The 71,086-nt window shown below is 46.4% G+C and overlaps 8 protein-coding genes across 8 annotated transcripts; 5 read left to right on the top strand and 3 right to left on the bottom strand.

Annotated features, from left to right (window-relative positions):
* Positions 1–3,454: 3,454 nt before the first annotated feature.
* PtA15_10A735 (uncharacterized protein) lies at positions 3,455–4,243 on the bottom strand (the record flags this gene model as incomplete). Its single annotated transcript, XM_053160942.1, has 2 exons — positions 3,455–4,057; positions 4,160–4,243. 2 exons carry the CDS (start codon positions 4,241–4,243, stop codon positions 3,455–3,457), a joined length of 687 nt encoding a protein of 228 aa, XP_053024866.1.
* A 4,171-nt stretch (positions 4,244–8,414) lies between these two features.
* PtA15_10A734 (uncharacterized protein) lies at positions 8,415–11,640 on the bottom strand (the record flags this gene model as incomplete). The annotated part of the gene is made up of 3 exons (XM_053160941.1): positions 8,415–8,459; positions 10,515–10,906; positions 11,547–11,640. 3 exons carry the CDS (start codon positions 11,638–11,640, stop codon positions 8,415–8,417), a joined length of 531 nt encoding a protein of 176 aa, XP_053024865.1.
* A 17,401-nt stretch (positions 11,641–29,041) lies between these two features.
* On the top strand, positions 29,042–31,524 carry PtA15_10A733 (uncharacterized protein; the record flags this gene model as incomplete). The annotated part of the gene is made up of 4 exons (XM_053160940.1): positions 29,042–29,415; positions 29,500–30,698; positions 30,792–30,931; positions 31,060–31,524. 4 exons carry the CDS (start codon positions 29,042–29,044, stop codon positions 31,522–31,524), a joined length of 2,178 nt encoding a protein of 725 aa, XP_053024864.1.
* A 1,137-nt stretch (positions 31,525–32,661) lies between these two features.
* On the bottom strand, positions 32,662–34,404 carry PtA15_10A732 (uncharacterized protein; the record flags this gene model as incomplete). The annotated part of the gene is made up of 6 exons (XM_053160939.1): positions 32,662–32,926; positions 33,040–33,548; positions 33,628–33,763; positions 33,846–34,030; positions 34,103–34,201; positions 34,381–34,404. The coding sequence occupies 6 exons, from the start codon at positions 34,402–34,404 to the stop codon at positions 32,662–32,664; spliced, it is 1,218 nt and encodes a 405-aa protein (XP_053024863.1).
* Positions 34,405–34,487: 83 nt separating this feature from the next.
* Positions 34,488–36,786, top strand: PtA15_10A731 (uncharacterized protein; the record flags this gene model as incomplete). Its single annotated transcript, XM_053160938.1, has 2 exons — positions 34,488–34,878; positions 34,994–36,786. 2 exons carry the CDS (start codon positions 34,488–34,490, stop codon positions 36,784–36,786), a joined length of 2,184 nt encoding a protein of 727 aa, XP_053024862.1.
* A 9,442-nt stretch (positions 36,787–46,228) lies between these two features.
* On the top strand, positions 46,229–49,960 carry PtA15_10A730 (uncharacterized protein; the record flags this gene model as incomplete). Its single annotated transcript, XM_053160937.1, has 1 exon — positions 46,229–49,960. One exon carries the CDS (start codon positions 46,229–46,231, stop codon positions 49,958–49,960), a length of 3,732 nt encoding a protein of 1,243 aa, XP_053024861.1.
* A 1,354-nt stretch (positions 49,961–51,314) lies between these two features.
* On the top strand, positions 51,315–53,553 carry PtA15_10A729 (uncharacterized protein; the record flags this gene model as incomplete). Its single annotated transcript, XM_053160935.1, has 2 exons — positions 51,315–51,672; positions 51,764–53,553. The coding sequence occupies 2 exons, from the start codon at positions 51,315–51,317 to the stop codon at positions 53,551–53,553; spliced, it is 2,148 nt and encodes a 715-aa protein (XP_053024860.1).
* A 13,053-nt stretch (positions 53,554–66,606) lies between these two features.
* On the top strand, positions 66,607–70,838 carry PtA15_10A728 (uncharacterized protein; the record flags this gene model as incomplete). The annotated part of the gene is made up of 11 exons (XM_053160934.1): positions 66,607–66,863; positions 66,934–67,046; positions 67,178–68,455; positions 68,526–68,799; positions 68,891–69,026; positions 69,099–69,548; positions 69,638–69,790; positions 69,892–70,075; positions 70,179–70,430; positions 70,506–70,659; positions 70,784–70,838. The coding sequence occupies 11 exons, from the start codon at positions 66,607–66,609 to the stop codon at positions 70,836–70,838; spliced, it is 3,306 nt and encodes a 1,101-aa protein (XP_053024859.1).
* Positions 70,839–71,086: the final 248 nt, after the last annotated feature.

Raw genomic sequence — 71,086 nt, 5'->3', positions numbered from 1 at the left:
ATCATTCAAATATGTTTAATTCATCTTGAAGTAAAGTTCATGTCGATCACAACTTAAGTTCTACATTTGAAAATCAGGTAGCTCTTGCATCTGAAATTTTTTACATTGGGACAAACTGCCTTCATCAAATATATATCATGCCTGAAACACAATTCATTGCACCACGGATGTTTGCTCAGCACTTGCGTGCAAGTGCCTTCACCCCTCTCTTTAGGAACCCTTTAAGAATCCTTTAAGGACTTGGCTCCAAGTTATGGGTAATTTTGTATTGAATTTATGCTCAAGTGTGGCTGAATTGATGCTGAATCTTTCTGAATTCATGTTGGACATGGTTTCATATCAACCTGATATCCACCCCAACTGGCATATTTGAGTTATTGTATCTTTTCCAGAACCTGTGTTCAACTGCATTGGAAAGCAATGGCAACTCTTTGTCAAAAACCAGGGCTGTTTTCAATATAATTATGCATTTCATTTAATGATGTTTTTCTCATTGTTTCCACACTGCTCAATTTGTGCTGCAATCCATTCAAACCAGAATCTATTTAGAAATAAATTATTGGTGTTATGAAAGTGCCTAAACTCAACCATATTCTTGCTGGTTTTTCCCCTTTAAATACAAGGAGTTCTTGACTTAAGAATAATGAACCATGCATGTGGCAAACCACCTAATCATCATCACTGAGGCTCTGGTGCAACACTACAGAATATAAATCAATCAAAAAACATGTGATTTTCTTGTGAAAAGTTCTGGTAGTACATCACAAATTGTACTTGCCAGATTTTCACTTGTATTATGTCAAGAACTGATACCGCTTTTTCAATGGCTAGGATACAGAAATAACATAGTCTTGTAATCTGCACTGCAACCCCAAATTAAATTCCCCAATCACCAATCAGAAATTAGACAAAGTAGGTTACCATATACAGGCAGCATCAATGCGTGTTCTGGTACTGAGTATCTTGAGGTCCCTCCAAATGATTCACATCATTCACTAACAGATGGACACATATGCTGAAGCAAAACTGATCAGCAGTAACATGAGCAACTTCACTGATCAAACAGTCACAATAGTTGGAGCTTAATCTTTCATAGCATGCTATGATGGATATTTGGATTATTTCTCAAGTGTGTCTTCATCGTAAGCAAGAACACATCAGAACACACCCATTTGGCTATTTCCTAATTAAGATGAACAATCAACATTCTGATGATAAATGTTTTGAGTGTATAATTACATTTCACTTTGCAGGATGGTTCAGGATAAGACATAATGTGCATTCAGAAACCACATGTTGGGTATCATAAAAAATTTAAAGCATATTGCTGATGGGAGCATCACATAATAAATTCAGAATTAGTCCAGTGAACAGCCTCTCCATGGGCAGTGCTCTTTGATCCACTAAATTAATAAGAATATAATTATAGCTGCCCAGTATGTGTATTGAGCTAAGGATGAGGATTTATTTAGTGATATGGAACTCCAGATTTTTTTCAAAGGAAAAATAGCCTCATAGAATATTTTATCAGATATTAAACACAAAATAACGCAAAACAGGCTGAGAAAAAAAAACCACAGCACAGAAGGAGTTGAGCAAGAGAAGCATATGGAAAAAAGGAGATAAAAACAACAATAAGTAGTTTATTTTCGAGATTTCTTTGAATTCTGTTTGGCAATGTGATTTTGAGCATCTTCTACCTGTTGCTTCTGCCCAGCTACCTTTGTTTGGCCTTCAATGTAAGCCACCACTGCATTTGACATCTTTTCAGACATCTGGCAGGAGAAACCAATCCTGGTATACTTCTCAGAAGGAGAGCAACCATCCAAAGTCTGGTGTGTATCAGTGCCTGACCTGAAGACACACATAGTGACACCAACCACCTTATTCAGGTCAATGTAAACCTGAAAGTCACGGAAAGTGAACTGTCCACCAATCATGTCGAAACTGTCGTCAGCCAAAATTGGATCATCCGGATTTGAATTTTCGGGGTTGAAGATTGGAATCCAGCAAACTAGAGTCCAGGTGTTGGCGTCGGTGTCTTGGTGTGGACCATTGAAGAAATTATGCATCGTGAAAGTGAAGAACGAGGTGAAGTCAAACATGTTGTAAGGGGTGGGGTACTCCATATGAGCCATGGAAGGCAGGTTGCCCTTGATGAGTGTTTCACGATACTCCTTGAATGCACGCGGAGCAAGTTCTTGAAGATGTGTAGCAATCCACTCGTTTGCCTCCCGATACGCAGCGGCCTCGTCTTGATCATTGTATAAACATTTCTTGATCATCGCCGCAAGTCGACCAACCGAACAATATCGTCCAAATCCTTCCTTTTTTGAGCTCTTCCGCCATCCACATGCCCACATCCAACCACCCATAAGAGGCCCGTTATTTTTCACCGGAGCAACGTAGTTGGTTTGATCCAGGAAAAAGCATACTAGCTTTTCCCAGCCTTGAAGCTGGTCAGGCAACATCTCGGAGAAGGGAATCGTTTGGAACTTGCAGAAACCAGGGCCGCCGCGTGGAGCAATGACACAGGTACCAAACAAGAGGCCGCGGTATGATGCTTTCAACGTAGCCTGGGAGGTGAGAAGTTTGCTTGGGTTTGGATCGTGTTGACGGGTTGGTGGCACAAAGTAGTAGAAAGTTGCTTTTGAGCCCGAGGCGGCTGCGATTGCTTGCTTGGCGTTTTCGGGGTCTTGGGGATTTTTATCGTCCTCAGTCGGCAGGACAAACAAGAGCTCTGCTTTGGCTCGGTATCTGGCCCATCGGGCGGACGCTTGATTTGGACAAACACGCTTCCTAATTCTAATCAAAAGATACGGGCTGGTCTCAGGTGTTGTTTGCCAAGGGGGAAGGATGAGATGAGATGATGTGTGGAGTGTTGTGGAGTTGTAGACGAGTGCGGGTGCAAATTATGCTTGCCCCCAGCACCGCTACAACTAAAAGAAAGGGGAATGGATGATAGAGTCAAAGAGGGGAGGGATGGCCGGGTGCAAAGTATGCTTGCCCCCTGGACCAATGGAATCCAATGACGAGAGAAGGGGGTGGACAATAGGATTGGAAAAATACAAAAGACTGAAGCAGAAGGAGTGTACTTGCGACCAGTATCGGCAAACACATTGTCGCTTGCTGTGTCAGCTGATCGTTTGGCAATTCGATCTCGTGGGTGATGTATACTGCATCCGGATGGAATGGTACCGGGAAGCAAGAGGTCTAAAGAATGATTGTTTAGACGCAGCGGTGTCCGGTTGGTGTTGATTTGCTTGGGTAGGATGATTGCCAATGGTGGAGCTTGACGCCTAGAGGAGCAGTTTGGAAAAGAAACGAGGTAGGTAGAAGCGGGTTATGAGTACATAGCATGACTTTTAGAAAGTGTGTGAAAGGCTTACCGGGGTGGCAGTTGCATTTGTAATGGCGGGATTGATTGATCAGTGGCTTGTGGCAAGGGATGTGCTCAACCATTTTGAATGGGGTAGGAGAGAGAAGCCGACCCGGAATCAGCAGGAAGGTTTGTGCCGAGAGAGGCTTGCGCAGCAGTGAAGTGGGGTGGAGCAACCACACCCACCAAGGGAATCGGCAATCGCCAGCTGGAGTGATCGGGAGGAGAGAGAGATGAGTTCCTGATCACTCCAGCTGGAGCGGAGTAAATGGGCAGGTGATTGATCGTCTGGGTGTTGGACGGTGGGATTGGTGAGAAGCCGGTGGGTCGGAGAGGAAGGGGGTGAACAGTGCGATGCCCTACCAAGCTTTGATGAGAGAGAGACGGTTGAGGAGCGGGTACACGAGCAAGACCCTCTCGAAAGGCAGGAAGGAGTGTGCTGGCACCGGGGAGAGGAGGTCCAGGCTGATTGCCAGAGTGAAGCCGATGATTGAAGGGCGCAATTGAACTGCTTAGTGAGCGATCGATCGGGCGCTGGTGATGGTGATGCTCAACTGGAAATCGATCTCGATTGCGGTCCGGATCAAAACCCATCTGGGGGGGCAAGGGAGACGAAAGGCTATTGTGCTGCCAGTCGAATCGCTCCGGCACTTGTGGACTGAATGAGCTGATTCCCTGCTGGAGAGATGAAAGAGATAAGGAAAAAAAGATCAGTTTGTTGTTGACTGAGGTGGTGAGCAATGACAAGCAACTTAGCAAAGAGAACGAAAATATACTCACATTCGCTTGAGGACTTGTGTGGTTCAAGTTCCCGAGTTGAGGGCCGATCGATCCAGACGAGAAACGATCAACTTGCGGGCTCATTGTACGTTGAGGTAACGGACCAGCGAATTGGTTTGGGTTGAATCGATCGGCAAGGATGATTGCTTCATCAGGGCAGATTTGGGAGCAACAGAGCAGATAGAAAAAATAGAAATGTCAGTTTTTCAAGTTTAGATCTCAAATTTGTTTGGAAGCTGGAGGGAAGGGATTGATAGGAGCTGAAACAGTACAAACACGGTGATTGAGACTGAACGTTCACCAATGAGCGAATGAAACGACCAGTAGTATGCGATCGCTGCTGGTCCATACAATCGCTGATGCTGCCTGGGGATGGAGGAGGCAAGTGGGCTTAGTGATAGATTGATAGGACAAAAAATAACAAAAGCAGGATGAGGAGAGAGCCTATCGTCGATCGAGCTAGTATGTACTAACCTCCATTGATCGAGCTGCCTCTGATATGGTTGGCCATGGCAGGGCCACCTAAGACTTGCAGTTGGATCAATGTGTCTGAATGGCGGATCGGGTTGTTGGGGGGGTGAACGGCTGCCCCGCATTTGTTTGGACTGCGGCAAAAACCTGACCGGTTGGGTTTGCAAGGATGGGGTTCATGACATCTTTGGACACCCCGAAACATGCCACAAACCCCGGGTGCCTGTAGAAGCACCAGAGGAGGCTCTTCCCGGCTTGAAGACCACAAAATTTTGATGCAGCTTCAGAAGGCCTGCGGTGCGAGTGGAGTATGGAAGAGCAAGGGGACAATGTGTGAAAAATTGCCCGCTGCATTTTGCCCCTGCTGATGAAGGCCTGATAGAAATTGATCTCACATCATGCTGCACATCTCTGACTGGAAGGGTGTGTTCCTTGCCATTTCATTCTTTGGGCGCAGGTTGCAGGTTGCGCCAGTGTTCTAATGGTGTGGAATTGGTGGCCACTGCATTCTGTTTCTGATCAAGCAGCGCCAAACCATTGCTTTCACTCCCAATCTCTGGTGAAATGGTCATCATGAAAAGTTGGACCCTCCATGTTGGTTCTCCTCAATATCCTGAATTGGATTACAGCTGATTCCTGAAGAAGGGACATCTAAGCTGCAAGCTGACCCAACCAGATTGACTTCTACAGACGAATGGGAACTTCTATCTGTCTTGACAGTTGGATTTTCCTCCTCTTCCAGCTCACAACTGCCTGTCAAGTCTTGATTTACAAAGAGTATAAGAAGAGAGCTGAACATAGGAGTATTGCCTCAGGGTTTGCACAAATTATCCTCAGACCATCAATTGGAAATTCATTCCAACTTGGATTTGGATAAAATGAGAGAAATTGGGTACTGTTTATCCAGTACGAAAGGTTACATTGTACATAAACCCCATAGAAAATGATAGTTGAATCTTTGTGTTGTTCCCCCATTATCCTGTGAATAAGATTCAACGGTCCGCATTGAGCTAAATTATATTCTGCTTGATGGATCATGTCTTGATGAATTGTAGATGAATTATAAATGATTGATTTAGTTTAGTAACCAGACAAAATTCAATCCAGAATAATTACAAGGAGAAAGTCCTCTGGAGCCAAAAAATAGAGAGTTGTTATATTTGAAAAGCTTCAATTTCACTGTCTGAATGTGTGGCAATCATGGTCACAACATACATTGAGTTCAAGGGAGTCAGTCTGAAGTAAGCATTGCTATGTCCCAAATCTGAAAGAACTACAAAGTCACACAAGCCTTCAAGATTTTGCTAATTGAGTTGTGTCTGGTAAGAGGAGTGGAGAGTAAGGGTTGCCAGGGCCCGATGTCAAATATGGGGAGTTTGTGTAAGTAAATTTGATAATATGAAAGAAAGTTTACCGTGTAGTGTTTCAGCTCATAAACATTTGTGGGTAAAAAATGATTACACTAGGAAAGGTCTCATACATTTTATTAAGGCAGAAGGCAGAGGGTGAAAAGAAGTGGACATGATCAAAATAATGTGTGTATGCTCTTGATAGACTCAAGAGGTGAGCAGTAAATACTCCCAGGTTTTGTGGCAAGGAATAAAATAGCATGCTGCCGATTAGATTCTGGAGACGGGTCTCCTCTGCACCAGTGGAAGTTATTGTGTCACACAAACGTACGGCCGTACGTTTGTGTGACAAAATGGGTGCACCACTCCGCTTGCAGGGAAGATATTTTCTTCTTCTACAGCCAAATACATGCATGAACCAAAGAGATCATCCTGGTGGTAGATCCGACAAAGGCCATAGTTGGCCAAGTTTGGTCAATTACCCTCTTGTCCTGCAAACTACAAAATCAACACTCATCCCCGCATCATACAAATGCATGTGGCGTGTGATGGGACAAGTAACTTTATTGGTGTTTGGTTCATGTTTGTGCCCAAGCTGCTACGTAGGTAGCTGAAAGGGATGATGCAGAACTCAATTGTGATAATTTACATAATAGAATTCCTTTGTTCTTGCCTGGGTGTGGGGGTGGATAGCCTTTCATAAGATAATGATGAAGGGGATTGGTGGTGAAATAGCTTCTTGACAGAATTCTGTGCACGAAGAGAGTGGTTCAGAAAAATTATAAGAGATGGGAGCTTTGCCCACAAATCATTCCCCTCATGCCATCATCCTTCAACTCGCAAATCCACCAATCCACAATCAAAAGTAGTATTCGGATATCCACTCACAATGCTTGATTTTGTTGGTAATATCCACATGTCTTTGACCCAACTCTGCTCAATCACCATTGTTGATAAGGAGATACACATGGTCAACTGTGTTGCCAGTCCCAACGTAGTTAAATATATATCAGATTCTGAGACAGCTCAATTCCATATAGTACTCAAGACATACAGCTCCATATTCCCACCTCTCCTGCTTGATAGAGATACCCAAGTTTTCATCTCCGGACACGTTGCAGCCTCATCTGCAAATTCTCATCCAAGAATTGATGTGCCACTTGGTTCCTGGATTGCACATAAGGGGGATCTTGAGGTGTCGGTTGGAAGCCAAGTCCAGAAAGCCCTTGTTTTCGGAAGCGTTTATGTATCGAAGGTCTTTTGGAACCGCGGGAACCAGTGGAACAGCTATGTCAGAGTTTTGGACTCCTCCCTTGGAAAGGTGTGTCCTGTATCACAACTTATTCTGCTTATTGTGATTATTGACTGAGGATTGTTGTTTGTTTTGGGGAATACCTATTCCTTTCCTTGAATTTTATTAGAAGCTGAATGTTCAACTATCCGCCCGGAATGGGACCACATTGCAAGGAATTCAGAAGCTGGAGCGTGGTGACTGGATACAGGTTCAGGGGTGCAGTGCACAAGGGATTGCCCAAGAAAATGGGGTGTTCAAGGTGAAGGTCAGTTTGTTATACACAAAAAATCATCCTTTCATACCCGAAAAAGCACAAGCTAACTAAGTGATAAATGGTTTCGGGGAAAGATTGATGTCTTTGTAGTTTTGGGGCGCTCCGAATCAACTCTCTATGCTCTCAGGAAGGATCCGAGGAAGAGGTTTGACTTGAAGGTGGACGATTGGAAGCCAGAGAAGAAGGGAAAGAAAAGAGGAGGAAAGAAGCTACCACCCAGGCGTTTTTTCAGATATTCAAGATTTTCAACAAAAAATGATATCTGATCCGGTGCAAAGTCCACTTTGACCAGACACATTGGGTTTGAAGTAGCCAATAGGAAATTCACTTAAATTTGTTACTTGTCATTGTAACCTCTTGCTAGAAGTTTTCTCACCTTCCCAAAAAACCCCAGTCCAGTGCAGGTCAAATTCATAAGATAGTCTTAGATTCTTTTTTAATTATGATATGCTTTGTTGATGTCTACTTGTGTTAATATTGGTTGACTAACTCTCTACAAGAGGACCCCTTTCAAGACAGAAATTTTTTTCTTGTGACAAAAACCTTTCTCAACAGGTAGGTCCAAGGGAATCAAAAGCTTTACTGATGTAATCCTCCTGCCGCATCAAAAATACACAATGTACATAAATAAATTGTATGGTTTGAGGTGGAACAAGTGATTGAGGTAATGGTAACGATTCAGTTCTTTGAATGTGTAACAATTGCAATCTAGCAAGAAATTTTGATGCGCTGTGACTACCTTTTTTGGCTGGTTGAATCAAGGGTCTGGTGAGAAGCATTCAACATTGGTTTTTTCTGCAATTTTTCCATCTCTAAGAAATTTTAGTCTCAGCTTTGTGGAGGCTTGTGGCTCCTTTGCCCGGGTAGCTAGGTGTTGGCAAAAACTACAAGTAGTCCAGCAACATACTCTGTCTATACCTCTAGTTGTATCCGACATCAGCTTGGAGTTTTTTTAGCCTTGCTGAGGACTTGGGTGCTGACAGGTGTTTTCTTCAGCTCCCCCAGTTGAACCTTTAGTCTTGGTTGGTTTTATTCAGCATATGTATGGATGACTGGCGGAAATGCAGCAAGGTGGGTGATTGTCACGCCAACAGATCTTTGCTTGAATTGGCTCTTACCTTTGGTTTCAAGTGATAGCTTCTTTTTTCAGTGACCTTGCAATGAGCTGATTGTCTTGTGTCGTTATGCTACCAAGTCTCTATCTGCATTCACTTAGGTGTTATAAGTCTCTTCAGATTTTGTGCGGGGCTGCCCAGGAGTTTGCTAGGCTTACCACTTGCCGCAGATGGCTTACATAGATTGCAGCAAATGACTCACAACGTCAGGCCAGTTCTGGTCACCTCATCTCACCCAAATCAGGTTGTAATCTTTGCTCCAAGAATTCCAACTTCGAGAAATCTATCATCAAAATAGCATTTCAACATGTGGTAGGTAGGAGAAGAATCAATTCATGAGGCGGAGTGTGTTACTCATGGGATTGAAAAACCAAACAAGCCAACAAGAAACATGTGATAAATAGGAAAACAAGCAGGTATATATATCAGAGATTATTTTTCAGTAATCTGAGAGGAGGAGTGGGGGATGAGGAATGGGCTGGTGGGTTGCTTATGTTGCCAGTGTTTGAGGAAATTGGTGGTAATGGCTTTGGCAAGTTCAGTCCAAGTGGGTGGTTTGTGGAGTGTTGAGATCTTGTTTGGTGACTGAAAAGCTGGTTGGAACAGCTGGACAATATAAGCAGAGAGATTCTTCCATATTGGTTCTTCAGGGGTGTGTTGGGCCACCGAGTTGTCCATGATGATTGACATTGCCTGAACAAAAGACATACATTCCGAGACAGGAGCAGTGCGGTGGTCCCGGGAGGAAATGAAGAGTCCCCAAACACCAGCTAGTAAGAAATATATCAGAGGTTGAAAGTTTTGCCTCGACTGATGGGCTCGGAGTCGCTTAGCCAATTCATCCTTCTGGTCGGTCAAGGATGAATCCCCCTGGGTTCTTGTGGTGAGTGCAGCAGAGTCGCCAAGTTTCTTGGTGGAGCTTCGAGTTGCACGTGAAACTTTCTTCCTCTGGGTACCTGTGAGAGGTTGTTGGCTGAGACCGTGTGTTTGGAAGATGACATACCCCATGAAAACATCAATAATCATGTTACAAAAGGTGTGGAGTACATCGACAGAGTGAGATCGTGGAATAACATCTGATTCAGCGGTTGGGATGTTCTCATCAGTTGAATCAAATGTTGAGGATGAGTTCTTCATGTTTTCTAGGTGATCAAGGACTTGTACTGCCTGTGTGATCTCATTGTCATCTTCAGCGGTTTCAGGTGGCGGTGGTTTGTAAAGGTTTTCAGCCATGAGTTTGATGGAGGCTGCAACGATCTTGGCCCAGCTGGACGTGAAATTAGCTGGAGGGTTTTGAAGCCGGACAAGGAACCGGACAAGAGTCGACTCAGGATGAGGTGTCTTGACAAACGGTGAGATGATTTCGTGGGGCTGGAGTTTTTCATCCTTATTCAAAAATCTGGAAAGAAGTGGAAAGTCGATGATATCGGGACAGTACCACTGCTCATTGGTTGATGGTCCTAGAAATTCTGGGGCTGAAAAAGGAAAAGAAATAAGCTGATGTATAAAAAGGAGTAGGACACTGCAGCAAAAAAACTTACCCAGAGAGCTAATGTTCTTGATCCACAATGAGTACGAGCAAGATGTCCTTGCAAAATGGAAGTCAGGGTTAATGAGGTGCCTCGGTTTCCATTGATCTGGCTCGGAACTGGACCAGTTTGGATAGAGATTTCCACATATCCTGATACTTATTCCAGTTGGGTTTTACCCCGTCGAGTTCCTGATGGAGCTTGACCAGCTTGATTCTAACATCGACCGACTTGATGATCGTAAGGTTGCTGTTGGTGAGAGGGGTGGATGTATTGTTGGGAAGCTTGTCTCCTGCTTCAAGAGGGTTGTTTGTGGTAGGTACAGCAGATTCTGAACTGGTGGTGGGCTGTGGTGGCACATCGGAAGGAGTTTGTGGTGGTTGATTTCCGTGTGGGAGAGAGCTCGTGGAGGCAGATGGGACGCCAGGTGTTTGAGATGGTGGATGTGGACTAGGGAGGAGAGAGGTAGGGATCGAGGTTGTTGGCTCCTGTTTGGGTGGTACTGGCTCAGACAGTGGATTGGGAGGTGGAACTGAGGAAGGATCCAGAAGTGGGTCAGCTGGCGCGTTGGTTTGACCTTGATCTCCGGCTGGAATTTCAGAATGTTGGTGCTGTTTGTCCAAGAAATGCTGAACGTCCTTGAGTGTTGATTCAGCAGGTTGACCGCTAGACACATCGGGAGCTGGCTGGGAAGGAGGTGCTGTTTGGTCAGAACCTATGGGGCCGGTGATTGTTGGTGAAGAATCGGGCTTTGGGTTCAACAAGTCGACTGGTTTGACTGAGTTACCCTTGCGGGTTTTTGGTTTCTTCCTGGTAGGCTGCTTGGAAGCGGTTGAGGTTGTGGGCGGGTGAATTTTTGTGGAGCTTTGGTGGATCTTAATTTCTTCATCTTCGGGGATTTCACCAGTCTCTTCCCAAGCTGCAATGGAATGTGTGTGAAACGTAAGCTGTGATGTGATGATGGTCGAGGAGAGAGTTGAGGAGAAATACCCACTTCGCTTGGTGCTAGTCAAAGCCTTCTCAAGTGTGTTCACTATCTCCTTGGTGGTCTTCGGCAGTTTGAGACGGCGTAATATACGTGTGGCTTGCTTGGCTTCATTCAGGTTTCGGTTGAATTCTTCAGATGTGATTTGTTGAATTTCCATATCGAGGATGGGCTCGCTGGGGTTGAGTGGGGCAGCCGATGTTGGATCGTTGGAGTTCCTTGAGAATTCTTGAAACGAGGGGGCAGGAAGGATGGGAGCAGGGGGTGCTGCACAGCCGGGGAAGTTCATATCTAGTACTGCTTGGGCTGTATAAGAAGGGAGGGGAATTAGATTTTATGTATGTGTAAAACATACATAGCTGGTACTTACTTGGGGGAGGAGTTCCGTGGTTGCTGGGAGTCACCGTGTCTTGCAATTTGGGTGTATTATCAGGGCTTGGATTTTTGGGTGATGGCAAAGTCATTTTGGAAAGCTTGAGAGTTGGAAGGTGTGTGATGGGAAGGAAGGGAGTAGTCTTTTGTGGATAAGAGGAAAGTGGACGTGTTGGATTTTGGATGGGAGGGAGGAATGAAGCGCAAATGGGCAAGGGGGGAGTCTATTTATATTAATTCTCCCCAGTGTGGTACGCCTCAGATACCGCTGAGTGCAAATTTTTGTCCCTTTGTGCACCCACAATCTACCCCTTTGACCGCATCTTCCCTAGATATGTTTGGTCTCACAGAGCTTATTATGTCACATAGTGGATAATCCTTTGTAAGAAGTGGTGGGTGCCATCATCATTATGCCCTTCTAGATGAATCTTGTATATATTTGAATTCAAGCTCACCCCACTCAAAGGCCGGCCTCCCGCTTAGTCTTGTGGATCAAGCAAGGATTTAACCAGTAAATCACCGCCCACATCAGCTATTCAAACTGAATGGGTTGAGGCAGGCACTCTCCTAGCTGCCACTTAGCTAGTATGGGTGCACAAGAGATTCACAAGGCAGTTGGAAGTCTGGGACAAGTCCAGAAATCCCCTAAGTTCCACTTGGGTTGTGGCAGACTTCGGATTGTCTTCCAACAGGGCGGTGCCCAAAATTTGGATCTGGGCTTGAAAATTGTTCACCTCACTAACTCCTGTTACATAAGCATGCATCTGATACTTGGGGATTGCACCCACCGGACTGTGTCACACAAACGTACGGCCGTACGTTTGTGTGACACAGTCCTGCAGCTAGCTTGCCTGCAGACAATCACACGAGTTGAACCAGCGCCACCAAAGACTTCACACAACGTATCAGCCACAATAAGACAAAAAACTAGTAAATACAACCAGATATGGTAAAAAACAAGCACCACAGCTTCCAACTACACATCACTCCTGTTCCGTCCAAAATTTCATGATACAAAACAAAAATGAAAAGGGCTAGTCAACATGCATAGATCCGGTCCCGCTCGGGCCTGGTTGACCACCGGTTTGAGGGTTTGCTGGGCTTGGTTGTGGAGCAGGTGCAGGATTTTGGGCGCTTCCAGTTGGTCCTGGTCCAGACTGAGGATTTAACGTCACAAGGCTTTCCATTCCTTTGGCAAGATCTTCGATGTTGAAAGGGGGCACTTGAGAGACTGTATCTTGTTCAAATTTACACAACCGATTTCGCCAAGCATTGGAGTAGCAATCGGTGGGAAGATTGCGAGGGACTCCATTAATACCCTTAGTATGACCATGAGAAGACTTGAAGCGTCCATAGACATTATCGTTCACTGATTTCGTCTTGTGATGTTGAGCTTGAGCGAGAACCATCTTGTCAAGGCCGTGGAGAATGGTTGTAAGTGAATTGGACCGCCACACCGGGAGAATTCTGGTGGGTTGAACAGAAGCGCTTGCCCCCTCTTCAATATCGGAATGAGTATCCTTATCCGCAAGGACCACAGCGAGTTGATGATTGTTGGGGTACAGCTTTGCAGCCATTGCGCATCTGTTTTCACAAATCTGGTACATAGTGGATATCAGTGCGGCTGCTCTACTCCACGTTTTTTCTGAGGTACACAACTTACTTTCTTGCGCCATCGGGTATACTGGGCCCTGACTAACCTTGACTTTTTATCAGATTTGAATTTTGTCACGTCCACACTGCCGAATTTCTGAACTTCTTCACATTTGCCACGGAGCCATCATTGAATGATCGCTGGTGCCTGAGCTGCCTCTTCCTCACTTATCTTCATGGTCGTACTGAGCCACTCCACAGACTTCTTCCCCATCACATCTATCACCGCCAAGTTCCAAGGAGAATGGTCCATCGGCTTCACCGTCCAATCAAACGTCATTCTGGAAATTCCTGCCAAAGCAAGGGCTCTCTCCACGTCCCCCCTAGTCTGAGGGCTGATTGGCTTGCCGCCTCGAAGGTCACCCTTTTTAGGAGCAGAGGTGAATGGAGGTGGTTTAATATTCTTGCGGATTTCAGATTCGGCTTGAGCTACAAAGTAATCTTGTTCTAGAACTGGTTTGTCGGACAGACTGCAACAAATACTATCAAGCTGCTTCAAGATGAACTGAGCACGCCTTTCAATCCAATACTGGGCTTCCTTCTCATTCTCCGAAGGTGGTGATGGAAAATCTTGTGGCTTATCCGGACCACCAAGAAATGACTTGATGAAAAACTGAATCCCTCGAGAGATTGGCTCGAAATGCTGAATGGTCGTAGTCCTCTTGGCTATAGACTTCACACGGCGCTGTGTTCGTTTTTTTCCTGCAGCTTCTTCGGCACTTGACTTCTCCAGTCGGGACTGCTCAACAATAAACTTGGCCGAGAGCTGTGGGTCTTGCGGCAGCGATGGTGGTTGAGATGATGTGTTGGAGGACTCGCCTGCAACCAGAATTTCATCAACCAACAGCATTCAGTTTGAAGAGAGGATACTATGGTTGACTCACCCTGGGCTGCTGTACCTTGATCTGTTTCCATCGGAGTTGCGCTAGCTTGAACTTTGAATTTGGGAATGAGACTGGCAACAACAGAGGCAATCATTTCTTCGTCTTTTGAGAGAGGCTCTTGGGATTGATTGGCATTGTCTTCACCGATAAGGGGTACAGGGGCACCAGTACCTCTAGAAGAGCTGTTGGTTGGGTTGCTGGCCATGATCAAGAATGGAAGAATAACAGACTTTGATTTTGGAATCTATTATACACCAGGATAAGGTGGATGAGAGGTGGGTCTACAAATGGAACTCAGGATAATCGGTTGGAGATGGGTTCAGCCCAAGCTTGAAGGTCATCTGAAGATATATGTGAACTGCTTTGAAACATTGCGGGATTGGGCATGCTCCTGTACATGATAACATAGGGTTCTTTCTAATCTTATTTCCCTTTCAAAATTACAAACAAACAAATATTTGGTCAAATTGTGACTGCCACCTTCCCCGCTCTGTGCACACCTCAAAGAGCCTCCCAACCCTGCATGGAAAGACATATTACAGAGTCAGCACTACATCAGACCATGCGGTGTGAATCTTACTTACTGATGTTCCCAATCCAACAGCGCTGACTGTTGCAGTTGAAATTCCAAAGGTACCACTTTGATGACTGAGCATTGCAGCATGTCCGATTATTCCTTCAGTACTGATCACTGCAGCAGCCTCATAATCAGCGCAAACCAATCGGCAATTCAGATCTGGATAATCTCTGTATGGATCCTCATTTCGTTGTACTTCTTCAAAAGGTTTAACAATGACCCAAATTTTTTTCGGTGTTTGGATTGATGAGAATATCCTTTCGATTTGGCCAAATCTTTGGTCTTTCCCGAGAAAAAATTCAACCAGGCTATTCCCCTTGTGCTGTTCACCAGTGGTGGAACGTCTCCCGTTGACTTCGAAGTCTTTTTCAGTGACCACATTGGGGTTCAGGGCCAGCTGATTGTCACCTAGCTTCCCCCTCAAGTCCTTTTTCCCAGCCGCCACTCTTCTCCACTTTGTCAACAGAGGCCCCTTGAGTTCAAACTGTCGATCTTTGTCTTTATTTGTGATGTCCTCATTCGCTTTTGTATCTCTTGTTTGACTATTCAGAAGGAGTTGGAAGCTGGAATTGATGTGCCATGATTTTAATAACGTCTTGGGAATCTTGTCTACAGGTAGTTTCAATTCATCAGTATGTATTTGAAGATATAAAAAGGGTACACTGGTAAACACGTACCCGGGTGGTGATTGGTTGGAATCTTTTGCAGAATTCCATTCACACGCTCTTGGGCCCATGCAGCAGTAGATTGAGGAGGTCCAAAACGCCGGATTACCTCCGGGAAATGTTGCGTCAGGTGACGGTTTGGCCGACTGTTTTTTTCAGGCCAATGTGTTTGGAGGGATTTACGGTAGTTTAGTAACAGATTTTCGAATTCATCGAGATTGGTTAATCTGATTCTTGGAAGAGTTAGGAAGTGGGTAATCTTGGACAAGAGTGTTGTGGATTGAAGTAGTGAAGAGACACGCTTTCTCTCTTTTTCCGTTTCTGCTGCAGCATCAGGTTTGGTCCAGAGGGGAATCAGAGATATAGTGTAGTATACTTTGTATAAGATTAACCATTCCGCAGCCTTCAAAGATCCATGCTTGGCTTCCCCCAAGTTATGGGGTACACGGTCAAGCCACGAAGGTACCTGGGTGTGCATGATTGTTCGTCTCACAACATCCAGCTCAATCGGTGTTAGCTTAAATTGATTGTCGTCATCTTCATCTAGTTTCTTCTGGGGTTTTTTCCCTTTCCGCACCGCTCTTGCTGTCTTGTTGCTTGCATCAGAAGAATACCCGGCGGAGCTAGCTAAATCTTGTTCACTCATATCATACATTGTTTGTTTCCTTAGCCGAAGTTGATATGAGTGAGTTGATGACGTACTAGAGTCCCCTAAACTTCCACTTTGGGAACTTGAGCTGGAAGAGCATATATTTGCGGTAGATCCTTTATCCACAACTGAAGTACTGGGAATCGTGAATCCCCCTTCACCTTCACCAATGACACATATTTTTTTGGTTGGTCTTGCGGCAGTTGAGCTCTCTGGAATGGGATCTTGTTTTCGTTTGCCCTTCCCCTTGTTTACGTAGTCCTTTGCCTTGGGGCCGAATGCATCTGTGTAGGGAGTTTCGGAGTATGACTGATCATTCTGCCAACCTTCGTCCTTTTCTCTGATCTTCTTCAGCTCTTCCCCAACAGTAGGCAGGGCCAAAAAGCGCATGCTGTGATCCTTCAGATCACCAAGCACCAACGCATGCATCAACTCAATCGAGCAATATTCAACAGGACGCCAGTAGGGGAGCTCGTTTAGTACGCTCCATCGTGCTCCATACTTCTTGACAAGTTCTTTACGATTGGGGAGGCTGTTACATTTCAGCCAGTCGGATGCGCGGGCAAGGTGCTCAACATGGTTGCGGAGAGGGAACTTTGATTTGTCTTTCTTGTCCAAAAGGCAAAATGAACAAAAGAGACTGGCTTGATGGCTTCCAAATCCAGCCGCCTTTCGAATAGCTGGGAGGTCTGCAATAAGTGGAAATATTGCAACTCTGATATTACGTCCGGTCGGGTGAGTAGCAGTTGAGTCAAAGAAGTGACCAGGAGCCCAAAACGTTTTAAGCTCCTCGACTAGAGGCTGCAAGAGGTGGTTGACTTGTTCAAGACTGGGCTCTGTGGGTCCAGGAATTATACCAAAAAGATAGATGTTCTTGACTTTGTATCGTTGAGTGGGCGGGAGATTCAGACAGACCAGCGTAATCGCCCCCAGGGAGTTCTTTTTCCCAAGATTAGATGTTCCGCCAGCATTAAACCAGTCAAGATAAAGACTAAATACCAGATTTCCCGAGCTGCTTGTGAATATTCCTTCTCCCTCATTGTTGTTGGGAAATTCTTGCCACACGGTTCCATGCCAAACGTCCTCCAATTCCTGATCAGTGGTTTTCTCTAGCGCAGCCAAACTGGAATCGAGTAAGGTTTCGAATTGATGATTGAGGAGTCGATCTTTCAGCCAAGATTTTAAAGTCAAGTAATTAAATGTTTGAAAGGGTTTTGGAGCACCCCGGGAGTTAGTGCGCGATAGAGCTTGATCGCATTGGGGGACAACTTGTTGTGACTCGTTCCACTTTTCAAACATTCGATACTTTGAAAAGAAGAGTTCGGTGCATTTAGTAACCTTCGTTTCATTCGGATACAAGGCAAAGCATTTCTTGCAACATATTTGAGAGGTTAGTTTTGGAATGAGTCCAAGACAGTGAGTAACTGATTCCCGAGTAGAAGGAATCTGTTGGACAATAGGAGTCGGATCTATAGATTTCCCATGTAGGGAACCCCATATATTCGCAAGAAGGACAACATTCTGCCTTGCGGCCAAAAGGAACGAGTTTGCCGATTCTTTACTTAGGTGACCGCTGAAGACCAATTTGGTCATTTGAATCATCACTTGCATACAAAAGTCCCCCTCTAAGAAAGGTGGACGGTCCACGGCTCGTTTATCTGAGGTTGAGTCTGTGGCAGGCAACTGATCAAACTCTGGGTCAGGCACAGCAACAGAATACAGGAATATGACATGCATACTTAATAACTCACTTGGATTGCATCCGATTTTCCTTGAGGTTTCTCAAGCTGTGCCCTCTCCCTTGCACACCTCTGAGCTTCCTTCCTTTGGTGATCTTGATACACCTGCCGGGACAACACCCTTCCTGGAAGAACTCCAACTCCTTCCACCGTGTGTTGTGCAGTGCGACAAGAGGCCTGCTCACAGTTACAGACATAGAGTGACATATTAATGATTTAGGATAGTAGGTATTTAGTGATTGTATCGAGAGTGAGAGTGGTGGGGAGTAACAAGTGTGATTGAACTGGGTCAAGCAGGGGTGGTGGTACTTGGGTTTCAGATGATGATGTTCAGAAATTTTCTACTGTGGCCCCATATACACAGCAAGGATCAGCATTTCTGCAGATTTGTCAGATGTATTTAACGGAATCACATGCTTGCATTATTGTGTATTCCAACTTGTTCTATAGCCATCTGGTGTGATTTCAGTGTCTCATCGTCACAAGTAGAATATCACATGCAACAGAGTTTTAAGTTGTGCTGTGCAAGTGTGCACATGTGCTGCAATATTTGCGTAAATGATTGTATCTGGGATGTCCACCTTAACGACTTATGCTGAATGTAGTCTAATATCATTCTTCTTGCTTATCAAACTAGACACAGGGGGCCGGTCCCTAGTTTTACGAACCAAATATTATATCATTTGATAGATCATGGAGATATCGTAAATAGAGTTCCCCTTCTGGTGTAGTGTTCCCCCAGACTGCTTTCTGCATCAACAATCGTCCAAGATCCACAAAAATGGTGCACACTACTTATTCCACTTTAAAATTTAGTCCACTCCAGTTGAAATGGCTCCAAGATATGCAGCTTTGGGTAGATAGAACCTTAGAGGAGATAGAACTGGATCCTGCAGTCAAAGCTCGCACCAGGGATACAAATGATTGGGAAGGTCACATAGTTTTACAAGGAAAGATCGATAGTGGTGCACTAGACCTTAAAATTCCTCAATGTGCTCTTCCGGACGTGATGGCTTGCTGGAATGCCAGAAGAAATAGGCTTGGAATAGGCAAGCACATTACCGCATCCTTATATTGCCATGGTTTCTGCTTACCTTGTTTTCTGCGGTGATTTCCAGGACCTGTTGTGCAACACACTATTGAAATGGGTGATGCAGTATCTACAGGACGCTCAATGGCTGCACCCCAAAAGTAACTCCTGCTACGTAAGTTTTCCTCTCTTTTTTGCAGGCAGGAAAGGTCCTGATCAGGTCCATTTGGCACTTAATACACAGCCCTCAATATTCCTTGGTAGTGCTACATCAGAATCCACTTGAAGCTCGAAGTCTTAGATCTTTATTTATCTAAAACTACATACTACCCACCACATAAAACAATGATATCTGCTATGATTGTAGGTTTTGTTTCTCCCAAGTGACACCCAAATTATTTCTCAAGATTGTTTCCAGTTACCAACAATCCCAAAGTGTAGAGTGATTTATTTCTTCTGAAACTGTTTCCGTGGACTTCTCTGTGAAGCGTGCAGAAATCAAACCCTTTGTTTCTCTTTGGCTGAGAGCATTGAAAAAATTTGAGTCTTGGCTGCAAGACCCGTTGAGCTGAGTACACCCACTTCGCAGCCGAGTAGGCTATATTGCATGCAGCTTTTGTATTGGAATGATGTTTGCATACATGTGTCTTTATCATGTGGTTGAATCGGAAGGTTATCGAATTTGATATTTGCATTTATGTACATACATATCAGACAGGTTGTATAGCTGATTCATGCAAGTATGCACTAATTCCAATATGACGCCACCTGGCAACATCTGTGTCACACAAACGTACGGCTGTACGTTTATGTGGCACGACTTCCTCCCCTTTTTTATCTTTGTGCACCAACGCAACCAAGATATTCCAAGCATCAACATCACTTCTGTCAGCTTTGTATTCAAGGTATCCTTTCATGATTCACTGTGTGCTGGTATCCCCTTGTCCCAGAAATTGTAGTTGCTAGGTACCCCTCTCACTTTCTCAAACACAAAACATATATAATCCCTCCCCCCCAACTCAACCTAAATCTGCCTCCTGTACCTCCATCAAAATATGGATCTTCAATCCACTAGAAAATTATGCTTTCAAAACAATGGCAAGCCCCCAATAGGTGGACGGAAACTTAACAGTTTATATTCAAGCATCCTTCCAAAGTCCACTTCACCTCTGTGTCGTAGTATATATTCGTTAACTCAGACACTGTTGGAGCTCAATCTCAAGGTCCCATCAGACGCTGTGGAACTCCGTCCGGTGCAGGCCGGCGGCAGTTAGTTGGAGGGGAATGGGGGAAAAAAGGTTTTATGTGCCCTCCGGGTGATGGTCGGGATGAGCAATGAGGATCTGCTGAGCGATGAGGTTTGCGGGGGGGGAGATTTTACGACAGCGTTGAGCGCGCGTCGGCGGTTTGTTGTTTTTTGAGGGAGGAAGAAAAACTGAGATCAGAAAGAGGTCCTCAAGGATCAATAAGATTTGGTATGGCGCTTTGGAGGGCGCCGGAGGATGAGCAATAAGATTCTGATGGATTCCTCAATTGGGATCAGCTAGGTTCCATGCCCCCCTTCCTCTGAGTTCGTGGGCGAACTCAGACTCCAGGAGGCGCCGCGGACTGCGGACCCGTCATCACACCCCGCACACGCGCACATACACCAAGACACAACAAGAAACAACAAACAAAAGAACTAAACCAAACCCTTCCCACTGAAACCATCCAACGCGCGCAGTAAAGAAAGGAAAAGAAAACCAAGGTTAAGAAACAATCATCATGAAAGAGTAAAAAGGGAAAAAGATACAAGAAATTGGGAAGCTCCTGAAACGTCTTGAGGAAGATGGCCGCCGCGCCACCTGAGGTCTGATACCTTGAAGATTTGATCTTGCCGTCCATCCACGCGCCGCGCCGCGAATGAGTGTTGTTCCCCGCGTGTACCAAATGGCGCACAACAACGCCTGGAAGCAGATTCCCTCCCCTGATAACCTCAATTCTGCTTCCTCATTACCGGACTCAATTCTACTACACCCCATTGATCCCGTTGAAGCAACCACTTCTAACCCGGTTTCCGAGAAGATTCCTCCAATTTACAGGCAGATATTCCTCAAGGATCTAGACCGATCTGGTTTCCCAGGCTGGACATTTGCCTGGGAAGAACCATGGGATGCAAGATGGAACCAGTTACTCTGCAAATTCATACTGAAGCATTGACGCTATGCTCACAAGACTGGTGCCCTCCAACCATTTCACCTCGATCCGAATGAAACTTCCAACGAAATCATTCGCACTGGAATCCTACACCGGTGGTTTCTGGGACAACAGGAAGGACTCCGATTGGGGCGTTTTTCGCCCAAACGCAGAGGTGAAAAGAAGCAATCTGAAAAAAAGTCCAAACTCCGATTACAAGTGAGAAATCAGTCTAAATGACACTTGATACCAGCTTTTACTTATGTGAACCACCTTATTCATCTGCAGCTTCAGAAACACAGACAGGAAATACTCTCAAAACTACCACTATCTCTCACTGAAATGGAGCTTTTTGATAACATCAAATGCAGTTCTGAGACCAAGGCTGAATCAAAAAAGGCATTCAATAGAATTCCCCTACCCTGGCGTTCAGTGGAATTTTCTATGCTTGCCTCTCAGCTTGACGATCTTCACATCCACAAAATGATCAATACGAGAGGAAAACACTTTGTCACATCATTCAATCTTGAAAGTCGCCGAGCTGCATCAACATCTGCAACTTCCGAAGCACCCCTCAGCAATGTTCCCAGGAATTTACCAATCAACTGTTATTCTCCAGAATATTTGGCCACCTTGTCCGAAATTCAAATCAAGCTCCTTGCTCCAAAGCCCGAAATAGATTTTTCAAAACTATTATTATTGACCAAAGTTCCCTGTGAGTCATAAATATTCTTATCACCAAACTAATTTGACAAGTTGCTCATCAGCAATTGTGCACACTCATATTCCTCATTTACGTGCGATGGTACACTCAGCCTGAGACCGAAAATAAATTTTTGCCCAGAAGATCCGTAATTAATAACACCCTTCACAAGATGTGGACAGCTCAAGAAATACGTACAATGCCAATTCTCCTTTCCTATTTTGAACCTGGTGTATATTCATCTCCAGAGTCCCTTCTACATAGTATCTATGAACACAAACCCTATTTGTTTGTCCAAGGCGGTAAAGACGATCTATAGCTTGAGCTTCCATTGCTGGATTTCAACTTGGTTCCTGAGACACCACAACCAGGGTCAGATCTTGTTATTCTTGGCAAAACACATTAACCTAGCTGCTTACCATCACATATACATTTTGTGCACATCTCAAATCTATTCCAACCCCCGCTGCTTGTATCGAAGCCAGTAGGATGTTACAGTTTTGATCTGATTGAAATCGAGATAGGTTTTCATCCCTTTTTGCTATACTCAAGCTCCCTACAAGCCATGTTGAAACCAACTTTTTTTCATTGAGTGCTTTTTCAATTCTTGTTGAATTGAGTCACATGCTATGTCAGTTTGTTTATCTCCAAATGCCATGAGATGAAGGAGATTACTTACATCTCAAGATAAGAAACAAAGCTTGAAAAAACTACTGCCTTTGGTCTCTGAATCCCGTTTCCACCCACTAAAAATTCTCGAAGGTTCTCTACCAGGTGTACCAATTTTGCCGAGTCTTGCCAGCACCAATTCCACCAAAAGGCAATATTATCACGTGCAAAGACTGGGTGGTTGCAGAATTGTCTTATCATAGTCAGCTGTTGGAAGAATTCTGATGAATCCCACGGCTCGCCAGGGGATCAAAGTCTTCCAAAGAGCTGAATGAACGATTGATTAAAGTCCCTTGAGATACCCTCCCATGGTGCGCCTAAGCTGACTACTATGACTTTTTCTATCTTTGGAGGAAGATTCAACAGCACATCCTTCGTCCTCCTCAAGCATACAGTTTCCATCAGCCGGTTCAACGTCTTGATTGCATCCTGCGCACCAACATTCATCCCTGGGATAAGGTGCTGTCTCCAGATCCATTCCTCATCCCAAGGTGAAATTTTCAAGAGAGTGATCAAGCTTTGGACGTCGGTAAGTCGATTCTGGAATGGTGTTCCCGTGAGGCACAAGACCAGTTTTGATTTTAGTTTGAGAATGTTGATTGTCCTGTTGGCTGTGGGATTCCGAATCATACTGAATAGTTTATATAGTCAGCCAATGTTTTTTCATTTACTCATGAAATTTATACACTTATGGAAACCTACTGAGCCTCATCCAAGACAATTCTGAACCAAAATAACTCCAGAGATTCAATAGTGATTTGATTCGTGTGTAGCCGGTTTCCAGAGGTTCCCACCATCTCGTATGTTGTCAAAACCACCAGTGAAGACAATAGATCTTCTTGGGTAATGTTTCCACGGTCCCTTCCATGGAAGATCATGTAAGGTATGGCTCTCTGCTTAAAGTGGATCCTAATCTTGTTTTCCCAGTTAGACAAGGTTGCCAAGGGGCAAATGATGAGAGTCGCTGCAGAGTGAATGTGCTGATCATTTGAAAGGCTTGTCTGGAAAGTTTTGGCCAAATCTCTAGTCGCTAGAACAAGTGCCAGGGTGGTCAGAGTTTTTCCCAAGCCCATATCATCAGCAAGTATCAATCCTCGGCGAGAAGATTCATCGGTCTTGAGAACTTGTAAGTTGGTAGGGTCACAACTATTCCGTATCCAATTGTTAACAGAGTGATTCCACAAGTTGTTGATGTTACTATCTTTGGCCGATTCGTTCATCTTCAGAAACTGAAGAGCTGTGATTTGGTGTTCTTTCAGCTTGGTTACACAGTTTCTGAGAACTATCTGAAACGATTCCAGGTCTGGTAGTGCACAATTCTGGTTTTTTACCAGAGCTGTTTGCCGTATATTGAAAAAGAGATTTGGATTGTAGTCCCAGATGGGGGAGAGACTGATTTGTGCGTTCATGAATGCGGCTAGAACAGTTGATTTGTTTCGAGCAGGACTGAAGATGCAGCCCCTCAGTTGGGGATCCTTACAGATTTTAGTTACAACAAAAGCTCGAATTTTTATGAGAGATGGGTCAGATGCGCTCATTCCTTGTTCAGTTATTGGTGTTGAGCAGCTGCCCACAGGACCAAGTAATGGACCAATAAAGTTGCTTTTGAGTTGACTAAGATCTCCAAAAAAAAGCTTGGGGGTACACCACACATGGACTCGGCTTGTTCCTCGGTGTAGAAAGGCTTGTTGTGGGTGATCAGGAAATGAAGTGGGAATAGGCAGACACATAGGTATGATAAATTGACCAAGGCATAGTATTTCCGACATGAAGAGCTGGGGTTGGTCGGAAGGAGGTGGAGTGTCTTGCGTTGTGAAGTTGGAATTGAAACAGGAATCAGATTCTTGTATTCGGCACTTGTTCCAAAATTCTTAAATGCCCTGTGCAATGCCATATGGCTATTGACAGGCTTTGGTGGTTATCATTTTGAGTTCAGTTTGGTTTTAGGGCACCAGATGATACAGTACATAATGCAATACCCAAACTTTACTGAAACAAAGATAGACTGTGACCCCTATCTTTGGGCCGCTCAAACAGAGAAACCCAAAAGCTTATTACAGTGTGGATTTTGTTGATCGGTAAAAAACATACTGAGATCAGCAGTTGGCTGCCGATCATCTTCCCCTTGAGGATATGTTTTACATATCTTATCAATCAAGGTTAGCACAACTGATCCATATACTACCTTTGCAAGTGTTTTTTACATTGGCTTGGGCTGCCAGATTCATTGATGAGGGTTGGCTTTCAGCTTCAACTCCTGTCTCTTAAATTTATCTTCTCCAACTATTACAAAGCAGAAACTTATAGGTGTCAACAGAGATAAGGTTTTACAGAGGGGTAAAAACACCTAAAGTTCATTGGCCAAACCATGATGATCCTGGGTAGAAAACACGGGAGAAAGTACATACCCCATTGGATCGAGTTGCCCTGAGGTTCTATAACGGTATGGTATACAATATACGATTACATTACACAAAACATCTGGCATGATTCCAGGTAACATCAGTATAGATTGTGCATTACATGAACTGGTCTTCAAACCAAGATCAGACCAACTTCGAACCAACTTTGAACCAGTACCTTACAAGGATCGGACCAAACCTTGGCATGGATTGTGCGAAGGCACTCGTAAACAGGTGCTGAGCAAACGTCCGTGGTGTTGCCTAGATTTGGATAAAGGAAATATCAGAAGTGCAAAATTTTTTAGTATTTGCACAAGTGCAGGAGAAATTCATGCTGTCTGGGTACATGAGGGTGACAAAATTCATAAATCACTCAGACGCAAATGCTCCTCTGGTCTGAAGAATGTGTGATTTGTGTCTGGTTTGTCACCCTATTGTACGCGTGTACAATAGGGTGAAAAATCATAGTCCATTCAGCCTCAGGGCAGTTACAGCTAAATATTTCTTAAATTCTACCCTCATTTACTTGGCAGAAATTCCCCCTTGGTATGAAAAGTGTGTGATTTGTCACCCCATTGTACGCGCGTACAATAGGGTGACAAATCACATACTTTTCAGACCAGAGGGGAATCCCTGTCAAGTAAATCAAGGTGACACAGTTTGGAAAAAATTCAGCTGGACATGTCCCTCTGATCTGAAAAGTGTGTGATTTTTCACCCCAGTACAATAGAGTGACAAATCACACACAATTTACAAAATTTCCAGACCAGAGGGTAATTTCCAGCTGAATTATTTCCAAACTGTGACACCCTCATTTACTTGGGAAAAATTAACATCTGCTCTGAAAACTGTGTGATTTGTCACCCTATTGTACGTGCGTACAATAGGGTGACAAATCAGGCACTTTTTATCCCAGAGGGGAATTTGTGACGAGTAAATGAGGGTAAAATTTAAGAAATATTTATCTGTAACTTCCCTGATGGAATATGATTTGTCACCATACTGCTCACGCGTACAATAGGGTGACAAATCCCACACCAACCACATTCTGTTTAGGCCACAGCAACAGGTACATGAGGGTGAAATGGTCCCAACACCATTCAGATTGATGTCACTCTCTGGTACAAACAGTGTGTGAGTGGTGCTTGACACTTGATTTAAACTTGGTTACAGACACGTGGTCCAGTTGAGTTACTACTGAGTTACAGACAAGTTCCAGCTGAGTTATGGATACTTCATATATAGTTGTATATCATTTCATGTTTGATTATACATATGATTTAGTAGACATTGCACCAAGTTATGAAGAAAATTCAAGGTAGGCACTCCCTGGGGAGTGCCCCCCAAGCTTCCCTGGTGCTTCTGGCAACACCCGCTGATGGAAGATATACAGAGGTGCTGTCTGGCAGGTGGTAGAGTTTTATTTCTAAGAAATAAAGAGAAAAGAATAAAAATAAGGAGGGGCCCGGTGGAGAGGGGGTGGTTTAGATCCTTCCAAGTATAAAGCTGGGGCCTGTGAAGCAGGTGTGGTTGCGATACCAGAAGATAGATAGTTTGATAGCTGTTCAAATCAAGGAAGGGGTTCAACTCACTTGTATGTATCCTTCCTGGTGCAACGACCAGCTCAATAACAAGATGTGATTGTAAGCACAGGCTTAAGATGGCAATATCCTGAAAGCGAGGTCTGTTGGATTCTTGATGAAAAGGATCAAGAGGAAGCGTAGACAATGGCGGTCAGGTTTTTGAATGGTGGTAATAGGCTGAGGAACAGGGGGGGGGGGGGGGGGGGGGGGGGGGGGGAGAGAGGGAAAACTTACCTATTTTTATATTTTATCCTCCTACTTGGTTTGGTGGCCCTCCTAGTCATCTCTGGGCTTTCCGGGGTATTTTTGCGTACTGGTTGGGGAGGATTGGAAATCTGTCAAGCCTTCCAATCTTGGGAGCGGTAGACAGCATGTTGATTGGTAAGTGACATGTAACTGTCATTCAGACTTGTCACGGGTGATGTGATTGACAGGAGTGTAGTTTTTAGTGACATATTGGTAATCTCTCAAGTTGCTTGTGGGTTTTCAAGTGACATAAGCTTGAGTCACGCGCGGGGGGACCTGTTGTCTTTGAGTGACATACACCATACACTTGAGTCACACTTCAAGGATAATTAAATTTCCCAAAAAAAATACTCAAAGTTTGAGGTTGGGAAAATCATTGAAAAAAATCACTCCGTACTGAAAAAAAATACAAACTGAGTGTGCTCAGCCAAAAAAATAAAAATGTGTCAGACTGAGTAAAAAACAATGGGGCACATTTTTGGGTTGATTTGTTGGACGGGCCTGCACAAGGCCCGCATGGGCCCCTAACAGGCCCATTGGGCCCATTGAAAAAGTAGTATTTGTTTGGAATTCCCATGCTCTGCTAAAATGTGAAATGGGTTGCAATGAATGAAAAATGAGGGGGTAAATTTTTGGGGAGATGTTTTGGACGGGCCTGAATGAGGCCCACATGGCCCCCACAAAGCCCACTGGGCCCATTGAAAGAGTAGCCTTGGTCAAGAATGCCTATGCTCAGCTAAGAAACAAAAATGTGTCAACCTGAGTAAAAAACATGGGGCCACACTTTTGGGGAGGCCTGCATCAGGCCCGTCAGGGCCCACCCAAAGCTGGTTTGGCCAACCCAGAAGTAGTATTGCTTAAGAATGCCCATATGATGTTTGAGAACAGCACCAATTGACCACTAATCAACAGAAGATATTGAAGGGCTTCTGACATCTGTGTGACATTTGTGCACTCACAGAATGTATGTCCAGGCCCTTTCCTTCCCTTGGAAATCTGTTGGCCCATACGGGCCTGATGCAGGCCCGTCCAAAAAGCCTCCCCAACAATGTGCCCCTAGGGTTTTTACTCAGTCTGGCACATTTTTATTTCTTAGCTGAGCATATGCTTTCTTAACCAGGGCTACTCTTTCAATGGGCCCAGTGGGCTTTGTGGGGCCCATGTGGGCCTCGTTCAGGCCCGTCCAAAAAATCTCCCCAAAAATGTACCCCCATGTTTTTTATTCAGTTTGACCCATTTCACATTTTAGCAGAGCATTGGAATTCCAAACAAATACTACTTTTTCAATGGGCCCAACGGGCCTGTTAGGGGCCCATGCGGGCCTTTTGCAGGCCCGTCCAACAAATCACCCTAAAAATGTGCCCCATTGTTTTTTACTCAGTCTGACACATTTTTATTTTTTTGGCTGAGCACGCTCAGTTCACATTTTTTTTCAGTACGGAGTGATTTTTTTTCAATGATTTTCCCAACCTCAAACTTTGAGTATTTTTTTTGGGAAATTTAATTATCCTTGAAGTGTCACTTGTGGATAATTTGAGTGACATGTTTGCAGAAGAAGGAAAAAAGGTATTTTTTATTTATAATGATGTCTCTTTATTATTTATTTATTTACTTTTGTAATAATATTTAATATGTATTGTCACAATGGCTTGCCCAGCGTAGCCAGCTGACAAGAAGGCAGAAGTGGACATTTCTACACTGTGACCAACCATTATTTCTACAACAGTAATGTTAAAAAGCAAAAAATCATTACAATATTAGTACGTTACCAATAAATTTACTGTACCCACAACGGTAGGCCAGCTACGCTAACTGTAGCGTTAGCATGGCATAACGTAGCTCACTTCTGGTGTAGCAATCGCGGAATTCCTCCGGATCTGCGCTAAGGCTACGCGCACAGGGCTCAGAAAAGCGCCTGCCACGCTGCGCTACAGCGGTTTTTAGGCCTTCTTTGATGCTAAAAGCGCTGCAGCGTAGCGGCGCGCTAACACTACAGGAAAAAGAGGGCTCTGTCAGTGCGGCTACACTAAGTGGCCCTGTAGTATACCTAGTGTAGTGTAGGGGCCCACCATTGACGATACCCCATTTGTCTTGCCAAACAACCATGGATGCACTAATTTGGATATTGGCCTGTAGTGGCCCATTGTTGATTCTACTCCTTGACTGCTATGATGGCTCTGGGGTTATGTAGATTTAGCCTTGGGCGGGATGTGAAGACGCATAATGTAAGAAAAACAGGGGATCTGCAAGGATCTACCAAAACAGAACAAAAATTGACCGGGTCCTGTCTTCTTGGAGCATGCTTGAAGCTTGTCATCAGCTGGCCAAGTGTTGGCTCCCAACCAAAAGCTGGTTTGATCCTTCTGGGAATATGGCAACTGTGAGTGATGGCTGGTTGGGTGCAGCTGTTTCCGGGCGACCGTTGCGGGGGTTTGCTGTGACTAAGCAGCAGCCACTGCCCCACTCCCCCCTCATCGATCAGCGAAACCCAACTCAAGCCAACCCATCCACCACCAACATGCGACTCAATCTGCCCAGCCTCTCGGCCAGCCCGCCCACAACCGAGCATGCAGACGACCCCCTCGGCGCATCAGACTACATCCAGGTCGACCCCCACAACCACGCCGCCGACGAGCTGGACGGCAGCATCGACCAGGACCATGAGGACCCCTTCCAGAACATCGCCACCCCCGCCAGTCTGGTGCCCGCCGATCACGGCTTCGAGCCAGAGACAGCCACCCGCAACCATCCCCAGCCATCCCCGGACTTCCCCCAACTCGATCTCTCCTGCGTCAACTCCGACGACACCGATGCCTCGCTCACCAGCCTGTTCTCGTTCCCCGACCCACTCGGCTCGATCGACCTCATCATCCCCAACACTCCCCCAGACCAGTAAGCAGCACATCCATCCCCCTAGTCCAGCCCCACAATCTGACCGCCACCCCCCCCCCCCCCCCCCCACTCCCACCAATATAGGTACCATCCTTCCCACTGGTTTAGCCCTCCCACACACCACCAGCTGCCCTCATCCTCCCCACATTCCGACCAGCATACGAGCCTCTCGAGCGATCTTCTCGACTTCAACTCTTCCCGTTCCCCCTCGCTCACCGATGCCGATCTCCACAGTCATCCCTCCTCATTCGCCTCTCCCACCTCGCCCACCTTCCCCTCAACCCCCGGCGCCGATCTCTCCCACCGCCTGCACCTCTATCTCTGCGGCCATCAGATCTCTCACTCCCAGTCACTCCAAATCCTATCCAACCTGCGCATGAACTTCACCAGCCATCTCCACTTCCCCACCCTCAACCCTACCTGCCCAACAAGCCGAGCCCCCCCTGCCTCCCAGCCGTCGCCCCCTCTCTCCCAGGCACGCTTCCGACAAGCCGTCACTCGCGCCCTCTCCGATTCTCCTCCCCCCAACAGTCACACAGCCGATCTAATCTACCATACTTCCTGGCTTGAGATCAACCTTAGCGACCTCACCGCCCTCCCTGTGCACGATCAACACTCCTTCCTATCCTCCGCACCCGAAACTCCGGCTCTGATCATCCACACTACTGCTTCTCCTGATTGTTTCCCGATTGATTGGCTCAGCGAGCTCTCCCGAGCCTGTCCCGCCCACCTTAACTTATTCAAAGTGCTCCCTATTCTTCTCGATGAAAAAAACACATCCATTCTCCAGGCCCTCGTCCATGGCTTCCACGCCATCCTTGGTCTAAAACCCAACAAGCCCCTTGCTGTTAAGTCGTCTACTTCTGAGCCTCTGATGACCTGCCACAGTCGTCCTCCCACCAGTCTCTTGCTCCAACAGGATACTCCAGAATCCATGCCGGATCGGCTCCTGCGGCCACATGACCTTGCCATGTTGTCGGCCCCATCAGTTGCCAAACTTCAACAGTTGCTGATTCCCATTGAACCGTCCACCGAGCCAGACCAGACAAGCCTTCCGTCGTCGTCGTCGCCACCTCCGCCTCCGCCTCCATCGGCCGGCAATTCCAAGTTTCTGGCCGCGTTGGCATGTTTGGTGGCGGTCGCGGCAGCTTTGGCTCTGGTCTCTCAGCCTCAAGCCTTTGGCCATCAATCCACCATGAGCGCTGCGGAGTCTTCGCTCTGCGTTTCCACTGTTGAGCGGGCTAATGTGACCCCAGAAACCTCGGAGCAGTCGTTGATCACAAGTGTGTATCACACTTTCCCCCTCCACATACATAGCACTTTTGAGTCTGATCCTTTTCTCTCTCTCCCCACCTTAATATATATAAAAAAAAAAGAAGGACTGGGCGACAGAGTGGAACCTACGCAGGCTCCTCGTGAGAATGTGAACACTAGTGCCAATGATCTCCCCTCCACCTTCCCGACGGTAAATCAGGAATCAACCGTCGGACAAAAGGAGATCGGCGGAAATGATCAGGTAAATTGGTCTATCTTCTTTGAAGAGCTCCAACCGTGAAGAATTTTACCCCCGACAAGAGTCTACGGAAAAAGATGGTGAAGAAGCATTAGAGAGAAAAACCAACGCCCTCGTTTGCTATTCCCCAGTCTATAGATACGGCGTATCCAGACCAGCCAGCAGTTAGTGAAGAAGAGTTTAACATGACCGGTCCGCGAACAATCCTTGCCGATCCGAACGAAACAGGTGATGAACAGCAACAGCCGGGCCGAAAACGGTTCCGAGAATCATTGAGGACCGCTCTTCCGCTGGTATCGACCAGAGACCGAGCCGCTCGAGCCGCTCGACGGCTGAAGAACTCGTCGATCTACAACGCATCCAAGTTCAAAACCTTCTTCTCCGTCGCCGACATCAGCCGATCCCACCCCCGCTTCTCCCCCCTCGAGCTCCATCTCAAGCCCACTCAGATCAAACTCTGGAGTACCAGGTTGCCGCCCAGACTCAGGAAAGGCTTGCGCAACCTGCGCAGTCATCCCACGCTTTGTCTCAAACATCTCTGCAAAACCTCGCTTCCCTCCTCGCTCGCTCCTTCTACTTGCGATATTCATCATTAACAGCCATCCCAGTTTTCTACTTTCAACTCATCTCTTTCTAAAAGAAAAACCCTAAAAAAAAAACAAGAAGAAAAACAATTTATCACATCTGATCTCTATAATCTGATCCACTTCAAAATATGTTGGATTGTTTGATATACGTACATACATCTCATCATTCTCCATTGTTTTCATATATGATACTCAAAGAACATGTTATCTTAATCCTTCCGCCTTCCCTATAATCCTAAACACGAATAATTGTTGTTGTTGTTGTTATACATAAGTGATCCGAATTGTCCGGATAACCGAAGCCAGAAAAAGTTGTTGTACAATTCCACTCTACTTCTCCCTCTGTTTTATTTATCCTGTCATTCATTGAAGGTCTTCCTTCTCCCCCATGTCATCACATGGTCGTGTTGTTCTATCCCGATTATGCAACTTTGTATGATTACATATTTTATCAATTCATTCTCTTCCTTATAACTATAAAGGACTTATCGAACCTCATAACCTCTGCTAAAGTGATCACCGCACTGGATCACGATGGGCTTGCTTTCAGGTGGCGGAGCCAAACAGTACTCTAGTATGCACCCAAGCTTTCTTCGTGTCTTGATCAAGAGTGGGCCGCTATTTCTTTTTCTTCAAAAAGTGTCAGGCATTTTTTGTTTTGTGCTGATGCTGAAGTGTTATAAGCGCCCTATCAGTGTTTTGCCACTATGCAAGGTACGTTACACTGCTCTACAGCACATTTGACAGCAAAAACCTGACTAAAAAGTGCTGTGTGTAACACAGTGAGCGTGGCGGCCGCTTTTTTGCAGTCTGCTTGCGTAGCATTAGCCCCAAAAACTCTAACAGCTCGAAGGGAACCTGTTGGCTGTTAGCGGAGTTAGGCCACGCCAACGTTGCTTTCAGAGGAGCGGGCCCACCTTTTTCTTTATCACTCTTGTGGGATCTGGGTCTTTGCAATAATGGAAGGTGAATGTGGGATTTTTGATAAGAATCTTAGGTTGATATGCCTTTCATCCAATGAATTTGATGGATACTGAGAATGTTTCGAGGTATTAAATCAAACCAAGACTCAAGATAATCAAGCCCCCCCCCCCCCCAAAAAAAAAAAAAAAAAAAAAAACATAAACGGAGGCATAAAGGATGGGCTTAATCGACGACAGATTGAACGAAGCATTGGATTTCTGTCCATCCCTCTTGAAGCGAGGCAGGACTGGAAGGATGAGGGGAGCAGCAGTCCTGGACGCAGTCGTTGATCCAGACGGTGGTCCAGTCGATCGGGGCGGAAAACAAGCGCAAGCCGGCTGGCATGAATTGCAGCTCGAAGCGACTACGATGGCCGCATCTTAGGGACACGATCGACGGGGTCGGTTTGCTTGAGTGGACTGGTAGTGCTCGTCCCTTGGGATTATACCTTGAAAATTTTGAGGACAATTACGGTTGGCTCGTTTTTTTTCCCCCCAAACAAAAAGAGTTGGATATCTTGAAAGGGGTTTTTTTTTTTTTTTTTTGAGAATAAAGACGTACCTGATGATTTGGGTGGATTGGCTACTCCAATTAATTCGATCCTGGAAGTCCAAGAAAGCGGGATCGACGCCCTTGACAGCTTGGACCTCATAGGATTCTTGGGCGTTTGCGGGTGGGATGGATGCAGATGGAGCTGAGCGGGCTGATGATTTTTGTTTGTTGGGTGGAGGCTTCTGTTGGGCGTTTTTTGATGTGGATGAAGAAGGTGGTGGAGGTTGATGGTCATCAATGAGCTCCTTGAACGTGCTGGATGACGATAGTTTTGGCTTGAGTTCATAATCGGTGGCCAGATAGTGGGGTGGTGTACACAACGCAGGCAAGCTGGCCACTAGTCTCAGATTGTGTTCCTGAGCAGAAGACTTGGTGGGTGTGGTCTCGGTTGGTTCGAGGGTCAGGTTTGAGAATGGATTGACGAGTGGACTCGGGTCTGGTGTCGGACGGTGAGTATGAGTAGGAGTAGGAGCTGAGAAGGGGTTATCGAAGGATTGGTCGAACAGGTTTGGAGCGTTCTAGGGTCAAGACGTGGGTGTTGAAATGGAGTTGGAAATTTAGCGATGGTCGCGTATACGGGATTGTCAGGGCTCTTACCATCTTGAATGGATTATCCCCCAGATCAGACAGTTTACAATCGAGCGCACTTTGTGGGTGCGAGGACCTGGTCTGTTGAGCCGATGATTGTCTATGGTACTCCTCGTTGAATTTCCACGACTTGAATCCTCTGACGCTGTTTGAAGCAAGCGAGATGCTTAGCCTCTTCGGATCCCGACAGGCAGCAATATTTCCTGGAGGGCGATGGATTGACTGACCATCTCGATGAGCCTTGAGCTTGACATTGCTGGTCCGCACATCCAAACAGATAGAGGATCCGATCGTGGTACGGGTTTTGGTCGCTAGGACAGTAGACTTGAACCAGCATGGCTATCGGTTTCTGGCATACCAGACACTCCAGATCGCTCTCGGGTATCGCTGTGTTTGAGAGTGGCAGAAGAGCCTTCAGACGGAAGGGAATACGTTAGGAGGCATGTGAGGGACATCTGGATCGATTCGGCTTGCTCGACTTAACTGGTCTCCCTCCGATTCGAGAGGTCGAGTACTGTTCAGCTTCTTCTGGTTTGCCAATCTTTCCATCGTCGAATCCGAGGGTATACTGAGCGTGCGTCTGCTGGGATGATGAGTCTGAGTCTGAGTCTGAGTCGGAGTCTGAGTTGTGGTTCATCTCTTAATTCTTGAAATTCCAATGTAAATTCAGCCCAGCCGATGATGTGACTCGACAATTCTTCCCAGCTCTTCCCCGATGGCCTTCTGGATAAGCTTCGACTGCGTGGATCAGCTTGGATTAACCTGCCGTCCGCCTGGTGGATGCATAGGAGTTGAACGTGTCTCATGTGCTCCTTCGGAAGCCCGGAGACACGTTTTGCTCGAGACCCAGCCATCGCTCCCCTCCGGCGATGGCCAAGCACTCCTGTCGGCCTGCACTTCATCCGGCACAGGACATGTGGAACAGTCGCCCGTCGGCCCACCTCCTGCCACTGGCACTGGGCGCAGTCTGCCTGCTCGCCGGCCGGCTCGTCCTCGCTGGTCACGAGTTCCTCGCCGAGCCCGGCCCTTATCATGTCCTCGACAGCCTCGGACTTTCCGAACGGGGCCCGTCCTGCTCGACAAGTCGACCGGCAGCAGGCCCGGGGCGAGCAGGCGGCCTGCCTGCCGATTCCGAACAAAGAAAGCATCGACTCAATTACTTGGACCGCACCCGGGGAGCACGACGAGTCCGCCAGAAAATGGCGATTCATTTGGAGCATGTCCCTCCAACAGTGAGTCAACAGCTGGCCCCCAAAAACAGTGAGTCTGCAGAGCTCTCCTCTAAGTTTAATTATGTGCCATCTTTTCAGGTCAACATGCGGATGGCTACTCATCAACTAATTGGCGTTTCTCGCTCAAAACAATCTTGCTTCAGTTGCACCAGTTGATGGTCCACACCAGCTATCAACTCACCCATTGCCCCTGGCGGAGGGGGCCGTAGTCCCAGACCATCAGGCCGAGGAGCCTCGAAGGAATGGGCTGGATTTGGACCTCAACCATACTCCACCATCTAGCCCACCTGTGCAAGTCTCCGTTGGTCACGTTGCACCGCTCGATCAAGCACCGCCCGGGCACATGGCCGAGCGAGTGCCGGATGAGCAGCCAGCGCCAGCCCATCCTCAGGTCGATTTGGATTCCCTGGATATGAATGAACCCATCCCTGTGGGATTTACACCAATCCTAGACCAGGTCCAGAAGGCCATCGTCAATCCTCAGCTGCGTATCAAGTACGATGCCCCGATGAAGAAACAGATCGCCTCCTACCGCGTCAAGTATCCTCTCCAAAGGGCCAACAGGCTCAACGAGCAAGTCGGGGATCTTCCAATCTATTTCGAAAAATGCTCTGCTGGTACATCCAGCCAGCAGATGCTCTCGCCGAGAATCGCCAAACGAGCGAAACCGAAAGGACCACCCGCCAAGTATGAGGGACTATATCAGCATCCGTCCATGATCGCCCATTGGCTCGGTAGCTTGATCAAATGTGTTTTGTTCGCCCATGATGCCTTCTTGCAGCAGATCCACACCCCTGTCGAAGAGCAGACCAAAAAACATGACTCCCTGATCCGCTGGCTCAACGAGCTCGTCTTCTCCACCACGAACCATCTCCCGATCGTTGGGGTGATCAGCGAACCCGAATACACCCATCTTAAGCAGAAGGGCTACACTCCGGCCCAGAAGCATCTGATCTACTTCCTCCAGGGGCGAGGTGACGATCGGAACTTCAAGTTCTACAACGATTTTATCACACTGACCCTGATCGGGATCTGGTACAAGCGGGAGGCTCCCAACGAGTGGGCCCAACATTTCCAGGGCAGCGAATCCACATTCTGGCTGCGGATGAGAGAGTCGATGGAAGAGGCCAAGAAAGACAGAAGATGTCGAGCCAGCAAGTGGGTCGAACAAGGTCGCGGGGACCAGAGGCCGGACGCGGAGGTGGTCGATTTCGAGCTACGCGCGCTTCAACAGGGAATCAACCCACAGGGCGACGCTCACTCGTGGTTAGCAGAACAGTCGTGGGCGGTTCATAGGAACAAGGACGAGCCGTCGGAGGTCGAAAAACGAATCATCTCAGAATACAGGAGAGTGCTCGAGTTGATCGAGTTGAAACGAACCGGTAAGCCGAACAAAACTATCACTGACATCCCGGCCAAGCTCCACGACGCAGTGGAGCGCAGTACCAGCAAGGAGATTTGGATGGTCAGAGTGATCGATAGCATGTCCCGAGCCCAAACCACAAAATCAGTGGAGTCCAGACTGACTGCTCTACTCGAAGGCTTGCGGCAATACCACCAAAATCTGATCAGCTCCATGGAACATTCCGGCATCCAGACCATTCCGAATGCCCACAATGCCTTTCTGGACTGGTTTGGTGGCACGATCTTGAAGCCCTCACCTGGACCTGAGCATCTCTCGCTATTCGGATATATCTACAAATCCCAGATCGGCGATGCGGAACTGCCACTGGATGAGACTCGGTTCACCCCGATCCAGAATCTCGTCCTGCGCTTCATAGCTATGCCCGACAGAACCCGCGAGATCCCTTTGACCCTGCTCGGATACTGGTACAAGAAGTACCAGCCTGCTTTTTGGCAGAAGCACTTCCAAGACGAACTCCGCTTCGGTATGCTATTCAAACATACTAAGCACAATACATCAGACGTAGGGTGACCTGATTCACCCGCACTCAGCAATTACCGTGCCCCAATCTACATGACCTACATCCCCAAGAAGCTGAAAATGCCACGCAATAACAAAAATGGTACAATAACATTCACAATCATTATGCTCTACCCTCCTATGTAATTTCTTGAATTAAAACATATAGTATATACATGTTTCCATGATCCTCACCATTTCTGGTTTTGTTTGGTTTTTATTTGGGTGCAGCGCGATGTGGATGCTAATTAGATCCTGTGAGACCACCAGCGACAAAGAACTGGCAAAGGTATAGCCTTGTCGAGGGCTGCAGTGTCCCCTCCTCTGGCCAAGGTATAGCCTTGTCGCGAGCAGTGTTTAGAGCTTGGTGAACAAGTTGCGCTCAGGGCTAGTTGGTAGTCTGCCCGTGCCGTGTGGATCTCCATTTGACTCTTCAGCGCCTACGATCGGGGATAGAGGGTTAGGGTTAGATCTTAGTGACAATTCCTGATGGCCCATCCGTGGCCTATGCCTAGCCTCAGGGTTTGGAAAGCAGTGACATGTATTCCCTCCTCGTTTTAGACCGACCAATGAGAGGTTGCCCTAGTAGTTTATTAACACAGAGGCTTTGGGTTGCTCACTCTTGAGTGTGAGAGGGAGTCGATTTTGAAGCTAGACAGCATGGTCCAACCCTTATCTGAGATTAGTACACTTAGACCATCCACACCGGGCGCTAAGTTAGCCCGGATTAGGGCACTTAGTTCGACCCCGCAACCGCATCGGATTGGATCAACCGGGGATCAACTTGACCCGGAGCTTGGTTTGGAGCTACACCACGGGTGCACTAAAAGTTTCCGAGGTGGTCTTGAGAACGAAATTGGTTGGATAGTGGTTTTTGGGACCGAATTGGTCTGAATTTGGTTTGGGAACCCATTTGGTTACTAATTTTGTTCCCAAAACCATTTTGTGAGAGAATGGCCACCGTCTGTTGTGGTATTGTTTCTCATTATTAGCATATGTATTTAGAGTATGCTTATATTGCGTTTGTTGTCTCTCTAAAAGACTCCTCCCTGTGGTGCCGGTGAACTCTCTTTCTTCACTCTCTTTTGCTTTGTCTTCACCGGCATCCCAGGTAAGCACCGTGATGTTATTTCTTCTTTTTTTCACTTCTCTTCATTGTTGTTTTAGCTCTGTGATGACCGTAATTCATACTCTCTTTTGCTTTGTCTTCACCGGCATCCCAGAGCACAAGACCGTCCTCCAAGAGATTTGGTTTTCAGAACCAATCTCCCAACTTTTTCCCAAATGTTGTGGGATTGGTTCTGGAAACCAAAATGGTTGGTTTAAAGGTCATCAAAACCAAAAAGGTTAGCAGAGCAGTTCCCAGAACCAATGGAAGTTCCCAGAAATATTTTTTGGAACCATCCTTCAGTACATGGGCAGGCAGTCTGACAACTGCAAACGTGGCAAGCTGGGGACTGCGGGCCGCGCAGCGACTATCCGACTGGCCACTTGGAAGGATCCCCCAGTTGCTTCCTCCGACCGGAGACTTAGCCTCCATCTTGATCACTTCATGACCTTTGTCCCTCTTCTCCACCCATTCCATACCGGGCTTTGGCCATCGCACATCTTTCTTCTCTTCCCCCTCTTTGCTTGACCAGATTGATTGTCCCTAGCTGTCTATTCTTTTGTCAAGATTGCTGAGCTCACACTGTTTCTTGACTTGATCTGCTACCTTGCAGTGGGACGTTTACTCCGCTTTCAGCAAGATCAGCCCGATGTTCTCCATTGCTTCTGCATTTGTAAGTTTAGAACTGAATACACTCAAAGCCTGTCTTAAAGACTGACCAATTCCTTTAAATTCCATCAGATGAACATCGACACTGGTTAGTTCTGTCAACCGCAGTTATTGCTGTTACTGAAGTGCAAGTTCTGACAGCTTTTCTTTCATGGACGTCTGGCCAATCATAGATACTCAATGGGCCTACATGGAAGGCTTCTGAGTGAGTTCCCTCGACTGCCACTCTTTCACGAGCCAAGGCTAGGCCACTGACCAGAGATGGAATTGTCTCCTCGCAGAACTACTTTGCGGCGAAGAAGGATTACCTGAAAACCCAAGTCGGGAATCGGCGCACGGGCTCAGCCTTGCCATCGACCAGCTCGTTGGATTCCTGGACCGCACCCTGCTCAACCTCCAGCACCCCCGCAACTTCCTGTCCAGCTCCTCCTCCGAGGACGAGGGTCCCGGGCGGACGGCTGAGCGCGGCCCCAGCCCGACCCGCGCCTGTCTCGCCGTCATCGCCCATCTCAACGCGCTCTCGAGCGCGCTCGTCGGGCGCTCGAACCGGCAGATCCTGGACGTCTTCTACCAACAGTGGGTCAGCTACGCTAACATGGCTGTTAGCGTAGCGTAGCGCAGCGCAAATGCCCTATTTTTTAGCGTAGCGTTAGCGCAATTGCGCGCATCTGCGCTAACACTACGCGCAAAGGATGCAAAGCTATTTTAGCTTTTAGCGTAGCGTTAGCGCAGATGCGCGCAATTGCGCTAATGCTAAGCACGCAAGGCGCAAAAGAGCGCGCGCTATGCTGCGCTAAAGCGTTTTTTGCGGCAAAAAAGTGCCTTCTTTCCGCTAAAAGCGCCTTAGCGCAACATAGCGTAGCGTAGCGGCTGTAGCGCAGCGCTAACGCTAAACAAAAATTGGTATGCTGTTAGCGCCGCTGAAAATTAGCAAAGCGTAGCGGCGCTAACAGTGCGCTAACGCTATTCAAAAAAGGTTGGCGCTTTTTTGCCGCTACGCTAAACTTTAGGGCTAAAATAGCGTAGTTTAGCGTAGCGGCCCACTGTTGCTTCTACGGCGAGATTGGCCTGCGCATCCACACGTACGTCTCTCCCCCCCCCTCTGGTCCAAAGACGAGCCGGAGGAAGCTGACGAGTCCCGGCCAGGCTGCTGTGCAAGCACCTCAAGCGATTCACAGTCTCTGTAGCCGGAGGAAGCTGACAAGTCCCGGCCAGGCTGCTGTGCAAGCACCTCAAGCGAGTAACTGTCTCTGTCCCCGGCTCCGTCCAGCTGCAAGCCGACCTGCGCCAGTACGTCCAGACCCTCGACGCCCTGGGCCCCGACAACCCCGCGCTTGCCCAAGCCCTCGCCGCCCTCATCCGAGTTGCAGAACGTCAACATACTTTAAGTTCTTGTTAGTTGACCCTGTGGCTGCCTCATGCAACCGCGCCATTCTACACCCAGGTGGCCAAGGACATTGCACGGTTTGCTGGCCAGCCTGCCGCCGCCGGGCTGACCATTTCGGGGCCGTTGGCCCGCTGCCCGTCTGCTTGGAGGGTGGCCAGTTGGCGTGGTACCAGCAGTAGTTTTGTATGTACATATTTTATGTATTTAAGTGCATAGGTTAATTGCAATGCAAGGATTCTTGAAACTGTTCAAACCAAATTGGTTTGCACAAATGTTTCCTGGAACCAAAGGTAGTATGAGAATGTTTTAACAGCCAAAATACAGTTATTGAAACCATTTGGCTCACCAATGTTGGTTATCCAAATGGATTGGCCAACAAAAATGGTTTTAGGAACCATTTGGGTGACCAATCTTGATTTTTCAAACCAAATTGCCAACCAAAATAGTTTCTGCAACCTTTTGATCAACCAATTTGGGTTTTCAAAACTTTTTGGCCAACCCAATTGGTTTTCCAAACTTTTTGGCCGACCAAATTGGTTTTCCAAACTTTTTGGCCGACCAAATTGGTTTTCAATGCTTATCAGCCAACCAAATTGGTTTTGATAACCATTTGAAGTGGTTTCAAGAATATTTCTTTGACCAAATCAGTTTTTGAGATATTTTCAGAACCACCTGAGGTGGTTCTGAGAATATTTTAAAAATATCTGAAAATGGTTAGTCCGACTCGTTCCTCAGGACGTCCAGGACTGAGTGTATTGGAAATATTTTGAAAACCATTCAAATTGGTTTTCAAAATATTTTTTTGCACCCGTGGTGTAGTGGGGTATAAATCTAGCCCCCACTAGTCCTCGGACTAACCTCTGAAATGCATATGCATCATGCTCAATGGCATGAACTCTATGTGTTTAGGTGCCAAACACATACCATACAGGCACCTAATCACATAATCTCCGGCAGCCTCGGACCTCCCAATCTACACCGATGCAGTCGGCCACTTGGATTAGCCTACTCCAACCGTAATCCCAGCTAGTTAGTCCAGACTAACTTAGCAACGGATGCGGATGCTCTTAGGCTGGCATCACTAACTTATCAAAGTCCCTCCCGATGCGGGAGGTCAAAGTTTGGGTGGTGGTACGGGGGATATCTCATTGGGTGGAGCTTAAGTTTGGCTGGCCCCTCCTGCAGGGAGGGACTTACACCTAATGTGGGGGTTGTGGCGCGTAGGCCAAGGACCCTGGAAAGCCCCTATAAATGGGGGTAATGAAAATGTATGAATTTTTTGGCAAAAACCCAAAATGGTAGGCACAAAAATGGTATGAATGGGCTTTTTTGGCCTCAATTGTAAGCATTTCTGATGAATTTTCAGCTGAGGCTGGGGAAACACGAGGGAAAAACAGGCCTGAGGAGGAAAGCTCGAGGCCGGGAACAAAACAAGGATGCCCAAGAAGGGGCTAAGCTGCTTTAGCTGTGAAGGGGAAAAAGGCCCCTCACTACAAGAGACTCTCAGGTCTCAGGGAACAGGCGCAGGAGCTGATGCTTTAGTTTCTATCTATGTAGCTGAGTTAAATGCTATTACAACTTTTGGGGCTGAGTTGTTGGACAGAAGGTGAAACATGGATATTCAACTGGAGGGGAAAGAATGAGTGACAGGTGATGGAAAGGCAACAAGACATGGAGTTTCAACAATTTCAAGTGTATGAAATTTTTCCTGGGTAAGGGAGGGTAGTAACCAAGATGTATGAAATTCCCAAGAGTGCACCAGATTGTCTGGGCGTCAAAATTCAATTTTCCCAATTTTATCTCCCTCAGTACTTCTTAAAAATCAAGCTGAAAATCACCAGACGGCATTCTTCAGCCCACAAGTGATGAATTTCAACAATTGAACCCTCCTATTGTTTTCATTTTGGTGTAGAGGACAATAAAAGGGGGAATTTTGCAAAATTGAAGCACAGGCCCTTACTTTTAAAGTTTTGGTATCCCACCTTGGTGCCCCCAAGTTTTTTCTTTCTTCTTTTTTTGCACCCCCCCCCCCCCCCCCCCCCCCCCCCCCCTTGGCAGCAATGGTAGGCATTAAAAATGCATGAAAAACTGGAAACTCCCTTGAGTGTACGCATGAAACGTGTATGAATTGAGTCAGAAAATGTGTGAATTTTGGCAAAATTCCGGATTTTACATTACCCCCATTTACAGGGGGTTTCCAGGGTCCTGTAGGCCACCCACCAAAAAGCGTCGAAAACACACTTTGAATTTTACAGCCTACAGCTTTGATGCTGTCTGTCCCAGCTACAGGAATTTAGAAGCTTGTTGATGGCGCCAATTTTTAGAGCTGATTGTCCCCTCACTCAACCAACCGGTGTGGTAGACGGAAAAGTGAAAAATCAAAAGTTTTTTCTCATACATATATTTACTTGTAATAGGCCTCAAGATACCATTAAAAAGAAATTCTACAGCCAATTTTACCCCTAGTCACCACTGGAAGCATCACCTGAACCCCACTGGATTGGAACCTACACTTCTTTAGACACTGGACACCCATCACACGTTCAACATACCCAGTCACCAGCCTGTCACAAGCCTCAAGTCAAGGATCACAGCATTATGCTTATACACATCACAGGATACAAACATACATCTCCCCATCAGACTACAGTCATTACATATTATCAAGTACTCTTCTATTTCCATATTATGATGTCATCACACACTGACTCTGCAGCCTCAGACTTTGTTTATGCACCCCCTGCATCCACCTGTCAAATCATGCAGTCTACTACACAGCCTTCATGCGGCCCTACTGCATTCTTCTGACATTGCTTATGTACCCTTGACATATTATGACATCATTTGTATCTACTCCGACCAGCTAAAATCCCTCACACTGTTGTCTAGATTAGTTGAAACCCTAACCCACAAGCCCTCTGGGGCTCCACTTTTGTCTATATAAGGAGCTCTCTCCTCCCCAGTTGTCAGCTCCTCAGCTCAGTACTCACCAGTTATTTACATACCACCCTTCACACTTACCATTGCCACCACACATCACTACATCCCGCATATTTGCAAATAACTACTGAACTCACTCTCAAAATCTCACATACCTGTCATCAAACAACTTCATCTGGAATTAGACCAGACCTGTCACTTGATTAAAACCTGCCAAGCATAGCTTGGTGGGTCTTGTTGACTGATAGCATAGAAGGGCAAAGTTTGCACCTCCATCATCCCCTTCTCCATTCAGCAAAAGGGTTTCACAACTGCTTTTGAGTCTTACACCGGAAGATTTTTTGTAGATTTTTGAAGCAAGTCAAGGCAAGCCAGAAACACCCACATCTTACGCGGTGCTTGAGCCCAGGGGTCCTAGCACAGCCAGTTTTTGTCTGGCTTCTTCATTGTTTCTTTTTTGTTTGAACAGATCTGCTAAAATTGTGAGTTGACAGAAAGATAGCCGGGATGCCGGAGAATCTATTGATGCCTGGGAACTCATATGTAGCTTGCAAAACAAGCAAGCTACGGCCTGTGTAAGCTGAACCACACTTTTCCGAGATTTTCTACGCGCCACGACCCCTACTTTAGACCTAAGTCCCTCCCTGCAGTCGGGTTCACTCTGCTCCCCACTCAGCCCAGCAGAGGAGAGACTTTGTTAAGTTAGCTGGCGTCATGACATGACGCGAGCGGTGCGACAAGATTTCTGTTGGCCATGGGCGGAAGCAGGGTAGAACCCCACATGATGGCCAGAGAGATGAAGGCTTATTAGAAGCCTGGTCAGACTGAGGTGGAGACCCAGGAGTTCATCCAGAGTGTCACACAATCAGTACTTGACACACTTCATCTCGTAGGATATCTTCTTTCCTTTTTTGCACCGTCCCACCCACCCATCTGAAGGCTCAGGGAGCGGGTTGGGCTTAGCGCCTCAATCCCCACTCCCTTGACCGTTCAGGTTTCAGTATCTTCTCGGGGAAAGGCCCTCCAACTTCCACAAGATCTTGGCGCAACAAGATCTTGGCGCAACAAGATCTAAGGAAGAGGGCTCTTTTCCCTCTCGACCCACACACACTGGCCAGTTTGTGATACAAGGGCTCACCTCCCTAAAGAGGGTAAGGGTCACTAGCTGATTCTGGTCCAACCGACACGGGCAGGCAATGGAGAAAGATCGAGTTGGATCCTAAGGCGGGGATCTGGATGCCGGCGAGTCCAAGGTGGACGGAGAGAAGGACTCCAGAGACTTGGCACTGCCCGGCAGATGGGAGATGGACATGTACCCTGCAGACCCAAGGGTATGAAAGCCCTAGAGGGACACACATCCGGCCACCGTTTGGAAAAATCAAAAAATGCTATTTCACAAAATGCAGATGCATGAAACATGTACCACATGTATAAACCTTCCAACTTTGGGATTCCATGAATAAGTCCACACCTCCGTTGATGCCCGGCCCGTACCGGCCGTCAATAGTCACTTGCCACATTCTCAATGACCGGTTTGTTCCGGTCATTGAGAAGAAGATGTATTTCTCAAGATGACCAGTTCGTTCCGGTCATCGAGAGGAGTTATGTACTTCCCAAGATCCGGAACAAACCGGTCATCAAGAGAAAGATGTACTCCTCAAAATGACCGGAACGAACCGGTCATCAAGAGAAAGATGTACTCCTCAAAACGACCGGAAGGAACCGGTCATCAAGAGAATGATGTACTCCTCAAAACGACCGGAACAAACCGGTCATCTTGAGGAGTAGGTTGATGACCGGTTCGTTCCGATCATTGAGGGAGTATGCACTCCTCCCAATGACCGGTTCATTCTGGCCATCTAGAGGAGTACATACTCCTCCCAATGACCGGTTCGTTCCGGTCATCCTGAGGAGTGCATACTCCTCTCGATGACCGGTTTGTTCCGGTCATCCTGAGGAGTACATACTCCTCTCAATGACTGGTTTGTTCCGGTCATCTACAGGAGCATATACTCATCTCAATGACCAAGAGGACAGCCCATTGAGGGGAGCCCTCAATGACCGAACGGACCTGCCATCAAGGGGAATACGTTCCCAATGGCCGGTGTGTACCGCTCTGGCTGACCGGTCAGTACCGGTTGAGAAACCAGTACAGCGGGCCGTGAGCTAAGGAGGCCGTGATGGGAGGCCGACGACGAACGGATAGAGAGAAGGAAATGAACTAAGCACCTGAGAAACCAGTACAGCGGGCCGTGAGCTAAGGAGGCCGTGATGGGAGGCCGACGACGAACGGATAGAGAGAAGGAAATGAACTAAGCACCTGTTGGTGCGAGGAGATTGACTCGGAGAAAGATGAGTGATCACATTGCGTAGGGAGCAAAGAAAGAGAAAGGAACAGAGAGAAGGAAAAAAGGATAGAAAAGACAAGCAAACCTGAGAAACCAGTACAGCGGGCCGTGAGCTAAGGAGGCCGTGATGGGAGGCCGACGACGAACGGATAGAGAGAAGGAAATGAACTAAGCACCTGTTGGTGCGAGGAGATTGACTCGGAGAAAGATGAGTGGAGAAAAAGGAAAAGGAGACTCGGTACAACATACTACTGTCTAAATACAAGATTCTAAACCTAATGTAGAGATAGACAAAGTTGTACCGGGTCTGCTCCACCTGACTGATTCGCCGCAGTCATCCGCCTATCCTCCTCTCTGTCCTGTAGCGCAACACCGGTGACCAAGGAGTTGTTTGTTGGAGTGTGGGGTGGGCAAACTCCACATTTGGAGCATGTGGGAGATAAGAGGAGGTCGAGGAGGAGCAATACAATCAAGGTTTTTTCCACCTACAACAGATTAAGAGTCATCTGTCTACCTCTTTGCTAGCCCTTTCGGTTTTTTTTTTCGACTCGACATTTCCGGTTTATGGTCAACACCCGACGAGACAACCCCCAATTAACTGGACCGCTTCCTCCACCGACAAGAGCAAAACGTCCAAAACAAACGAAGGCTTATAAAGCACTCTTACAGCTACCACCCCTACCCCCTTCCCCGATTGAGGAGAAGATAGATCCGCTAGATCACGACCGCCCTCCTTCGCCTTTTGTCTCCGCAGTATCATACATCTTTTCTAAAGTAGTAACCCGACACATCGACGACGGCACATTGGTATCGGCTACAGTCTTACCTGACAATTGAGTGGTCAGGAACCCTTTTGGACTACCTATCTCACAATTCATCCCACCACCAGGATACCGACCAAAGATTAACATACCGCGGGACACGAGCCCTCCTCAGTCTTCGTCCGAATCATCGTTGACAGTCTCGGATCTTATTCTTACCCCCATATCACCCGCTCCCTCCATGTCACAAGGCAACACGGTCGAGATATCGCCGAGAACAAAACTTCTTCAACAGCCGAGTATATACAAGCAGGACGTGGAATCGCTTTTGGCCGATGGTTCCAATTTCAACAAATGGAAACGCGGGCTCACGCGCGTTATACTTCTCACCCTGGGTCACGCCAATTTTTTCGACAAGGCCGAAAATTTCTCCAAGTTGTCGACTCAGGAAAACACATGTCTCTTATTTCTCATCCAGATCACAGTTCATGATGAACTCTCTTCTCTTGTTGATCAATACACGACCGGAACCGAGGCGTACTCAGCAGTTGAAACAAACTTTCAAGGCACCATACGCTTTCGACAAATGGAACTGGTCGATAGACTCATGGAATTACAAATCTCGGGACCTCCAACTGACCCATCAAACATCCCTGGTCTATTCAACAAGGCATTCAATATATTCTCCGACTTGCAGAAGGTTGGAGCATCCCTTTCTCCCCTCGTGGAGAGTCTCATTCTCCAATCCATCGTTCCGCCGCCACCATCAATGTCTCGATCTCAATTATTTCAAAATATTTCACTTCAACTTGGCACAAAAGCTGATGTATCCGCAAGGGATATTCAAGCAATTCTCACATTGGCTTATGGCGAAACCGTTTGTTTTGATCCGTCCACCACGGCGGTTCCAGCAGTGTTCCGAACTTGGCATAATCAACCACCCAGCACCCAATGGGGACCGCCTCGACAATCAAACCAGCAATCCCGACAAGACCGAACTCAACGACAGACTTTGCAGCAACGTCCAATGGGTTCGACAAGCAACGCAACCCGCAGCCAGAACGTCGGCACACCAGGCAACCCGACTATTGATGACATCGCAGCGGCCATCAACAACATTCGGAAAGGAAACACCGGCCCGAGCGATCCAAACCTTCTCTCTGGCAAACCCTGCCTGTACTGTGGGGTTTTGGGACACTGGAGATCAACATGTCCGACACTCCGCAGAGACGCCGGCCTGCAACCTCCCAATAACCCTACATTTGGTCGCCCCGCTTCCGGTTTCGCCCGCCAAGCCGCACCTCCAAACGACCCTCCCACTAGACTTGAAGAGAATCCGGCGGTTCGATCTGCAGTGGGAGCGGATGCGACAGGTGCCACTGGCGTTGGCACAGTTTTGGATTCTGGGGCGACCCACCCCGTGAGCGGCTCTTTCCACCAGTTTTCTTATCTTTCCCCTTTATGTCCACCAGTCAGGCTGAATTTGGCGTCCGCTTCGGGGTACATGTTGGCGACTCATAGTGGACACCTCAAGATAACCAGTGGGGCTGGTATCCTGGCGGTGCCACAGGTGCTATACAGCCCGGAAATGAAGGGCACGCTCCTTAGTCTCGGCCAATTCATCGACTCAGGATTTAAACCGGAATTCTTATCGAACAACGACATAAGGCTTCAATCTTCTTTTCTTTCATTCACCGCTCAATATCAAAACCGGTCCTGGATTATTTCTCATCAGTCTATTCATCCTATATTTCCTTCTATTCAATCCATAACTCCTAACGTCTTGATCAATTCACCCTCTTACGACTGGCACTGCCGACTAGGACATGTATCCGACGGCACGGTGAAAGACTTTCTACGGCGATTTGTTCCGACTTTTGATTTGAAATCATGGACCCCGTTTATTTGCGAAACGTGCAAAACATGCAAAAGTGAACGGCGACAACACCATCTTCCCAACGTGGTCAAATTTGATGAGCGACTTGATTTACTTGTAACAGACGTTCTAGGACCCCTCGACCCGGACATCAACGGACACTGTTTCCTGTTAACAGTCAGGGATCATGCGACAACGTATTCATTCATATTCCCCATGAAGACTTGCTCCGAGGTTCTGTCCATTATCATTGCCTTGATCAAGCGAATCTTTTCGGTTTTTAAACTAGCTCCTAAATTTATCCGCTGCGACAACGGCGGTGAATACACATCTAAAACTTTTGAATCTTATCTTTCTTCAGTCGGTACCTCTATATTGTTCACATCTCCTTACACTCTGGAACAGAACGGCGAGGCAGAACGGTTGAATCGGACTCTTGGCGATATCGCCCGGACGACACTCCAGCATTCTTCCCTACCAGATTCCCTTTGGTCTTACGCATATCGATGTGCATGCTACTTAATTAATCGGATTTCTAATTCTCGATGCAAATCAAGCCCACTTGAATTATGGTCGAACCGGGAACCTTCGGCGACGTCATTCTATCCTTTCGGCACCAAGGCTTGTATTCACATACCCAAGGAACGGCGGCGCAAGCTTGATACTCGTGGATGGATAGGATATCTGGTCGGCTATCAAGACGACGAACAAGGATGGTTCTTCTGGAACCCGATGACTCGAAAAGTCGTTAACTCAGAGTGTGCTGAGTTCTTAGACTTTCAAGGGAAACAACTAATCCCTGCTCCGAACCTATCTTCTAACACTTTGTCTGTCCGTAGAACACTTCACCTCGGCCACGAGACAACCAAGCAGGTTTGTGAGTCTCAAGACGCTCAGATCGACGAAATTCAAGCGATTTCCGACGCCGATATTCCCTGCAGCCTGAAGAGCGCGCTGGCGAGTCCCGAGAAGGAAAGCTGGCGCGCAGCATGCATGACTGAATGGGATCAACTCGTCCAGATTGACACTTTCGACATTGAAGAGAAGGAAAAGAAGCATTCGATAGGCACGTGGTTTGTGTTTGACATCAAACGGCGATCGGACGGCTCTGTGGAGAAACTCAAAGCTAGATTCGTAGTCCGAGGTTTCAGGCAAAAACTCGGACGGGATGTAAAGTCAACGTTTGCGCCGACGGCGTCCCTGACCACTTTACGACTCTTACTCACTTTGGCAATCATCAACAAGTGGAAGATTAACTCCTTCGACATAACTGGCGCCTTTGTTCATAGCCCCATCGATGAAACCATCTTTGTAGATCCGCCCGTTGAGCTTTTCCGGCATCTTAAAGGAAAAGTATTGAAACTGAAGAAAGCGCTTTATGGAACTCGACAAGCCAGTCGATGCTGGTGGAAGCACTTCAAAGGCCTTCTGCAAACTTGGGGGTTCGATTGCAATGAAGTAGAGGAATGTCTATACAGGTATAAGAAAGGGAAATCAATCATTATTATATGGATTCACGTGGACGACGGAATCGTGTTCAGCAACAACGATGCCGCCTTGCAACATCTCCGACGGAAACTCGAAGACAATCTCAGAGTCAAATGGGACGATCGACCAGACAAGCTTGTTGGCATCAAGATGGAGTATGAAAACGACGCAATATACCTCAGTCAACCTCTGTTGATCGAACAGACAATCAAGAAATTCCAATCTGAAGTGCAACGTAACATTATACCGACCTACACACCATTAGCCGGGGATAAAATGGTGACCTCATACAATGCCCTGATTAACGCAACACTCTATCAATCTCTGATCGGATCTCTAAATTACATTGCGCTTGGATCCAGACCAGATTTAAGCTTTGCGGTGAATTTCCTTGCTCGATTCAGCTCAAACCCGGATAACACGCATTGGAACGGACTTAAACATCTTGTCCAATATCTGGCGACGACTCAAGACAAACAACTCAAATTGGAATACTCAAACGGCGAATTGGTAACTTGGGCCGATGCAAATTGGGGGGGGGAGTTTCAGCGATCTACCTCGGGATTTATCATCAAGTTCATGGGGAGTCCCATCGCCTGGGGGTCTTGACGACAGAAGGTCGTAGCGACATCCACTTGTGCGGCAGAATTTATCTTGATTGGGATGGCTGTCGACTTCTTACTCTTTCTACTTCCTATAGTTCATTCTCTCGACATCAACCCAGGTGTCACACTCAAATGCGACAACCGTGCGGCAGTTTTGGTTTCTGACGATAACGCTTCAAAAGGAAGAATGAAAAGTCTGGAACGAAATTTCTTTTTTGTCAATGATGCCGTAAGGGAACACAAAATTAAACTCGACTGGGTATCAACATCCAACAATCTTGCCGACTTCTTCACCAAGCCGTTACGAGCAAATCTCCATTCTACTTCGATGGCCAAAATTTTTCTTTAAAACTTTTGTTTTTGGTTATTTCAACTGGTTTCTTTATTTTTATCTCTACTCACAATCCCCACTCATTTTCCAGTATGATTCTCAGATGTGATGTAAGATTTCTCTTCTCAAGTGTATTGGTTGTATGTAGTGGTGTGGAGTTTGAGGGGGGGTGTTGGAGTGTGGGGTGGGCAAACTCCACATTTGGAGCATGTGGGAGATAAGAGGAGGTCGAGGAGGAGCAATACAATCAAGGTTTTTTCCACCTACAACATTGTTGATGAATCCGCGGTCCCATGGTACACCTTCTCAAGCTCTCACATGAAAACATGAGCTCTGAGATCAATGACCAATCTCCACCAGCCATTGATTCAAGAATCCAACTTCTTGTTTCATGGAATTCTGAAGTTGGAAGGTGTATACATGTGGTACACGTTTCATGCATCTGTATTTTGTGAAATCACATTTTGTGATTTTTCAAAACGGTGGCCGGATGTGTGTCCCTCTAGGGCTTCCGTACGAGGGTGTGCGGGGAGTTTTCCAGACAAAAACACTGAATTTCTAGGGGGATTCAATGTTGGCCATGCACTTTTGCAAGTTGGTCGTAGCTTGCATGCACTTTTGCAACTTGGTGTTCAAGAATGAACACTGACTTGCAAAAGTGCATGCAAGTTGCATCTGGCCAACTTTGAAACCCCCTTCTATCCATCCCAGCTAGCTCTGAACGAGAGCCAGGACTACATACATAGAATAATGGGGAGCGCATGGAGCGCAACAGTCCTGGAAACCGTCGTTGGTCCATGCGTAAGCGATAACGACCTTGCGTCTCTTGGTGGATAAGCTTGAATTAGCTTGGATTCTACCAGATGCAAGTGATACTTGATGTAAATAATTATCCCATAACTTGTCTCAAGTGCTTCCTTAAAGCCCGCAGACGCGTTTTGGAGAACGAATGGAGACCAGACTGAACTAATGGGCACTGTAGTCATCAGTCCCCTCAGCTTGCTCTGGTGCCGGTGATAGCGACACCATGACTCCAGAATTGGATATGTGGAAGATTCACCCGTGGGCCCATCTTCTGGCACTGGGCACAGTTTGCCTGCTTGCCCGGCTCATCTTCGCCGGTCATGAGTTCCTCTGCAGCGAGCCTGGACCTTATCATACCCTCGACGGCCTCGATCTCTCTCAAGAGGGCCCGTCCTGCTCGATTGGTCAATCGGAATCATTCCTTGGTCGAGCAGTCCGGCAGCATCGACTCAGTCACTCAGCTGACCCCACCTGGCAGTCAAGGCGAGTCCGCCAGAAAGTGTCGAATCCTCTGGAGCATGTCCGGCCAACAGACTTTCCGATCCCCTTCATAAATCTAGTCCAGCATGATATCAGAAACCGTGAGTCTGAGGTTTCCTCTTTATCATATTCTGAGGGCCAGGAGGGGATCCCAGATTGACGTTGATCACTTCAAACAATCATTATGATCAGCTGCACAACCACACCAGCTATCAACTCATCCGCTTCCCCTGGAGGTGGCCGTAGTACTGAGTCATCAGGATGAAGAGCCCCAAAGAATCGGGCTGAATTTTGACCTCAACCATACACCACCATCCAGCCCACCTGAACATGTGCCAGTCGAGCACGTACCGGGTGAACACGTCCCGGTTGGACCAGCAGCGCCGCTTGAGCACATAGCTGAACAGGTTGTATCCGATGAGCAGCCAGCTCAAGCTCATCCCGAAGTCGATTCGGATTCTTTGGATATGCATGAATCTATCCCTCAGGATTTCACACCAATCCTACGCTACGTCCAGATGGCGGTCGTCCACCCGGAGCTACTTATCAAGTACCATACCCCATTGAAGGAACATATCAATTCCCACCCCGCCAAGTTTGCCACCGGAATGTCCAACAAGCCCACCGAGCGAGTCGGAAATCTGCCGGTCTATTTCGAACCCTGCCTCAGTGGCACATTCGAGACAATGTTTGCACCAAGGATCGCCAAGCTATCAAAACCCAAACCATCGGCCGGCAAGAATAGGGGAATATATCAAAGCCCGTCCATGATCAGTGCATTACTGGGAAACTTGATCAAATGCATTTTGTTTGCCCATGGTGCTTTCTTCAGGCAGATCAACTCCCCCGTCGAAGAGCAGATCAGAAAACACGACTCCCTGATGCGCTGGCTCAATGATCTCGTCTTTTCCACTACGAACCACCTCCCAATTTTTGGTGCGATCAGCCGCTCCGAATTTCTCAGTCTTAGGGAGAAAGGCTACACCCCGGCCCAGAAGCATGTGATCCACTACCTCCGAGGGCGATCTGATGACCCAAGCTTAGAGTTCTTCAACGATTTCGCGGCACTAAGCCTGATTGGCATCTGGTACAAGCGAGAGGCTCCCGTAGAGTGGGCCCAACATTTCCAGGGCAGCGAATCCACATTCTGGCTGCGAATGAGACAGTCGATGGAAGACGCAAAGGAAAACAAAAGCTGGAAAAGCGGCAAGTGGGTAGAACAAGTTCTCGCGCACCAGAAGCCGGACGCAGAGATGAATGATTTCGACCTACTCGGACTACAGCATGGAATTAACCCGCAAGGCCCCAGTCGCTGGCGGGCAGAAAAAAACTTCTGGCTGGTTAATAGGAAGAAGTACGAGCCATCGGAGGTCGAAGACCGGATCATCATGGAGCACCGGAGAGTGCTCAAGTTGGTTGCGTTGAAACGAACCGGCAAGCCGAGCAAAACTATCACGGCCGTCCGGGCCAAGCTTCATGACGCGGTGGAGAACGCTACCGGGGAGGAGATCTGGATAGTCAGAGTAATCGACATCATGTCCCGACCCCAGACCACAGAATCAGTGGAAACAAAACTGGCCACTCTACTCGAAGGCTTATGGCAACACCACCAAACGCTGATAAGCTATATGGAACATTCCAACATCCAAAGCATTCTAAACGCCCACGATGCCTTCCTGGACTGGTTTAGTGAGACAATCCTGAGCCCCTCAACTGGACCTCTTCATCTCCCGCTGTTCGGATATGTCTATAAATCACAGCCGGGCGAGGTGGAACCGCCACTGGATGAAACTCGGTTCAACCCAATCCAACATCGGGTCCTGCGTAACATAGCCATTCCCGACAAAAACCGCACAACCTTTGACGTTTTGACCCTGCTTGGATATTGGTACAAGAAGCACCAGCCCGACTATTGGCAGGTTCACTTCAAAACAGAAGGCAACTTTGGCGCATTATTCAAACATGCTAACAATCCAATGTAAGGTGAAGCAATTTAACCTCACTCAGTAATTAATGTGCCCAAATCTATGAACGACATCCCCAAGAAGCTGAAAATGTCAAAAATAGACTTGGTACTGAAACATTCTGCTGTGAGGGACGCAAGACAAAAGAACCCAAACTTCACGGCTCTGTGAGTGAGAAATAAAGGTTATGATTCACTGAGCAAGGAAAAGCCAGCAATAATCTGGTATAGACTATATACAAGATTATCTGTGTTTTGGTTGAAGCATACTATAGTACATATGATATAGAGGTTTGGAAAAACAACTCCCATACGTCGCCGGGACCAAATTGCGACCGGGTCCGGACGTCAACCAAGCCCAATTTTTGGGAGTTGTTTTCCTAAAACAGATTATTTTTTGGGAGTGGTTGCAACTAATTATTGATATCTTCTTTGTGGATATAATTTGCACACTACAAAAAGCTCTTTGCACGCTGTGTGGTGCCCGAAGCTTTCAAACGCTTCACGCACTGCGGCTGAAGGAAGCAACTTAATTTTCTTGGCCAATCAATAGAAACACTTTTTATTGACATCTGTACATGAATTTATTCTTTTGGCAAGATTGTTAAAAATAGGCTTCCCAAGATGAATATGAAAAAACAAAAATGAAAAAACAAAGTTGTGATTTTTCAATTTTTTTGGAAAAACACAAGTTTTTCTTGCAAGTTTATTTCTTTTTTTCAGAGAAAGGTGAATAGACAGAAAGCAAGAATGGAAAATGAAAAAAATGTGACCCAAAAAAGGTTTAGCTTGGTGGGCGGACAATCTGCAGTCAAAATGGGGGTATTACAGTGCCAGAATGTCAGGTATGCTGGTGAATGACTCACTCCACTCATCTTTTAAACCACATAGAATCAAATGTTTCTGAATTTTTACTTATCATTATTCATTCCAGATCCAATACTACCATTCTTCAACCTTCAAAATCTTTTGAGAAATATATTGCAGTTTTTAGTTTTCTTGTTTAATTTTTGTAAATTACATAATTTTTATTTTATTTTTTCATATCAGTGCTTTGAAGACTTTTTTGAACCATCTCACCAATACTAGTGACTTGAAGTTGGTTGGTTGAGTATCTATGGTCCAAAAATGGTGTGGTGTATACAATTGTCTACCCACTGTACATAGTGTAATGTTACATAATAACCCTGCACCCAGTGCCAGGGTAGCAATTAGCACTCACAGAAAGGTTTCTATCCATCAAATGAACCTCTTGACAGATTTTTCATGATTTAACTTGACTCAACAACCCACTTGACACACTACTTCAACCATTTCCCTCCTATAACTGGGGCAGTCGCTGCAACCTGCTCCCTCCACAAGCCTGGTTCTTTTTGAGTGAATTGGTAACAGAACATGTTTTTTTTAATGCCTTCCACATCACAATTACCCGCGCATCTCCTGCCAGTGAAGCTTCCCCCAACCGGTCAAGACCTGTGTTGCCATGGGGTGCAGGGACCAAGGGTTATCAACCAACGCCAAATGGGTCAGCATAGAATGGAAATGTATTCACTCCCTTCTGGTCAAGCACCAAAAAATACTTAGTAGCAAGATCAATGAATATGGAAGATAACAGAGCCAATAGCCTTTTTGCAAGGTGGTTTGTCAAGCCACAGCATGGCACACAACATACAAATTGTTCACCAGGGGAGATATGTTCCCACTCCCCAGGGAGTGCCTTACCGTAACTTTTTTCCATAACTGTGCTGGAGGCCTTTGGTAAAGCAATATTGAATAGGTATGAACAAGACTGGAATTCAGCGTGGAAATCAGTTGGAAATCATCCTGAAATAAACCATAACTTGCCAAAAGATCATCCAGAACTCATCTATAATTCATCCAGAACTCATCCAGAATATAGTCCTTTCTTGGCTCCATGACCAGTGCGTCCTTTCCATGGAGATGTGAAAGGCCCAGCCTGTGATTTTTTCCCCCTCATGTACTCGCGTACATCAGGGGGACAATTGGTGTCTCAAAACAAATTTTTTACTTTTCATGTGGCTGTGAAAGGCCCATCCTGTGATATTTCCACCTCAATGTACGCGCGTACATCAGGGTGACTATTAGCAAAGTGTAAAAAGGTTAACTTGCATGTGCACATGTGAATTTTGAAAAGCAAAGAAATACAAAACTCACTAGATCATTTTTGTGAGGAGGACATGATATATGGCCAAATTGAATTGGCACCGCAATCCAACCTTGACTTAACTCAGACTTTCACCCTATTAAAACAGTTTTTTGTCATTTTTATCAGCCAAATTCAAATTAATTCCCGCATTTCCAAGAAAATGGGTTTCAATTTCAATGACTGCAACATTACCACATTCCAAAAATCTTAACCCAATAATACCAATTCAACTTTGAGTTTAATTTTGTACATCAGGGCATGTAATGTGAATTACAAGAAACCCATTTTTTTGGAGGAATTACTTTTGAGAATGGGAATTTTGCTTTGCTATCCTTAAAAATCAGTAAACAGGAGCAATTGATGAGTTGGACTTTGGTCAAATATCATTTCATCATATTTCTTCCTACAGTTGTACATAGAAAACAAAAGAATTCTACACAACATTGTGTTGACTTCCAAATCAATTGTGACTGACTTTTCCCTAACTTCTCCATCCAATTTACTATTTTGGGGATGAGTTACTAATCCACATCAGGCTCACATCTGACCAAAACTCACATAAAATTCAGCTCTGGCACTCCCTGGGGAGTGGGAACATATCTCCCCTGGTGGTTAGAAGGCTTATATCCCATGTATGCTTCTACTATAGTCTGTCAGCTTGGTCTTGTATTTAGTGTTGTCTCAGCTCGGACCCTTCAGGCTTTTCCTCACTGAATACAAACCACCTTATCTCTGTGTCTGCTCCAACTGTCACAAGACAGTCTGGTGTCTTCAGTCCTGCGACCCCTGTGCCCCTCAACAGGTTATGACCCCTTGTCGCTCTAGCTCCACCCTTCCACGTCAACAACTGCCAACTCGGACTCGTAAATCTCGTCCAACACATCTTTACTCCATTTTTCTTTTTCTGCTCTCAAGATCAACACCCGCTAGGAACACAATGCCTTATTGCGTAACGCAAAACCCCTCGGTTCCCCAACTGGACGGCAACTCTGTTACCTTCCCGGCTTGGCAATCCAGACTCAAGGATGTGCTAGCTATTCAGGGGGTGCTCGACATCGTACACGGCAAGGTCCCTTGCCCACAAGAACAACCGTCTGATGCAAAACCAATTGTTCACACGGAAAAAGGATACAATCCGGAAGAATTCTGGACTGATTGGGATACGCTATCTGATGTAGCTCGCTTGACCATCAAACTTACCCTCTCGGTCGATCTATCTATTCGGTACAAAGACCTTAAGCCCGCAAGCAAACTCTTTGACACCATCTGCGAAGCGTATGAAAAGAACACTTGCGCTCGCCGGCTCATGCTTGAGGATGCGTTTTGGATGGCTCGACACGACCCTAACGTTCCGATTGCGAAATGGATAGCTAAGATTCGCAACGCAGCTACAGACCTTGCCAGCATGAAGCTCACCCCTAATGACCAGCAGATTTGCGATTGACTTCTTAGAGGACTTGATGACGCCTGGAAACCTATTCACGACCATCTTGTTTACTCTCCAATTGAGGTCTCTCTTGACGACGCTATTGGGGCTCTGGAGTTGCATGAAGTATTGACTCAAGTATTGATGGACCACTTTGACCCCTCCGCTTCCGCGGCAAAGATTAAAACCACACTTGGGTGCTACAACTGCGGTCAGAAGGGCCACCACTCCTCCCATTGCCCAAATCCGTTGATCAAGAAGAAATTTACGACGCGGGCAAATGCCACAGAAGCTCGGGCTGGTTTGGTCTCCTTTGCAGCTCTCGGTAACTACGAGTCAGAAGACAACAAAGATGAAGACGTCCATAAAAACAACAACGGTGACAATTGCAACGTTGTCTGGGGCTAAGATGGATGACTTCCGGACAACACTTCTATTCGTGATGAGCACAACTCCGGTGCAAATTGATGGTCAATTCTTTGAGCGCGTTTGTTTATTTGGATATTCATTCACTGTCGTGGTGTTTCCCTGTCCCTTACAACCTCTGGATCTCTGACCTGATTACAATTTTATTTTCTGTCCCCTGATTGAGATTTTTTTTACATCACTGAGCAATTAATTAGTGGTAGAATTTTTTTTATCTCTCTTATTCCTTACAACTATAGTCTTCAGCAAGGGGGTGTGTTAGAATGCTTATATCCCATGTATGCTTCTACTATAGTCTGTCAGCTTGGTCTTGTATTTAGTGTTGTCTCAGCTCGGACCCTTCAGGCTTTTCCTCACTGAATACAAACCACCTTATCTCTGTGTCTGCTCCAACTGTCACAAGACAGTCCGGTGTCTTCAGTCCTGCGACCCCTGTGCCCCTCAACACAAATTCTACTCCCAGAAGAGTTAGACAGGTGGTTTATAGTGACGGTACCCAAGTAAGAAATCAAGGCAATCACCCTATTTCTCCCAGTAGTTTTAAGGATATCACTAGGCACATGTTTCCGTCGCCTATCACCAGGAAAAAAGAATGATCACTTGCCAACAAGTGACATAGCAAAGTAAAAAGGGGCCTTTTTACTTTTTGATGTCAGTTGCAGACAAGTGATCATTGTTTTTTCCTGGTGTATCACTCAAATTGGCTACCTTTAACCTGTTTTTCCGCAATTATGCATTGAATTTGAACCAGCTGCGAGATTGACAATTGGCTACGGCTTGGTGAGGACTGCCAACCGCTGGTTAGGCAGGGGGGGATTACAATACAAACTGCAGACTGCCTTGTTGGGAGTGTGGGGTTCTGGACACTCAGGTTCAGGCTCCTTGACAAGCCAGAGTTGATGGGCTTAGTGCCTTGAACCCCACTCCCTGAACAGTATAGGTTTCTGTCCTGCTTGGAGCAGATTCCTGAGTCAGACTCCTCCTCCCGTTTTTCCCACACACAGTTGGCCTGCAGACCAAAAAAACTGGGGCTCCCGCTATACAGGTTGAGCCCTGTTTTTGTGTGTTGACTGTGTCAGGTGCAGAAACCTGCACAGAGAGAGCGGCAGGTAAGGAGGCTGCATAAAGAAAGCCGCAGCTGCTCTTGCTGTCGGCCCGTCACCCACTCACTGAGCGCCACAGAGGCGGGAGTGGATGTGGTTGGTGTAGGATGTTGATTAAATGACCTCAGATGAGCCTTGTGCATCATCTTGGGGCAAAACTATACATATTAGGGGGTTTCAAAGTTAAAAATCAGGTCGCACAGGTCCCAGGAATCAGGAAAAAAATGGACCTGGAACCTCTCCTGCGGACCTGATTTCTTTCTTCAAAAAAGGCTCCAGGAGATCAGGTCCAGGATCAGCAAAAAGGTCAGAAACACACCCTTGAGAGTGTTTTCACCCATCCCCTATCACACCTGCATACCGGTCATTGATTGTGAGCCAGCACACACTACCACGCACGCGACTTGATGACCAGTTGGGTCTGTACCGGCCATTGAGTGACACAACACTTGATGGCTGCTCAGGTCTGTACCAGCCTTCAAGTAACACCACACTGGATGGCTGGTTGGGTTTGACTCAATGGCCATTCGGGTCTGTACCGGCCATCAAGTGACACAAAACTCAATGGCCGGTCAGGTTTGTGCCCGCCATCGAGTGACACAACACTCAATGGCTGTTCAGGTCTGTACCGGCCATCAAGTGACACAAAACTCAATGGCCGGGTGGGTTTGTACCGGCCATTGAGTGACACAACACTTGATGGCTGGTCAGGTCTGTACCAGCCATTGAGTGACACAACACTCAATTGCCGGTTGGGCCTGGACCGGCCTTGCAAGGGTGTTAATGGTTTTTATTTGAATATGTCTTGAGTGGGAGGAAGCTTGTCACACATGGTGACAGTGACATGTGTTATTCTGAAAAGGTTTCACACAGGGAACTGGAAGGATCAAAGTCCTTCCAGGACCACAGTGGCAAGGGACAAAATGGATTTGTGCCCAAATTTTTGCAGGTTTAGAACTCATGGGTGCAAGATCAGGAGATTCTTGCATTAGGGGGTGTTCAAAGTAGAGCCCCCAGGTTGGTGTTTTTGATTAAGGTCCTGTGCAACCTGATTTTAACTTTGAAACCCCCTATTGCATAATCAAATGATAACCACGTGTAAACGCTGTGGTGTGACAATGCCAAAAGCGCATTTCAGAGGTATTGGGACAGCATAGATACAGCTATCATTCATTATAAGAGGAGGAAGTTATATATAACACAAGCAGTGTATGTGTACATGGGAGGGATGAAGTCATTACAGAGGAGGGAGGACGGATGGAGGACGGATGGATGACAGATGGTGTTATCATGGATGGAATGGCCGACTAGGATTATGTAGGATGGATGGTGTGACCAGGGATGGAATGGAGGACCATGACTAGTTAGGATGGCAGGGAGGTGGAGTGATGTTATCAATAGAAGAGGTGGAAGGTATTGGGAGCACATGTCTCAACCAGGAATGGAAGGGAGGATGGTGTGGTGTATCAAGTAAGGCAGTGTTATAAGGGTGTATTAGTTGTATAAGGGTATATTATCTTTATAAGGGTGGTATATTACTTTATAAGGGTCTAGGATTCAGCATGATGGGATATGGATGGAAGTATTAATTAGGTGAGGAGGAAGAAGGAAGAAAGGAGCAAGGTGGGAGGAGAGGCTTTGACCCCCAATATTCTGGATGGAAGAAGGCAACAGCTGGACATGCAGGCATATGGTAGGTTACAGAATGTTTTTTGGGTCACCTAGCAACACATGATATCATGCAGTGCATCATATGCAGGCAGATAAGGTGTTCAAGGAGTTTCCCTGCAGAATCAATTACCACTGTGAAAAAAACTCAAGAAACTGCTGCCAGTTGACATTTAATATTACAAAGGCACCGTTGTAATTTTGCATGTCAACTGAAAGCAGTTTCTTGGGTTTTTTTCACAGTGTACCTCATTGTTTGGCAGGCAGTTCAGCACTTGCATATATTGCTGTGCAACTGATATCCCCTGCAGAAAATAGCCCTCACAAGGAGTTCCCCTGGAGCCAAATTCCCTCACCCTTCAATATATAAGGAGGCCTCTTTCCCCCCATCATCAGATCTTTTTCCCCATCAGCCTTTAGAGGTTTGGTCACAGTGGTTAGTTTAGTTACAATGGTATTGTCAGCCTTAGAGTCAACACAGCTGACCTAAAAGCTGCCTTTTTCTACCTTTTTCCATATGAATTACTTCATATCTTTTTCATCTTAAGAGATAACCTTGTTTTGACTTCATATTCTGTTTCCCCATGCAATTTTAACCCTAGTTACAACTTATCATTTCTTTGTAACTCTACCCCTTCCCTGAGTCCTTGATTTGTGGTGCGCATGTACAGTTGTGACGTGTAAGCGCTACCAGGCGCGCCAAACCACATGTACATATGTAATCACATAAGCAAACTGTGAAAATTTTCAAAGTCAGGATCCCCCTTGCCTGAGGAGGATCTACAGATTTCAGACACCCAGAACCATGCCCGCAGATAGCCCAGGATCACCACCAAAGAGGATACCACGCTCCCAGCATACCTACCGTCAAAGGCGCCTAGGATATTGACAGGAAGTATCACTTTTTCACTGAACCTTGACTATCTCAGAGGAAAACTCTGTGTCTCTTGATTGCTCTCTTCTTTTGCTTGCTTTTGCCCAATCTTTGATCACAGGTCTGTACCTATCTTGATCTCATCAACCAGAGGATTCTGCTTCATCACCTCTTGCTTTTTCTGTGGTTTTTGTAAGAAAAAACCACATAGGTTTCCCTTTAAAGAACCTTGACTACCCATAAGGAAGCTAAAAAATTGTGGCTGGATTAAACTTGTCTAATCCAGGAGCCCTCCACATTTCTTTGGTGAGAGGAGGCTGTAGCACTCTCTAGCACAGCTTGGCAGCACTCCCTTAAGGAGGTAGCATTGCCAGTGGAAGTTATCACCCACCAGAATAACCTTGAATATCTGCTCATCTTGAATCTTCTCAGTTTCTCTCTCTCTTTCTTCCTCTCTCTCTCTCTCTCTCTCTCTCTCTCTCTCTCTCTCTAATATTTGTATTTTCTTTATCCCAAGAAATCCAAATATTGCCCCCAATTTTCTTGTGTCCTGTTGTCACTATATAGACTCAGGCTCACAGGTAGTTTAGTGGTAGTGGTAGTAGTAGTGGTAGTGTTAAGTTTGAGTCAGTAGTAGTAGTAGTAGTAGTAGTAGTCAGGAGCTCTAGTAGTAATCAAAGTGCCTTATCAAGAGATTGTTAAGGAAGAGATTATTACCAACTTCATCAACAACAATTAGTAGTATTAGTATTAGTAGTAGTAGTAGTAGTAGTAGTAGTAGTAGTAGTAGTAGTAGTAGTAGTAGTAGTAGTAGTAGTAGTAGTAGTAGTAGTAGTAGTAGTAGTAGTAGTAGTAGTAGTAGTAGTAGTAGTAGTAGTAGTAGTAGTAGTAGTAGTAGTAGTAGTAGTAGTAGTAGTAGTAGTAGTAGTAGTAGTAGTAGTAGTAGTAGTAGTAGTAGTAGTAGTAGTAGTAGTAGTAGTAGTAGTAGTAGTAGTAGTAGTAGTAGTAGTAGTAGTAGTAGTAGTAGTAGTAGTAGTAGTAGTAGTAGTAGTAGTAGTAGTAGTAGTAGTAGTATTAGTAGCAACCAGGAGCTCTAGTATTGATTAAAGTGCCTTATCAAGAAATTGTTTAAGGAAGAGATCATTACCAACCTTCTCATCAACAACCCAATGTCAACAACAATTGTATTTTACATAATTAATCCCACTGGATTATATTATTCCCCATCATCAGATGTTGTAACAGATCTGCAAGATTAGTGATTTGAGGTATCTAGGTCTGATAGGGATTACTATACAAAAGTAAGATCTATCTTGGAATCAGCCACATCTTTATAAATATTGATTACAAGACTCTTAGTTATTTGCATAGTACCAGTAGAGCCTAGAGGGGCAGGTCTTTCAAACCACCTGTAAGTTGTAATAGCCTTCCAACCTATTAGCAATTTATTTCCCCCTCAGAGGATAAAACATTTAGTGTGCCACAAGAGTCCCTACAACGTGGGAAACTGCGTGCGCTGCACAGCCGCAGGGCCCTGGCAAACCACGTGTAAATGTGGAAAACCCCCGTTTTTTTAGTAAGGCCCTTTAATTTTGGTTGAGTTTATTTTTTATCATTTCCCTGCTAAAATTTGGCTGTCCTCAGGCTGCGGTTCCAAATTTACAAGCAAGCCTCTCCTTTGTAGAGATGGTCACTTTGAACCTGCTGCGGGTATCTGCTATCCGCTGGCGGGTATCCGCCAGAGTGGGCGGATACCCCCCAGCGGATGCGGATGTCGGAGATTCTGGCAGAATCCAGCAGGTACCCGTGTATTCCGGCGGGTATCCGCTATCCCTAGGGTATGGGAGCTGCGGCGGTTGGCAGCCATGAAGCCGTTGTATGTTGCTGTTGATCGGGGGAAGTCCCTCCCAGTCGACAGCAACATACAATAGTTGACTGGGATGAGTCCTTCCCAGTCAACAGGCATATGTATTGAGCAGTCGACCGGGAGAAATCCCTCCCGGTTGACAACTAGACATACCAGTTGACCGGGAGGGACGACTATACACACCAGTCAACCGGGAGGAGTCCCTCCCGGTCAACAGCCATATCAAGCAGTTGACTGGGAGGGTCCCTCCCGGTCAACAGCCATATTGAGCAGCCGACCAGGAGGTGTCCCTCCCGGTCAACAGCCATATCGAGCAGGCGACCGGGAGGCGTCCCTCCTGGACGACAGCATTATGCAGCAGTCAACCAAGAGAAGTCCCTCCCGGTCGACAGCCATATAGAGCAGTTGGCCAGGAGAAGTGCCTCCCGGTTGACTGTCATATGCAGCAGTCAACCGGTAAGCACGTTTTGAGGGGCGGGTATCCGCCCCAGAGAGCGGGTACCCGCTGTTGGATGCGGATGTCGGGATATGAGTTAAAAACACCACGGGTACCCGGATGCGAAGTGACCATCTCTACTCCTTTGGGACACGGGGTTGGGTCCTCCCCAACCCTCCAATTGAGAGGCTTAAGTTAAGCTTGGAAACCCCGTCGAAGGCGGGGGCTTCACAGTTTTAGTGTAGGGGTGAGCAGTGAGCACACTAGCTTAACAAAGCCACTCAAATGGAGGTCCGGGGGACCTGTGCAGAGCGCTCTCCAGAGGAGAGGTTTACTTGCTATCCCTCAATTTTGGCGGGAGTAGAAGCAACAGTGAAACAGTGCGGTACATGTATTGGTATCTATTGGTATTGTTATTTTTTCTTGAGTCCAATACATGTATTGGTATTGGATCAAGTCACCAAACCAATACAATCCATGGTATTGTATTGCCAATACATTCTGATACAATACAATACAAGTGTATTGCTGGGAGGGGCCATTGGATTGAGCGCCAATTGCCCAGGAAAGGTGTTGTTTTTTTAAATACAATACCACTGTATCATATCTTTTTTTCAATACAATACAATACATGGTATTGAATTCTGATGTATCAAAAAAACAATACTATACGTTGTGAGAATGAAAGCTGGTTAGTCGGTAGAAATGTCCGCTGACCGCCCCCTTCAAGAATGTTATTTTCCGGGCTTTGTGATTGTCGGTAACTCGGCTCCGCACTGCTACTTTCCGCTAGCCTTCAGCGCTCCTCTACTGAGCCTGATCTATAGTGTAATAATCCGCAAGTGAATAAAGCTCCGCACTCCGTAAGCACAAAATCCGCAAGTCACTCTCAAAGTAAAGCTAAGATCCCAATAATCCTCTAATAACTCTTGTACATTCGTAGTTGTAAGTACAATGATGAGTATTTCGTAAGATGATATGTAGAGCGAGTGAAAGGAATAGTGCGGACAGGGGGAATCAAACCCGCATCTCCCCGATGCATGCTGGGTTGCTCTACTGTTGAGCTATATCCACAGGTGTGATGTGTACCAACATATACTACCTCTACATGATAGGATAATAGATGGGGTCCCAGATCCCCCTTCTCCCGTCCTTCCCTCCACACACATTGCCGTTCCCACCCAATCCCACACGTCTGACACTTTCCCGCACTAGTCCTCCAGCTCCGCCCGCTATCCCGCTCGTCACTTTCCCAGACTCTGCTCCTCTCCGACGCTTGACCTCCCACCGTCCTCTGTCTAGCCCCTGTCAGTCAGTCTCTTGCCACCGCCTCCACCCCAGTTCCGCCCGCCGGTGGAACCTGCTTTGGCTGTCGTGACTCACCCGCCGACGCGCCACTGCTACCAGTCCACGTGTGTAGTCCCGCCGCAGTCCAGCCCTGTCTTTCCCGCTCTGATCCAAATACCCAATCCAAAATCCGCAATCCGCATCCTGTGATCCGCAATCCGTGCATTCCAGTCCGCGCGTGACTTTCCGTAAGCTTTCTTAGCGTGCTTTCCTGACCTCATCCTCAGTGCTTATGTCACTGGAATGCATTCTGCCTGAGCGGCTTCGTGCATTCCCGCCCGCGCTATCCCCGCGTGGACATTCTACTGCGCTCGCCTATATAAATCACCACAACGTAGTATCAACGGTGGGTAGTTACGGTACGGTTATCAGTAACGTACCAATAACGTAACAATATTTCTCTTGTTACCGTTACCGTTAACCGTAACGGAAGTGCGTTACAATATCACACACCCAGGATGTTTGAAATTTGACATCCGTTACAATATCTGCCCGCACAGAGGGGCAGATATTGGACTGAATATGATCCAGAGGGGGCCATTTGCCCCTCTTTATCACATTAACCGGTGGTTAACGCGTTACGCTACTAGTAATGCGAGTAACGCACCAAAAAAATCAGGCCCGGGGTTATAACTGGTTGTTACTATTAGCGCTAACGGCGGAGCGCAGTAACGGCAAGCGTTACGCTACGCAGATAACCGCGGTTATTGTAGCGTATTGTAACTACCCACCGCTGGTAGTATTGGCCAATACCAATCCCGTATTGTATTGTTTCACCATTGGCAAAAGGGATATTCAGTGCAAAAAATCAAAATACAGCCCTGTAGAGTGTAATAAAAACAGCAACAAAAATCTGAAAATACAGTCTTGTAGCGTTGATGAATGCGCAAATTTTGACACCTGTTCCAGCCTCTCAATCCAAAGACCGCAATTCCTAGTGGCAAAAGTGTCCAGGAATCTAGGTTGAGGCAGCAAAACAAAATTCCAAATCATGTGTTAAGTTTGGAAGATCCATCTGTGAATCTGCATTTGGCCAGAGGGAAGCACAGTGGTGATCTGAGCTTATGTACATACAATGTGTCAATTACATACAACCTAGAAAGCATGCAGATTTGTTGGTCCACAGGATCTACAAGCAATACAGCCTTGTGAATCCTTGTGCAGATACATTTCTTGAGAAGTCACTTTTCAAAAATTTACCAAAAATACATTGATGGTGATACAAAAAATTCTGAGGAGACAGAATTGTAGAGGAGATGTCAAAGGGTCAGAAAGCTGTGGCTCAGACCTTTGGAGGTGCTGGGGGCAGAGCTATTAAAAAGTTGAAAAACCTTACAGCCATTTGGTACTTTCTGCTCCCCTATGAAATTGGGGGATAATATGCAAGTCCCTCCCTGCGGGAGGGGCCGCTTCGCGGCCAGCCACGGCAAGCCTCCCACCAGGGGGACTTAATGTGTTAAGTTAGGAGCCTCCCACCAGGAGGGACTTGTGTTAAGTTAGGTGAGCACAGAAGTCGCGCGGGAAACTGATGTGATATGTAAATAGGTCGGAGTTTTTCAATTGATTCCATTCGGAAGTGCGAAACTGATAGTATTTTTGGATCATGGGTTTCAAGTATGTACATATGTGTTTATGAGCCCGGATTGAGAACTCGCAGGGTTCTTGAAAAAAGTTGAGAAACTGGATGGTGCCCATCCTGAACATCCACGGGAAAGACCACCAACAAAAACACAGACGACGAGAACCGATCTACTCATCATGGCCTCACTAGACGAACAGATCCATCAAGCCGTCACCGCTGCCCTCAATCCAGGCCCACTCCAGTCGGAAGGGCTACACTTCCTCCAACAGCTGCGTTCAAATCCCAAGGACTCATGGCAACCCGGTCTCATCTGCTTCATCGCCGGCGCTCAGAACGACCAGCATGATCCTCACTCTTGGGCCTACAAGTATCCCCCTCAGACTAGGTTGTTCGGCCTCCAACTGGTGGATACCATGTTACAGTTTTCAACTAGGTAAGTAAGTATGCATATCTATTAAAATATTGTTTCAAGACTGTCCCTAATGACCATCGATCACACCCAGCTCGGAAGAGGAGATCGGCTTGAAAAAGGCTTGCTATGAAACCACGCGACAGCAACTGTGTGATTACATCCATCGCGAATTCGTCGAGGGCTCTGGAGAACCAGGCCTGGCGTGTCAGTCATAAATCCTTCTTTCAACCCCTTGACTCTCCAAGGATTGTATGTACATCCAAGGATTGTATGTACAAAAAAAACATATCCCAAAAAACGTGAAAAACCTGATTTGGCCTTGTCAATCCGATTAGATCTTCGAAACAAGGTCGTCCAGACCCTCTTCCTCCTATTCTTCCAATCCTACCCAAATAATTGGACCGACTTCTTCTCATCATTCGCCGATCTGACTCGCAGACATCCTAAGGCATCCTCACCCCCCGATAACTCCAACCAGCCCTTGAACCCCCGTACAACCGACCTCTACCTACGACTCCTCCATGAAATATCCTCCGAACTATCTGATGCGCTCCTCCGGATTAATAAACCTTCGTTCAGATTGAGTAGGGATGCCGAACTACGCGACGCCATTCGAGAGCGTGATGCTGCGAGGATCGCTCGTGAAACGTTTGGGATCGTCGCGGAGTCGCTCGAAGGACTGAGCAAGAATGACATAAATTCAAACCAGGGATTATTTGGAAAACAGGCTCAAGAATGTCTCGAGATGGGCATCAGGGTCGTCGAAGACTACGCCTCGTGGATCGATATCTCCTTGATCGTCACGCCGACCTGGATTCCATTCTTATTTCAATCCCTTCGACTCTCAAACATCAGCATTCGATTAGCTGCTGCCGACGCGCTAATCTGTATCGTCACCAAAGGGATGCCCGCAAGTAATCGAATTCAACTGTACAATCTATTGGGCCTGGTGGATGTGTTGAAGGCCCTCAAATCTGGAAATAACGCCCGACGACAGGCGGGCGAATGGAGTGATGAAGAAGATCAGTTCAGCGAACGTCTTGCGAAAATCTTGAATGGAATGGGTGTCGAACTGTGCAAAGTGTGTGACGATAGTTCGGTGCCTCTCGAAGTCCAAGCGGCATCACTCGGTCTAGCTACTCAACTCCTGCCATTACTCTTATCTTTCGTCGAGGAAGATGTATTTGCTTCATGTGCCTCCGTCCTCCCGTTCTCCTCAGCAATCTTATCGCGCTACAAGAAGGATAAGAAGTTGGCGCCCGACTCTCACCTGACTCAGGATAAGCGAACATTCCTTTGTCAGCTCTTGCGGCTCATCGTCATCAAGATTCGCTATCCACCGGATGACCTCTTCGAGTGGGAACCCCCGGCCTTACCTGGTGAAACTGAAGATGAAGATATGGTAGTCTATCATGACCGCCGGCGGCAGTTGAAAACCGTAGTAGAAGCTATTGCGGTCATTGATGAGGCCTTATTTCAAGAGACTATCGATCCGCTCGTCTCAAACGTTCTAGACCACATTAACTCTGGAGTTGGAAACGCTTCGAATGTCTGTTGGCAAGAGGTCGAACTTGCCTTGGTAATGCTTTACAATTATGGCGAGGCTGTTAGAGGTTTGTGTAGCTCTACGTTATCAGTTAAGGTGCAGTTTATTGATATATCACAAGGGGAAAAAATAATCAGGTTCCGGCCCCACAAGTATCCGATCCTACGTTATGATTCCACCCGAGGAGATCAAAAAGCACAACAAGAATAAAGATTACAAGATTAACTACTCTCAGTATCCACTATCTAGCCTAGGAAACTTGTTGTTAAAGGCTTCTAAGGCAATGATTACCAAATTCCCACACCCTTCGATCGCCGTCCAATGGTTTGAGTGCGTTACTCGTTACCATGAATTTTTTGAAGTCTTCACGGGTGCGATCCAGGATGTCTTGCCCATGTTCTTAGATGACCGGTAAGCAAGAAAAGCGCCCCTCCAGTTGCTCTTATCTAAATACCGATTAGGATTTAACGAGTTTTCTTCTTCGTCTTTTGTTTCTGAGTAGAGGCTTACATCATCCGAACTCCAACATTCGCTTCCGCTGCTGTTACCTATTCTATCGATTTGTCTTGCAAGGAAAACCAGCTATTCAGACTCACTTCAACCCTCAGGGTTGGCAAGCCATAATTGATCAGCTAAAGGTGAACCTGCCCCCCTCAGTAATAGCTTCCTTGCTAAAGAGTATATCATACTGATGCATGAGGAGTTGTCAGGATTTGATCGTCATTCAAGCTGAGCTCCCTAGCCAATTGCTTTCGAATGGATCGGGAGATGAGCATGATGTTTTGGTGAAGGCGGTCCAGTCCTCGAGCGCGTTCGACAGCCAGCTTTATCTCTTCGAAGCTGTCGGGATCCTCGTTTCGTTCTTCTCAGCTAACTCCGAACAGCAGATTGCCTGCTTGCAATCGATCCTTCAGCCCTTGATTACCCAGATGAGAACCGAACTCAAAAATCGTCCACTGAATCCTACCGATCTGATCAATGCCTTGAAGATTCACCATGCTATCATGGCCGTTGGCGCGATCGCCAAAGGCTTTCCTAACTTGTCATCTAATACTTCCTCCTCAGCTACCTTCCCATGGTTACAAGTATTCAAAACGGCAACTGATGACATCATGAGCGTCACCGAAAGACTGAATGATATTCGGGTTCTTCGAGATGCGGTCAGCTTTTTTCGCTTTTTTTTTATCATTCCCCTTCACTAAATCCACTGCATATTGAACAAATCTGACATCTCACAAAACTTCAATAGACTCGTTCATCATTCCATAAGATCGTCGCTACCATCGGAATGGAGGCTCTACCTCATGTTCCTGTGCTGATCAATTGTTTGCTTGACAAGCTCACTAAACCGGAGCTGGTAGAGTTTTTGTCATTTGTTGGACAACTGGTTCATAAATACAAGGTATGATTGACCAAGTGATCTTGTTCAGTTTCTCTTTAGAGAGATCTAATGAAAAATACTGAGAGATGGTTTTTCCCACATAATGTATCATCCAAACGTAGGAAAACTTTATCTCTCTCCTAGACAGCTTATTGCTACCGCTCTTTTCGAAAATCATAAATTTCCTCGACCAGCCGATCACCGGAACCGACGATGTGATGTCTCAGTCTGAATTAAGAAGAGGGTACTTCAACCTGTGCAACTCGATCATCGGTGCTCAAATGCATGGGATCTTTGTTTCGCCTAGTCAGTGTCCACCTTTTTTTTCTTTTCCGTCCAACAGTGCATTTTGCCTTGGTCTGATGGAAAGGTTGGATGAAACTGATTTGGACGGTTTATCGATTTCCAGATAACCAGCCGCATTTGGAGACAATCTTGAAGACGATCATCGACCAACTTCAAGCCAAAGAAGTCTTGATACCTGACCTGAGATTCGGCTTCGGTCTCCTCAAGAACTTCTCCTCGATCTGGTTAAAGGCGCCCCAGGCTGGACCCTCCCCCCTACCCGGATTCGAACTCTTCCTCTACCATCAGGTCGTCCCCCTCTGCTTTGCTATACCGTGTAAACCTGGATTTGATTGGTCGGATGCTGAATCTTATCGTCAGTCTTCATTCCTCCCCCTTTTGAGCGAGGAATTTGACATTGAAAAAAACCCACTTGGTTGATGTTATTTAGTCGTCTTGACGGAAATCATTGGAATCTTGAAGATGTTGATGACGAGCAGAGGCGAAGAATTTGTAGAGTTCCTAGTCGGCAACTTGTTCCCATCGATGTCTTGTCCTCCTGAGAAAGGCCAGAAACTCATCAAAGAGATTCAAGAAACAACTGAGTAAGTGCTTGCCTGTTCTTCCTCTTTCAAGTAATTCAAGTCAGCTCACTTTTCATGCTCAATTCCCATTTTTTATTTGACCTTTCTTCTTCTGTCTCTGCTGTTGTATCCAACTTTCCCTTAGCCTGAAACCGTCGAGGAAACCATTGGTTGAGTTCTTTGGCCGGAATGCCAAATGATCATAAACCGCGCTCTATACTGGATGCTCAATCCATATAGTATCTGCACTTCATTTTAATGAATTCATTCATTCATTCGTCTCCCACTGAGATCAAAAGTTGTGTTAGTTACATGCATATGGTCATCGCAATGAATCACCCAACCATAAACAATGGGTAGATATTGTTTATTAGCTCAGATTAACTTGGTTGAATGTCCACAACATCTTACGTTGTGTCCAACTGTGGGTAACTGACTCATAAGCAAA

Source organism: Puccinia triticina, chromosome 10A, assembly GCF_026914185.1.
Source record: "Puccinia triticina chromosome 10A, complete sequence".
NCBI lineage: Eukaryota > Fungi > Basidiomycota > Pucciniomycetes > Pucciniales > Pucciniaceae > Puccinia > Puccinia triticina.
This window is presented reverse-complemented; position numbering and strand designations above follow the sequence as displayed.